The 72,089-nt window shown below is 34.4% G+C and overlaps 2 protein-coding genes across 2 annotated transcripts; one reads left to right on the forward strand and one right to left on the reverse strand.

Moving 5' to 3' along the window:
* The first annotated feature begins 28,926 nt into the window (after positions 1-28,926).
* On the forward strand, positions 28,927-30,680 carry LOC139871969 (cytochrome P450 93A3-like). Its single transcript, XM_071859733.1, has 2 exons — positions 28,927-29,900; positions 29,984-30,680. The coding sequence occupies exons 1-2, from the start codon at positions 29,004-29,006 to the stop codon at positions 30,608-30,610; spliced, it is 1,524 nt and encodes a 507-aa protein (XP_071715834.1). The 5' UTR covers positions 28,927-29,003; the 3' UTR covers positions 30,611-30,680.
* Positions 30,681-32,608: 1,928 nt separating this feature from the next.
* Positions 32,609-37,924, reverse strand: LOC139870236 (uncharacterized). Its single transcript, XM_071858071.1, has 5 exons — positions 37,913-37,924; positions 37,751-37,807; positions 33,392-33,790; positions 32,898-33,302; positions 32,609-32,617 (listed from the first exon to the last, which is right to left on the reverse strand). The coding sequence occupies exons 1-5, from the start codon at positions 37,922-37,924 to the stop codon at positions 32,609-32,611; spliced, it is 882 nt and encodes a 293-aa protein (XP_071714172.1).
* Between the last annotated feature and the right edge of the window lie 34,165 nt (positions 37,925-72,089).

Here is a 72,089-nt window from a genome sequence, read left to right on the forward strand (position 1 = left end):
AAGACTTGGAGGCACTACTTATATGGGGTCAAAAGTATTATATATACCGACCACAAAAGTCTTCAACACATATTTAATCAGAAACAACTGAATATGAGGCAGCGTAGGTGGATTGAATTGTTGAATGATTACAACTTTAACATTCGTTACCACCCGGGGAAGGCAAATGTGGTAGCCGACGCCTTGAGCAGAAAGGACAGAGAACCCATTCGAGTAAAATCTATGAATATAATGATTCACACTAACCTTACTACTCAAATAAAGGAGGCGCAACAAGGAGTTTTAAAAGAGGGAAATTTAAAGGATGAAATACCCAAAGGATCGGAGAAGCATCTTAATATTCGGGAAGACGGAACCCAGTATAGGGCTGAAAGAATTTAGGTACCAAAATTTGGAGATATGAGAGAAATGGTACTTAGAGAAGCTCATAAAACCAGATACTCAATACATCCTGGAACGGGGAAGATGTACAAGGATCTTAAGAAACATTTTTGGTGGCCAGGTATGAAAGCCGATATTGCTAAATATGTAGGAGAATGTTTGACGTGTTCTAAGGTTAAAGCTGAACATCAGAAACCATCAGGTCTACTACAACAACCTGAAATCCCGGAATGGAAATGGGAAAACATTACCATGGATTTCATTACTAAATTGCCAAGGACTGCAAGTGGTTATGATACTATTTGGGTAATAGTTGATCGTCTCACCAAGTCAGCACACTTCCTGCCAATAAGAGAAGATGACAAGATGGAGAAGTTAGCACGACTGTATTTGAAGGAAGTCATCTCCAGACATGGAATACCAATTTCTATTATCTCTGATAGGGATGGCAGATTTATTTCAAGATTCTGGCAGACATTACAGCAAGCATTGGGAACTCGTCTAGACATGAGTACTGCCTATCATCCACAAACTGATGGGCAGAGCGAAAGGATGATACAAACGCTTGAAGACATGCTTCGAGCTTGTGTTATTGATTTCGGAAACAGTTGGGATCGACATATACCGTTACCAGAATTTTTCGACAACAACAGCTACCATTCAAGCATTGAGATGGCGCCATTTGAAACACTTTATGGTAGAAAGTGCAGGTCTCCGATTTGTTGGAGTGAAGTGGGGGATAGACAGATTACGGGTCCGGAGATAATACAAGAAACTACCGAGAAAATCATCCAAATTCAACAAAGATTGAAAACCGCCCAGAGTCGACAAAAGAGCTACGCGGACAGTAAAAGAAAAGATATAGAGTTTGAAATTGGAGAAATGGTCATGCTTAAGGTTTCACCTTGGAAAGGCGTTGTTCGATTTGGTAAACGGGAGAAACTAAATTCAAGGTACATTGGACCATTCAAGATTATAGATCGTGTCGGACCAGTAGCTTACCAACTGGAGCTACCTCAACAACTCGCAGCTGTACATAACACTTTCCACGTCACAAATTTGAAGAAATGTTTTGCTAAAGAAGATCTCACTATTCCGTTGGACGAAATCCAAATCAATGAAAAACTTCAATTCATTGAAGAACCCGTCAAAATAATGGATCGTGAGGTTAAGAGACTTAAACAAAACAAGATACCGATTGTTAAGGTTCGTTGGAATGCTCGTAGAGGACCCGAGTTCGCCTGGGAGCGTGAAGATCAGATGAAGAAGAAATACCCGCATTTATTTCCAGAAGATACGTCAACACCTCCAATTGCTTAAAATTTCAGGACGAAATTTATTTAACGGGTAGGTACTGTAGTGACCCGAACTTTTCCATGTTTATATATATATTAAATGAAATTGTTATTTACATGATTAAGTGTTTCCAACATGTTAAGCAATCAAACTTGTTAAGACTTGATTAGACAATTGACCACCCAAGTTGACCGGTGATTCACGAACGTTAAAACTTGTAAAAACTATACGATGACATATATATGGTTATATATATAGTTAACATGATTTTATTATAAATATGTATCTCATTAGGTATTTTAACAATGAGTTATATACATAAAAATGAGACTATTAATTTAAGAAACTCGAAAACGATATATATAACGATTATCGTTATAACAACGTCTTACTAGGTACATATGAATCATATTAAGATATTGATACACTTGGTTAATGATATTAAATGATAAGTAAATATACTATTAAGTGTATTAACAATGAAATACATATGTAAAAATAAGACTACTAACTTAATGATTTCGAAACGAGACATATATGTAACGATTATCGTTGTAACGACATTTAACTGTATATATATCATACTAAGATATATTATATATCATAATATCATGATAATATAACAATTTAACATCTCATTTGTTATAATAAACAATAGGTTAACAACATTCAACAAGATCGTTAACCTAAAGGTTTCAAAACAACATTTACATGTAACGACTAACGATGACTTAACGACTCAGTTAAAATGTATATACATGTAGTGTTTTAATATGTATTCATACACTTTTGAAAGACTTCAAGACACTTATCAAAATACTTCTACTTAACAAAAATGCTTACAATTACATCCTCGTTCAGTTTCATCAATAATTCTACTCATATGCACTCGTATTCGTACTCGTACAATACACAGCTTTTAGATGTATGTACTATTGGTATATACACTCCAATGATCAGCTCTTAGCAGCCCATGTGAGTCACCTAACACATGTGGGAACCATCATTTGGCAACTAGCATGAAATATCTCATAAAATTACAAAAATATGAGTAATCATTCATGACTTATTTACATGAAAACAAAATTACATATCCTTTATATCTAATCCATACACCAACGACCAAAAACACCTACAAACACTTTCATTCTTCAATTTTATTCATATAATTGATCTCTCTCAAGTTCTATCTTCAAGTTCTAAGTGTTCTTCATAAATTCCAAAAGTTCTAGTTTCATAAAATCAAGAATACTTCCAAGATTGCAAGTTTACTTCCAAGTTTTCTAAATCCATTCCAAGTAATCATACAAGATCAAGAAACGTTTGTTACTTACAGTAGGTTAGCTTTCTAATACAAGGTAATAATCATATTCAAACTTTAATTCAATTTCTATAACTATAACAATCTTATTTCGAGTGGAAATCTTACTTGAAATTGTTTTCGTGTCATGATTCTGCTTCAAGAACTTTCAAGCCATCCAAGGATCCTTTGAAGCTAGATCCATTTTTTTTATTTTCAGTAGGTTTATCCAAGGAACTTGAGGTAGTAATGATGTTCATAACATCATTCGATTCATACATATAAAGCTATCTTATTCGAAGGTTTAAACTTGTAATCACTAGAACATAGTTTAGTTAATTCTAAACTTGTTCGCAAATAAAAGTTAATCCTTCTAACTTGATTTTAAAATCAAATAAATACATGTTATATATATATATATATGATATGCTAACTTAATGATTTAAAACCTGGAAACACGAAAAACACCGTAAAACCGGATTTACGCCGTCGTAGTAACACCGCGGGCTGTTTTGGGTTAGTTAATTAAAAACTATGATAAACTTTGATTTAAAAGTTGTTATTCTGGGAAAATGATTTTTATTATGAACATGAAACTATATCCAAAAATTATGGTTAAACTCAAAGTGGAAGTATGTTTTCTAAAATGGTCATCTAGACGTCGTTCTTTCTACTGAAATGACTACCTTTACAAAAACGACTTGTAACTTATTTTTCTGACTATAAACCTATACTTTTTCTATTTAGATTCATAAAATAGAGTTCAATATGAAACCATAGCAATTTGATTCACTCAAAACGGATTTAAAATGAAGAAGTTATGGGTAAAACAAGATTGGATAATTTTTCTCATTTTAGCTACGTGAAAATTGGTAACAAATCTATTCCAACCATAACTTAATCAACTTGTATTGTATATTATGTAATCTTGAGATACCATAGACACGTATACAATGTTTCGACCTATCATGTCGACACATCTATAAATATTTCGGAACAACCATAGACACTCTATATGTGAATGTTGGAGTTAGCTATACAGGGTTGAGGTTGATTCTAAAATATATATAGTTTGAGTTGTGATCAATACTGAGATACGTATACACTGGGTCGTGGATTGATTCAAGATAATATATATCGATTTATTTCTGTACATCTAACTGTGGACAACTAGTTGTAGGTTACTAACGAGGACAACTGACTTAATAAACTTAAAACATCAAAATGTATTAAAAGTGTTGTAAATATATTTTGAACATACTTTGATATATATGTACATATTTGTTATAGGTTCGTGAATCGACCAGTGGCCAAGTCTTACTTCTCGACGAAGTAAAAAATCTGTGAAAGTGAGTTATAGTCCCACTTTTAAAATCTAATATTTTTGGGATGAGAATACATGCAGGTTTTATAAATGATTTACAAAATAGACACAAGTACGTGAAACTACATTCTATGGTTGAATTATCGAAATCGAATATGCCCCTTTTTATTAAGTCTGGTAATCTAAGAATTAGGGAATAGACACCCTAATTGACGCGAATCCTAAAGATAGATCTATTGGGCCTAACAAACCCCATCCAAAGTACCGGATGCTTTAGTACTTCGAAATTTATATCATATCCGAAGTGTATCCCGGAATGATGGGGATATTCTTATATATGCATCTTGTTAATGTCGGTTACCAGGTGTTCACCATATGAATGATTTTTATCTCTATGTATGGGATGTGTATTGAAATATGAAATCTTGTGGTCTATTATTACGATTTGATATATATAGGTTAAACCTATAACTCACCAACATTTTTGTTGACGTTTAAAGCATGTTTATTCTCAGGTGAATACTAAGAGCTTCCGTTGTTGCATACTAAAATAAGGACAAGATTTGGAGTCCATGTTTGTATGATATTGTGTAAAAACTGCATTCAAGAAACTGATTTTGATGTAACATATTTGTATTGTAAACCATTATGTAATGGTCGTGTGTAAACGGTATATTTTAGATTATCATTATTTGATAATCTACGTAATGCTTTTTAAACCTTTATAGATAAAATAAAGGTTATGGTTGTTTTAAAAATGAATGCAGTCTTTGAAAAACGTCTCATATAGAGGTCAAAACCTCGCGACGAAATCAATTAATATGGAACGTTTATAATCAATATGAACGGGACATTTCACACTTCCTGCCAATAAGAGAAGATGACAAGATGGAGAAATTAGCACGACTGTATTTGAAGGAAATCGTCTCCAGACATGGAATACCAATCTCTATTATCTCTGATAGGGATGGCAGATTTATTTCAAGATTCTGGCAGACATTACAGCAAGCATTAGGAACTCGTCTAGACATGAGTACTGCCTATCATCCACAAACTGATGGGCAGAGCAAAAGGACGATACAAACGCTTGAAGACATGCTACGAGCATGTGTTATTGATTTCGGAAATAGTTAGGATCGACACCTACCGTTAGCAAAATTTTCCTACAACAACAGCTACCATTCAAGCATTGAGATGGCGCCGTTTGAAGCACTTTATGGTAGAAAGTGCAGGTCACCGATTTGTTGGAGTGAAGTGGGGGATAGACATATTACGGGTCCGGAGATAATACAAGAAACTACCGAGAAGATCATCCAAATTCAACAACGGTTAAAAACCGCCCAAAGCTGACAAAAGAGCTACGCTGACATTAAAAGAAAAGATATAGAATTTGAAATTGGAGAGATGGTCATGCTTCAAGTTGCACCTTGGAAAGGCGTTGTTCGATTTGGTAAACGAGGGAAATTAAATCCAAGGTATATTGGACCATTCAAGATTATTGATTGTGTCGGACCAGTAGCTTACCGACTTGAGTTACCTCAACAACTCGCGGCTGTACATAACACTTTCCACGTCTCGAATTTGAAGAAATGTTTTGCTAAAGAAGAACTCACTATTCCGTTAGACGAAATCCAAATCAACGAAAAACTTCAATTCATGGAAGAACCCGTCAAAATAATGGATCGTGAGGTTAAAAGACTTAAGCAAAACAAGATACCAATTGTTAAGGTTCGATGAAATGCTCGTAGAGGACCTGAGTTCACCTGGGAACGAGAAGATCAGATGAAGAAGAAATACCCACACTTATTTCCAGAAGATACATCAACACCTCCAACTGCTTAAAATTTCGGGACGAAATTTATTTAATGGGTAGGTACTGTAGTGACCCGAACTTTTCCATGTATATATATATATATATATATATATATATATATATATATATATATTAAATGAAATTGATATTTACATGAATAAGTGTTTCCAACATGTTAAGCAATCAAACTTGTTAAGACTTGATTAATTGAAATAGGTTACATATAGACAATTGACCACCCAAGTTGACCGGTGATTCACGAATGTTAAAACTTGTAAAAGCTATATGATAACATACATATGAATATATATATAGTTATCATGATATTATGATAAGTATGTACCTCACTAAGTATTTTAACAATGAGTTATATACATAAAAATGATATTATATATAGTTAACATGATATTATGATATTATATATAGTTAACATATAGTTAACAATGATATTATATATAGTTAACATATATATGGATATATATATATATATATATATATATATATATATATAGTTAACATGATATTATGATAAGTAATTATCTCACTAAGTATATTAACAATGAGTGGTATACATAAAAATGAGTTTATTGAATTAAGAAACTCGAAACGATATATATAACGATTATCGTTATAACAACGTCTTACTAAATACATATGAATCATATTAAGATATTGTTACACTATGTTTAAATATGTTAATTGATAAGTAAACATATCATTAAGTATATTAACAATGAACTACATATGTAAAAACAAGACTACTAACTTAAGGGTTTCGAAACGAGACATATATGTAACGATTATCGTTGTAACGACATTTAAATGTATACATATCATATTAAGATATATTAATACATCATATTATCATGATAATATAATAATTTAACATCTCATTAGATATAATAAATAATGGGTTAACAACATTTAACAAGATCGTTAACTTAAAGGTTTCAAAACAACACTTATATGTAACGACTAACGATGACATAACGACTCAGTTAAAACGTATATACATGTAGTGTTTTAATATGTATTCATACACTTTTTAAAGACTTCAAGACACTTCTCAAAATACTTCTATTTAACAAAAATGCTTACAATTACGTCCTCATTCATTTTCATCAACAATTCTACTCGTATGCACTCGTATTTGTACTCGTACAATACACAGCTTCTAAATGTATCTACTATTGGTATATACACTCCAATGATCAGCTCTTAGCAGCCCATGCGAGTCACCTAACCATGTGGGAACCATAATTTAACATCTAGCATGAAATATCTCACAAAATTACAAACTAATGGAGCCTATATGGAACCCCTAAAATCACGTGAACTAGAGGACTCACAAACACATTTCCATTTCAATTTTCTTGAATCAAATTACTCTCTCTCAAGTGTTCTTACTTTTTTCTAAGTGTTCTTCATCATCTTCATCAAAATCTAGCTCAATGTAGTTCATAAATCCATACATAAACCAAGTTATAAAACAACTACTCAAGAACACACCAACAACACTTCCAAGTTTGCTAGCTTACTTCCAATCTTGCAAATTTACTTTGAGTGATCATCCAACCTCAAGAAATCTTTTTTATTTACAGTAAGATATCTTTCTAATACAAGGTAATACTCATATTCAAACTTTAATTCAATTTCTATAACTTTAACAATCTTATTTCGAGTGGAAATCTTAATTGAACTTGTTTTCGTGTCATGATTCTACTTCAAGAACTTTCAAGCCATCCAAGGATCCTTTGAAGCTAGATCTATTTTTCTCATTTCCAGTAGGTTTATCCACAAAACCTAAGGTATTAATGATGTTCATAACATCATTCGATTCATATATATGAAACTATCTTATTCGAAGGTTTAAACTTGAAATCACTAGAACATAGTTTAGTTAATTCTAAACTTGTTCGCAAACAAAAGTTAATCCTTCTAACTTGAATTTTAAAATCAACTAAACACATGTTATATATCTATATGATATGCTAACTTAATGATTTAAAACCTGAAAACACGAAAAATACCGTAAAATCGGATATACGCCGTCGTAGTAACACCGCGGGCTGTTTTGGGTTAGTTAATTAAAAACTATGATAAACTTTAATTTAAAAGTTGTTCTTCTGGAAAAATGGTTTTTCTTATGAACATGAAACTATATCAAAAATCATGGTTAAACTCAAAGTGTAAGTATGTTTTTCAAAATGGTCATCTAGACGTCGTTCTTTCGACTGAAATGACTACCTCTTTCGAAAGAACGACATCTTGATGACCATTATGAAAAACATACTTCTATTTTGAGTTTAACCAAGATTTTTGGATAAAGTATCATGTTCATATGAAATATCATTTTCCCATAAGAACAACTTTTAAATCAAAGATTATCATAGTTTTTAATTATCCAACCCAAAACAGCCCCGATTTCACTACGACGGCATATGTCTAGTTTTACGGTGTTCTTCGTGATTCCAAGTTTTAAATCATTAAGTTAGCATATCATATAGATATAAAACATGTGTTAAGTTGTTTTTAAAAGTCAAGTTAAAAGGATTAACTTTGTTTGCGAACAAGTTTAGAATTAACTAAACTATGTTCTAGTAATTACGAGTTATATTTTTCGAATAAGATAGTAATATATATATATATATATGTGAATCGAATGATGTTATGAACATCGTTACTACCTCAAGTATAACAGAAATGATGAGAAATAAACTTGAGCTTTAAAGGATCTTTGATGGCTTGAAAGTTCTTGAAGTAGAATCATGACACGAAAACAAGTTCAAGTATGATTACTACTTGAATTAAGCTAGTTATAGTTATAGAAATTGAATCAAAGTTTGAATATGAATATTACCTTGAATTAGAAAGATAACCTATTGTAAATAACAAAGGTTTCTTGATCTTAGATGATTACTTGGAATGGATTTGAAAGCTTGGAAGTAGTCTTACAAATTTGATATGACTCTTGAAGTGTTCTTGAAAGATCATTTTGTATGTTGATTTATGTTTGGATTTTTAAACTAGATTGATGTAGATTTTGATGAAGAAGATGAAGAACACTTAGAACATCAAGAGAGAACTTGAGAGAGATGTGTTTGATGCATGAAAGTTGATATCAAAATGTGTTTGTGTGTGTGTTGATTCACATGAATATGGAGTCTCCATATAGGCTCCATTAGTTTGTAATTTTGCTAATTATTTGATGCTAGATGTTAAATGATAGTTCCCACATGTTTGATGACTCATTAAGGGCTGCTAAGAGCTGATCATTGAAGTGTATATACCAATAGTATGTACATCTAAAAGATGGGTATAATACGAGTACGAATACTGAATGAATACGAGTAGAATTGTTGATGAAAACGAATGGGAATGTAATTGTAACCATTTTTATTAATTAGAAGTATTTTGATATATGTCATTAAGTCTTTCAAATGTGTATTAATACATCTTAATACACTACATATATATACATTATAATCGAGTCGTTAAATCATCGTTAGTCGTTACATGCATGCGTTGTTTTGAAACCTTTAAGTTAACGATCTCGTTTAATGCAATTAATCCAATGTTATTATATATAATGAGGTGTTAAATTGTTATATTATCATGATAACATAGTGTATTAATTTATCTTAATACGATATATATATTAAGATGTCGTTACAACGATAATCGTTACATATAAATATCGTTTCGAAATCCTTAAGTTAATAGTCTTGTTTTATGTATATAGTTTATTGTTAATATACATAATGAGATACTTAATTATCATTTCATCATGTTAAACATATATATATATGTCCATATATATATATATATATATATATATATATATATATATATATATATGTATATTATCATATCATATACAAGTTATAACGTTCGTGAATCATCGGATAAACTGGGTGGTCAAATGTTTACATAAAATTCGTTTTAATTAATCAAGTCTTAACAAGTTTGATTGTTTAACATGTTGGAAACATTTATACATGTACCTATTAATCTCATAATATATATATATATATATATATATATATATATATATATATATATATATATATATATATAATCATGGAAAAATCCGGGTTATGACATTTAGAGCTAGTAACGAATGAAATCGAGTACTTCCCTACGGGTTGTTAAAGATGCGATTTAAGAAACTGGCTGGCTGGAGGGAAGGTAGCTTTAGCATTCTCATGGCTTCTTCAGTTGTGTGCTCTTTTGTCATCACTTATTCACTTATTTTCTTCTACTACTACTTTATTACACGGGTTGCCTCCCGAGAAGAACTTTTGTTTAGGGTCGTTTGCTCGACCGTAGTCTCATTTAGATGTGGTATGTTCAGAATTATTCCTGAGTGAAATCTTCACTGAGGAGAGGGTGGATGTAACTCGGCGAGTAGATCCTGAGAAAGTGTCGGGTGGAGTAGATTCGGAATTTCTCTGGCCGATCTTTTGAAAGATAGAAAATGGGTAGTGGTAGCTTTTGATAATTCCTGGAGTTCGGTGAGAATCTAACGTGCGGCCCCGCTTACGGTTCCATGTACGTCAATCATAGAGGCAGTACTATTGCAGATTACTTCTCACCTAGGATGCTCATTTCTGAGTTCTTCGAAGAGTTTCAGGAATTGTATTTTTATCATCTCAAAGTCTTCCGAGCAAGGATCTCCGCAAAATGTGTTGATAGTTTGGCACAAATTGGTTAACAGGAGGAGATGGCAAGAGGTGAAGTTTATCCCAGAATCGAATAATAGTTTAGCTGCTTTTCTGTAGATATCTTGAAATCCGGATTTGAAGGCGGAACTTGGGTTCGTTAATTCATTAAAGATACGCCTGAGCTCTCCCATCAAAAATGTGGTTAGCTTGACTCTGGTAGGATCCAAATGAGAGAAAAGGGTTGTTTCAGTTCTCCTCTTCCATTACTACTGCCTATAATTCATTGATAATCAGATCGGCATGATGATCGATGGTTACATAGATTACTAGTCTATCTGGTGTGCTTTGAAAATCATACCTTATTAAGAGAACGAAGAGATCATGAAGTTTATTGATCAATAGATTATCAATATGGAAAGTCGAGCGTCAAGTAGATTCGTCAAAGTATCTTCTGATGAGAGTAAGTAGTGCTCATTGGTCGGCTGAGAAAGGAAATGCAGATCTGGCTAAGGCATTGTAGACCTTAAAGTAAATGACTTTCTGATCTCGGCAGAATCTTCTTTCGTGAATAGTGCATACTACTGAGTGGTGCTCTCTTTGCCTTTCTTCTCTGAGGTTGTGATCGTGAAGTGTTGTGACAAAGTCTTGAATGCGTTATTCTAGCACTTCATTATCATCTTCTTCTCTTTGTAGGTAAAGTCTATATAATGGCTCGATATCTTCTATCTAATCCTTTAAATGAGGCGTTAAGATGATCGTGGAATGACGAATAGCTTCTAAGATATCCTCGAATTCATCGTTATCATTGATGAACAAGATCATATCATTGTAACTAGATATGATGGGGACTTCTGTGAGATTATAAGGAGGATAGTTCGACTCTTCTTATCCTGAGGCTATCGGGAGAGAGCGAGTATCAACCGGAACATTTGTGAACTGATGTCTTCCTCGTCATCATCAGTAGTTGAACTGTTGGGAAACTCATCAGATGAACGGGATTATTCTGTGTTCAGAGGTCTTGCGGCTCTGCTGGCAGGATCAATCTCTATATCTTTGGATGCTTCATTGCTGTCTTCTGAAGATGAATCACCATTCTATTGCTTTGATCTTCCGTATCAAGCTGCATGATGTCTTCAATATGTCTCTTTGTTTCTTCAACATTGGGCGGGATTATGTTAGTTTCGTCCTCCGCTGCTTCTTCCTCCTCTTCCTCTATTTTGACCTCTATTTCCATTTCTTCCTCAGATTTTTCAATTTCTACGTCGGGATCCTCCTTTTCCATTCTGAAATCTTCACCAATTTGCTGATTATACTTTAACATACTGGTGGATGGTGGAGACTCATCATCGGAAGTAATTCTTCTGGCGGAAATAGCATACATCTCCTCCTGTTCAGAGAAACAGGTAGGCCGGTTAATTCGGTAAGTAACGCTCTCCTCATGTGATCGTAACACTATGGTTTGATTGTACACGTCAATGACAGTCCTAGCCATGTTTATGAACGGTCATCCCATGACGATAGGGGTATTGAGATCTTCCTTGATATCCATAACTACGAAATCTGTAGGATACAAGAATTTGTTGACTTTCACCAAGACATTCTCAACTATGCCTTTAGGATATCTGATTTGTGGTCGGCAAGCTGGATAGTCACTTTGGTTGGTGTCAAGTCTCCCAGTTCTAATCTCTTGAAGAGAGAATATGGGATGAGGTTGATGCTTGCTCCTAAATAAGCTAAATCATGAATGGTTCGAGATTGGTAGATTGAACATGAAAAAGTAAATCGTCCCGTATCTCCTAGTTTCTTAGGTAGAGTATTATATTTCTGATTAGCGCAGAGCGTCCGTACTTTGCGGAATTTTATCTGCTACCGGCATCCGTTCCTTTGTAGAGAGAAGCCTTCGTATGTATCTACTCTGGTTAGATAATTTGTAAACGGTATCCAAGAATTTATCGTCGAGCTTGAAGGTATCAAGCTTCTCCGGATCACTCTTAAGTCTTCCAGGATATGGTACACGAACTGGATTTGGCGGATGTGTCTTTGATATGTCAACAGACTTCTTCTTTTGTCTGGCTGATCTTCTTCTGGGTGTAGGTTCTTCCTCTGGCATAATCGAATCCATTTGTTTTGCTTCTTCTATGTGGGGATTTTGAATGGGATTACTAGGCAATCTTCCCTGCGGTCGGACCTCAAATCGTTGAGATAACTGTCTGATCTGCGTCTCTAGACTTTTGAGCATAGCCAATTGATTTATCATGAGTACTTCCGTCTGGTCTTGTCTAGATACAGTTCTCTGATTTAGTTGGTGTTGACCTTGAATGAATTGGTTGATATGGTCTTCGGTTCCGAGAGCTGAGTTGGTTGATTTTGTAATTTGGTTAGCAGGAGGGTTCTCTTCTAGTGGTGGACCAGTGAGTGGAAGAGGTTGATCATAGGTAATTTGTTGTTGAGGGTAAGGTGTGAATCAAAAACAAGGTGGGTTACTCCTTTGAAACTGGTTTCCTCCAGAGAAACTGATTGAATCCAGGGTTTTGCTGAAGAGCGGGGAATTGAACGTAACAAACTGAACCGTAAAGGTCTTCGTACTCAACCTGGTATTCTTTAATTGGTGGTTGATTAGTATAGTTAGTGCAGGCTTGAACCTGATTAACTTGCCGCGGCTGATTCTTCAGATCTCCGAGTTATTTGGCAATAGAATCCATCTTATCCATGAGGGTTTTGATGGCCTCTCTTTGAGTGTTGAGCACGGAGAGAGGGGCAGATGATGAAAGTTTTTCATCAATATTCCAGTCATGATGATGCATTGTCATGTTTTCAAGCAAATTCCTTGCTTGGTTCATCAGATTTCCCTGAGCTGGTGCATCAATCGTCGTCTTGTGATGCACCATTAGACCATTATAAAAGGTACAGATTTGGGCTGACCGTTCTTACTGGTGGTTAGGGCATTTCTTTAGCAGGGTCTTGAATCGCTCCCATGCGGTGTATATAGATTTGTCATAAATTTGTCTAAAGTTGACGATGTCATTTTAGAGTTTTGTTTGTTTGGACGGGGGGAAATATTTGGTCAGGAACTTGGTAGCCATCTCCTGCCATGATGTGATTGAGTCATTCTCCAATCCTTCGAACCACGTCTGCGCATGATGAATGAGAGAGTAGGGGAATAGATATAGCCGGACTATATCTTGTCCTACTCCATTCTGTTTATAGGAGTTTGACATAGAGATGAACTTATCGAGGTGAGAGTTTGGGTCATCATTTGGTAATCCATGAAATTGACAACCATTTTAGATAAGCTGAACAATTTGATGTTTTAGTTCGAATGATTGTCCCGGTATCTCGGGAAATTGATTTGGTCCTCCTCGACCTTCAATCGAGGGTTTGGTATTTTCGCCGAGGGTAACTCGTAGCGCCATCGGGTTATTGAGATCTTTGAGCTTGGCTTCCTTTCACGCTTTGGATAATATTGACTCCGAATCAGAAACAAATAGGAGAGGTCATGTACTGAATCGGGTTTGGGTCATACAGTAGGTATGCCTTATTTTTTAGTTTTTTCAGGCAAGGGGAAACCTAGGGGTTTCTAAGGTATACTAAGGATAAACTAAGGCGAATGTTTTGGTTCTTACTGCTGATTCCATGGTACTTTGGTAACAAAGTTCATTACAAAACTGTCTTACAAACACAAGTGGCCAGATCGACTACGGAGAGGCAGGATCCTTTTGGTTCCAATAAATCAGAGACTGTTCAGAAAATCCAACAACCAAGTCCGTTAATAATTGTGTTACTTAAACACCACTATAAGTTTGTTCAACAAGTTTGATTAAAACAGTATTGCCTCATACCAGTCCTCAGGAGCGGTGTCAAAACCTTTCCTCCTCCATGATGTGCACAAAACGGACGGTTTATTTTATGGGGGGTCGTTAGGTGGCTAAACGTCTATTAAGTGATCTACAGAGATGAGTGGTTTTAAATTTATAATTGCGGTAGCTAAATCTACTACTTCTTCCTATGGGTGAGTAAAAGAAGTATGACATAGGGTCGTTCGTTTAAGAAGTCAACAGAATCGAACCTTTCGTTATAGTGTAAACCTAGTATTATTCTAAGAAGTAGTTGGAATATGTTTTGGTTTTCTTAATCATGAATAATAAGTATATAGATATATAAATGAATAAAGCATTAAAGAATTAAATTTGTATTTCAGATAAGGCTAAAGCTAGTGCATGCTATTGCTTTCGTTAGTACGATGTTGGATATGTGTAATTATGACGACCCTCGATTTTTCATTCCTGTTTTAACTGTTCAATTATTAGGATTTCTTGTACTCGTAAACTTTATTCAACAACTTTGATTAAATAGTAATTTTTGATCGATACCTTCTGTTAATATAAAGTTTATGTATTTCTGTGTTTTTATTTTTATATAGATTATAGGTACTAAATAAAATATAACAATATTTATAAGAGAAAAACAAATAAAAATAAATATATGTAAACTAATTAGTACCAAATATAATTAATAAAAATTAGGGGTAAATAATTAAATAAAATGTACTTAAAATAAATATAACATTAGTAGTAATAAAAAAAATAAATAATATATATATATAAATAAATAAGTAATACGGTGTAAAAAAAATAAAAAATAAAATACATAATCACAAATGGATCGGCTGTAGAATTATTTAGGAAAAACTAGACTTGATCCTTAAGCTTTGTTAATCCTAGTTTAACTATAATTAGGGTCCTTAATCTCCAAGTATTAGAGTGCAACTAGGAAACCTACAACACCTATAAAAAGCATCGAGATTTTCCAAGTTAATCACCACAAATAACCTGCCTTTTCAGTCGACTAAATCTCCTGCTAATCCCTCCAGTTTTTCTGTCGATTAAATAAACCTCCCGCAGCCTTTTTGTGTCGACTAATCTGCACCATCATCTAGCCTGCTTTGTTGACCACCAAACCTCACAAAACCCTTCCTGCAAATCGTTTTCTGTCCAGCTCCTCTTCCTTGCTGTGCAGTCGACTCACACCTCTCAAATCTCCCATCTGCAATCGTAAAACACCCTCATCATTCGTCTGTTTTGCTGCTACTGTACTTTCTATTTTTCTGCATGATCAAACAGCCTTGCAAATCACTCTTGTTGCTGCGTTTCTTTCCTGGTTGCTGCTGGTTCCTGTCGTGATCAATTCAGACCCAAACAGACTCCTTTTGGGTCGTGGTTTGTTGCTGCAGCTGCTTGGTTTCTGTTTCTGATTCAGTCCGCATACATCATCAATCCTAGGTCTCATTCTTGTTAAGGTATAACTAATAAACCCTTGTGATCTTGTTCTTTATTTGGTTACGTGTAAGTATATTGGTAAGTGTTATGTTAAGTATAATGGTTATGAAGAATGAATAATGATAAAGGTTTTGATCAAGTATTATAATAAGTTAATAAAGATTTATGAATGTTAATGGATGTGATCAAGATTAAAAGAATAATGATTAGGGTTATTGGTTAACAAGCTAGTTAATAAAAGATGAGTGATTATGAATTCATGTTGAATCTAAAATATGATTATAAGGTATGAACTTGATTAGTTATTAGGGTGAGTTAAGAGATAAAAGATAATGAAGTGTGTGTTAAAAGAATGATAATGAATACGAATTATGAATGTGTATAAATAATGATAATGAATATGACATAGGGTTATGTTAATAATATGGTTAATCCAAATATGAGGGTTATGATTTTATGTAGGTGAAAAAGTTAAAAGTAGATTATGTATATGAATTAAAATTGATAAAAAAAGATTAGGGTTAGAAGACTTGGATAATACATGGTTAATAAGAGTTAGGGTTAATGAATATGACTAGTAATTATGTTAAAAAGTTGTGATTTTATGTATTGATTAGGTTAAAGATAAAAGTTTTGATTGTAAGATTAGTAATGTAGTAAAGAATAATGATAATAATAATAATACATGTGCATGCATGCATGCATGCATGCGTACGTATGTGCATGTATACACTGTATGTATATATGTGTGTGTATATGTAAATATATGCATACGTGTATATGTATGTGTATATATGTATGTATATGTACGTGTGAATGTATGAATGAATGTGTGTTATGTAAGTATTATTATAAGTTAGTAAACCTAATAATAAGAAAAGTAATAAGTATATGTATATGTATCATCTTACACTATTATATATGTAACACATACACCTACTATATATATATATCATATAGTATTGAACACATACATGTATAGTAATAATAAAGAATATATATGTATGTATCATATAGATATAATTATATACGTAACATATAATGATAGATATACATAGTGATTGATTAAAGTAAATAATAATACTATTATAACTTATACACTTAATTATATAGTAACACTTAATAACACTAAGTATATTAATACTTATATAAATGTAACTTTCTCGAAAACGGTCACTGTTAATATAGTTTGCTATATTAATAAACAAACTTAATGTCTATTAGACATCGACTAATCGAACATTATATCTCTAGGTTGAGATCTTCGATTACACTCCGTACTTACTACTTGCGTGGAATTTCTTGCTTACTATTAAGGTGAACTTCATAGCCCCTCTTTTTACTATTTCTTAACTGTTTTATAAACTTTTGGCGTGAGACACATGCTTGCTTTCAAACAATTTTACGCTTAGACACAAGTACTCGAAAACTTTATCATGATTAGTTCAAACTGTGCTATGACATGCTTTATTTCATGCTAAATCCCTGCCATGATATCGTTAATTGCTACGTATAAATGTAAACTTAGTTATTGTGAGTAGGCCTATTGAGAGCGACGTCTCTAACCATTTGACCACTGGTCTTTGGTTACATAATAATGATTTAACGACACGAACGAATAAAGTGATCACGGGGTAACTTTGTTTAGTCTCGATATCATACACCTCAGCACTACTACCGAACTGATTGAACTTTATAATTAAATCTTGTGGTCTAAACACTATTATAAACCTATGTTGTTCACTCAACCATTTTGGTTGACACTTTAAGCATGTTTTGTCTCAGGTGAAGATTGCTAAAGATTTGTGTGCTATTTGGACTTTGCTGCTTTTTGGAGTCCGCATTTTATCATTTGCATTATGCATTAAAACAATTTATTTTACATTTACATTTTGGATTTACAAATTGTAATGACTTAATACATTCCGCTGCGTTAATACATTGGTTTTAATTAGAACGTCTCATATAGAGTCGTTCTCGCTATACACTTATGTTATGATATTGGTTAGTCACAGATTACCCCTGGTTCTATTTAGGGGGTGTGACAGATTGGTATCAGAGTCAGGTTGTTATAGAGAACCAGGATTGCATTTTATGTCTGCCTTATGTGTTAGTTAGGGTGCCTTAGTAATCCATAGGTCTATAACCTTTCCTGCCTCGATTTTTAAGTACTTTCATTTACATTTTAATTCGTGCTTTTGTATCTTCCTTAGAACTACCAAACTTAGTTCTTTCGTGTCTTTTAGGATGTCTCGCTTTAGCCCGATCATCATCTCCGACGACGAGTCCGAAGGATCCGTTAATTCACCGTTCTACACACCTACTACTCCACCCGCATCACCGGTTTATGAACCTGCTACACCGCCTACATCACCTGTTTACACGCCCGCTACTCCACAACACTCTCCTCCTATGGAAGAATCCCGCACTAATGCTAACTATGATAGGGATGACAAGGAGGTAGAACCCGAATCCGAGCCCTCTGTTGACTCACCTCTCTCTAAAGAGGAAGGAACCCGAGACCCTGACTAATGATATCCCCGGTCCTTCTAAGAGATAAGACACTACTGACTTGTCAATGATCATTAAACGCCAAGATAGGAGCAAGAGAGCATCTTTGATTTCATGTATGATTTTATCAAGTACCAAAGGCAAAAGCACAACGTGTTTGAAGGTTTCATGAAATATGTTCAAGATCTCCTATGGGATAAAGAGCAAGCGTCTGTTCATGCCCGATTGGCTAAGGTCTAGAAGAACCAAGACCAATTGGGGAAGATGATGGCCGACATAAAAGCGCTTCAAGATAAGTCAATGAAGGATTTTGAAGATTTCTTCAAAGAGTACCACTAGATAGTTGTCCTTCTAACATATGTTTTCCATTTTCGTATTAGTGTTTTCATTCATTGTAAAGGCTTTGCCTAAGACTACTATCTTAGTTTCGTTTCGTGTTATTCTAGTTTTCGTACCGTGTAATAAAAGATGTTCGTTATCTTTGTGATGTTTAATAAAATTAAAGTGTTTTTGTTACATCTCGTTGTTTTCTCTTATATATTTCTCTATTACATGTTGTGTGAAATTTGTGCATTATTAAACAATTTATAACTTATTAGCACCATAACTCTTCAACTAATACTGTTTTTATGTATTGAAGATCATGGCTCAATCAACTCGTAGTGCTAACACTCTTCCAAATGTCACTTTGACCCCCGCACAATTTCAACAACTACTTCCTGCCGCTTAAGGCAACAATAATCAAGGGAACAACCAAGGGAATCCACCTACATCATGTACCTACAAGGAGTTCATGAACTGTAAGCCTCCGTCCTTCAATGGGAATGAGGAAGCAGTCGAGTTAACTCGTTGGTTCGAAAAAGTCGAATCAATCTTTCGTATTTGTAACTGTGCGGAAGCCGACAAGGTGAAGTATGCCACTCACACACTAGGTGGCCTTGCCTTGACTTGGTGGAACGCTTATGCCCAAACTTTAGGGCTAGATGCTGCTAATGCTATTCCATGGGCCGTTGTGAAAAGAATGATGACGGATAAGTTTTGCCCAAGGAATCAAATTCAAAGGCTAGAAGTGGAGTTTTGGGAATTGAAGGTCATTGGTACTAACATTGAAGCTTATACCAACAGGTTTATATAGTTGGTTTCTCTGTGCCTGGATATGGTACCAACTGAATAAAAGAAGATTGAAAGATACATAGAAGGTCTTCCTGATGAGATTCAAGGAAACGTTATTGCTGCTAGTAAGGAGACCTTAGATGCAGTGATACTTATGGCTCAAAACTTAATGATGGCTAAGAGAAGAAAGGTCGTGGCTAATAAACAAGCCGAGGCTAAGTCTAGTGAGGGTAAGAGAAAGTTTGAACCATCTCAAGGTTCAAGCCAAGGTTCAAACAAGCATCATAAGAGAAAGAAGACCCTCGATTTTTCATTCCTGTTTTAACTGTTCAATTATTAGGATTTCTTGTACTCGTAAACTTTATTTAACAACTTTGATTAAATAGTAATTTTTGATCGATACCTTCTGTTAATATAAAGTTTATGTATTTCTGTGTTTTTATTTTTATATAGATTATAGGTACTAAATAAAATATAACAATATTTATAAGAGAAAAACAAATAAAAATAAATATATGTAAAGTAATTAGTACCAAATATAATTAATAAAAATTAGGGGTAAATAATTAAATAAAATGTACTTAAAATAAATATAACATTAGTAGTAATAAAAAAAATAAATAATATATATATAAATAAATAAGTAATAAGGTGTAAAAAAAATAAATAAATAAAATACATAATCACAAATGGATCGGCTGTAGAATTATTTAGCAAAAACTAGACTTGATCCTTAAGCTTTGTTAATCCTAGTTTAACTATAATTAGGGTCCTTAATCTCCAAGTATTAGAGTGCAACTAGGAAACCTACAACACCTATAAAAAGCATCGAGATTTTCCAAGTTAATCACCACAAATAACCTGCCTTTTCAGTCGATTAAATCTCCTGCTAATCCCTCCAATTTTTTTGTCGATTAAATAAACCTCCTGCAGCCTTTTTGTGTCGACTAATCTGCACCATCATCTAGCCTGCTTTGTCGACCACCAAACCTCACAAAACCCTTCCTGCAAATTGTTTTCTATCCAGCTCCTCTTCCTTGCTGTGCAGTAGTCTTACACCTCTCAAATCTCCCATCTGCAATTGTAAAACACCCTCATCATTCGTCTGTTTTGCTGCTGCTATACTTTCTGTTTTTCTGCGTGATCAAACAGCCTTGCAAATCACTCTTGTTGCTGCGTTTCTTTCCTGGTTGCTGCTGGTTCCTGTCGTGATCAATTCAGACCCAAACAGACTCCTTTTGGGTCGTGGTTTGTTGCTGCAGCTGCTTGGTTTCTATTTCTGATTCAGTCCGCATACATCATCAATCCTAGGTCTCATTCTTGTTAAGGTATAACTAATAAACCCTTGTGATCTTGTTCTTTATTTGGTTACGTGTAAGTATATTGGTAAGTGTTATGTTAAGTATAATGGTTATGAAGAATGAATAATGATAAAGGTTTTGATCAAGTATTATAATAAGTTAATAAAGATTTATGAATGTTAATGGACGTGATCAAGATTAAAAGAATAATGATTAGGGTTATTGGTTAACAAGCTAGTTAATAAAAGATGAGTGATTATGAATTCATGTTGAATCTAAAATATTATTATATGGTATGAACTTGATTAGTTATTAGGGTGAGTTAAGAGATAAAAGATAATGAAGTGTGTGTTAAAAGAATGATAATGAATACGAATTATGAATGTGTATAAATAATGATAATGAATATGACATAGGGTTATGTTAATAATATGGTTAATCCAAATATGAGGGTTATGATTTTATGTAGGTGAAAAAGTTAAAAGTAGATTATGTATATGAATTAAAATTGATAAAAAAAGATTAGGGTTAGAAGACTTGGATAATACATGGTTAATAAGAGTTAGGGTTAATGAATATGACTAGTAATTATGTTAAAAAGTTGTGATTTTATGTATTGATTAGGTTAAAGATGAAAGTTTTGATTGTAAGATTAGTAATGTAGTAAAGAATAATGATAATAATAATACATGTGCATGCATGCATGCATACGTACGTACATATGTGCATGTATACACTGTATGTATATACGTGTGTGTATATGTAAATATATGCATACGTGTATATGTATGTGTATATATGTATGTATATGTACGTGTGAATGTATGAATGAATGTGTGTTATGTAAGTATTATTATAAGTTAGTAAACCTAATAATAAGAAAAGTAATAAGTATATGTATATGTATCATCGTACACTATTATATATGTAACACATACACCTACTATATATATATATATATATATATATATATATATATATATATATATATATATATATATATGATATATATATATATATATATATATATATATGATATATATATATATATATATATATATATATATATATATATATATATATATATATATATATATATCATATAGTATTGAACACATACATGTATAATAAAGAATATATATGTATGTATCACATAGATATAATTATATACGTAACATATAATGATAGATATACATAGTGATTGATTAAAGTAAATAATAATACTATTATAACTTATACACTTAATTATATAGTAACACTTAATAACACTAAGTATATTAATACTTACATAAATGTAACTTTCTCGAAAACGGTCACTGTTAATATAGTTTGCTATATTAATAAACAAACTTAATGTCTATTAGACATCGACTAATCGAACATTATATCTCTAAGTTGAGATCTCCGATTACACTCCGTACTTACTACTTGCGTGGAATTTCTTGCTTGCTATTAAGGTGAACTTCATAGCCCCTCTTTTTACTATTTCTTAACTGTTTTATAAACTTTTGGGGTGAGACACATGCTTTCTTTCAAACAATTTTACGCTTAGACACAAGTACTCGAAAACTTTATCATGATTAGTTCAAACTGTGCTATGACATGCTTTATTTCATGCTAAATCCCTGCCATGATATCGTTAATTGCTACGTATAAATGCAAACTTAGTTATTGTGAGTAGGCCTATTGAGAGCGACGTCTCTAACCATTTGACCACTGGTCTTTGGTTACATAATAATGATTTAACGACACGAAATAATAAAGTGATCACGGGGTAACTTTGTTTAGTCTCGATATCATACACCTCAGCACTACTACCGAACTGATTGAACTTTATAATTAAAATTCTTGTGGTCTAAACACTATTATAAACCTATGTTGTTCACTCAACCATTTTGGTTGACACTTTAAGCATGTTTTGTCTCAGGTGAAGATTGCTAAAGATTTGTGTGCTATTTGGACTTTGCTGCTTTTTGGAGTCCGCATTTTATCATTTACATTATGCATTAAAACAATTTAGTTTACATTTACATTTTGAATTTACAAATTGTAATGACTTAATACATTCCGCTGCATTAATACATTGGTTTTAATTAGAACATCTCATATAGAGTCGTTCTCGCTTTACACTTGTGTTATGATATTGGTTAGTCACAGATTACCCCCGGTTCTATTTAGGGGGTGTGACAGTAATGTCGGCTCATGGGTACGTTATGACCAATTACCTGCTAAACTATCCTAAACGGCCCTGCCAAAGGCATGTCACTGGGTAATACCGATAGGCTTGAAGATTTTGAATAGATAGCAACACCACATACCCCCGACGATAGAACAACACGATTACGTGAATACACTAGACGGCTCATCAATAGAAGCGACCCGGTAAGGTGGCGTATTAATGATCCTTAAGGTCTAAACTTTCTTAAGCATGGCTATAATAAAAGGCATATCGTAACCGAGAGACGTGATGTGTTCGAGAGACGTTGTAACGACCTTGGTTTTTCCAACGTTAATTATTAATAATTATTATTATTAATACGTGTGATTAATCGAATGTATGTTATTACATTTACATGTTGCTTTGATTGCCCGTACTTGAACTTTAAATGCCCGAAACATCTTTGTGACACCCGGAACTTGCACGAATAATATTTTAAGATATTATTTACATTCATGATTAATTTTATTAATCATTTTAATTAACTAAGGTAATAGGTTAATTACTTGGGCTTTATTTGGTTTAACTTGGGATTTATTGAACTTGGGCTTTAATTAATGAAGTGGACTCTTGACTTGGGCTTCCAAGCCCACCCTACTTATATTAGTGGACCTTTAGCCCATTCTTTTAAGTGTAAGTAATACTTGAACTCAAACTAGGTAGTTAACTTGCAAATGGAATCTAGTTGCCATAATCCCCATGTAACCCCATTCTTTAACCAACTTTTAAAATCTTTACATGCTAGTGACTATCAAACACTTCCATCCACCCTCCCATTGCAGCTGGCCGAAAGTTTGAGGCCTTTAGTGGAGTCTTTTACTTTCAATTTTTCATTACATTCATCCTTGTTTCATTCTCTCAACACACACACACAATTTCCTCTCAAGTTTCTCTCCTTTTTCTCTCTAATTTGTAAGTTACTTGAAGCCTTTTTCTTTTCTTTTTCTTCTTGTCTAAACCGATTTCTAACATTCCATAATCATCATCAAACTTTGTTCTTTTAATCTTTGTTACTTGTCTTGATTACTAGTCACTTAAATCTTGTTATTTACTAGTTGTTATTTACTTACTTACTTGTTATTCCTTACTAGTTACAAGATCAAACTTTTTAGTTTTGATTCTTCATCTTTATCTTGTTTTAACAAGAACATCAAGAACATAATCTCTCTAGTTATGTTCTACATATTTTGTTTCAAAATAACTAAAGTTCATAGTTGTATAAACTCATTACTTGTAGTTCTTGAAGTAACTTTAAAGTTACTTCACTTAAAGATCAACTTTGGTTGAATCTTTAAAGTATGAGCAACACTTGAACTAATTACTTGTTTAATTAACTTGTTTCTTTACTTTATGCACTTAAATTACTTGTTTGTTGGTTTGTTGGTCAAGAACTACAAGTTAGACTTGATCTCATAATCTTCTTGAACTTAAAAGTTAACTTATAAGTTTCAAGAACATGGAAGTGTAACTTACTAGTTACAACTTCAAATACCTTTGAAAGATCTAAGCTATCTAGCTTATGGTCTTCTAAATTTGTCATAAACAAAAGCTATAAAGCTTACATACACTTTACTAGTTGTTGATTTAAGTTTATAACTTGTTTTTACTTCTAAAGTTCATGTAAGTGTTGAAACTAAGCCTTGATGTAACCTTGGTTCATCAAACACTTACAACACTTGCACTTGAGTTATGATGGACAAACCTTGGTCAAAATGATGTTAACACATCAACGAGTTGTACACTTGAAGCTATACGCATCAAGGATGAGAACCGTGATGAACATCAAGCACCGAGACAACCGGAACTCTCCAAAACCCACTGTTTCTGTCCAACAGGGTCTGTTCAGCTGTTTCTGGACCAGACCAGTAGGTCTGGGCTGATCCCATCTTGATTTTTGGATAGAACTTTTCGAGTAGATAATTTTTCATTTAGGACTCGTCTTCATCCGAGTTACGGTTTAGGATTTATGGCCCTCCGATCGTCACTATGTCCGTTTAACGTTGTGCAGAAATTTCAGACCTACTCGCACTTATACCGCTGCCACGGTCAAACGAAGACGAGTTAGCTTCTGTAAATTTAACCACACTTAAGCGACTCATATACGGAGCCATAGCCACTGGCCTCACCTCTGTTCGGTTTGTGTAGAGGCCGTGGTGACTGACCGAAGTCAGCCTTTGTTTTAAACGACTTTCATAAACGAGTCTTACTTGTTACCTTTTGTTTAATGATGATTGATGATGACCCTTATGACCTTAATTACGTACTTGTAAACCTTTTGAGACGACTTATTGACTTAGTGCTATTTGACTTAGGTTGAGGACGTTTGGACCGTTACTTGCACACCACTTTCCGACTACTACCTTACCGTTACTACTAATCATTGTGAGTTATAGCATTCCCTTTTTACTTTAACTTATTTTGGGAACTGAGAATGCATGCGGATTTTATGTTTTACATACTAGGCACGAGTACTTAAACTTTATATATGTGTGGGTTATATAACGGCAGAAACATTCCCTTTAGCTCGGTAACGTTTAATCATTGGTTTTTGAACCGTGAACGCGAATCTTAGATATGGATCCATAGGGTTTGACATCCCCACTCGGGCTAGTCGCGCTAGCATTTAACGAGTGTTTAATACTTCGAGGTTATACGCACTTGCCAAGTGCACTTTAAGGGGGTACATTAAACGTTAAGTTAGTTACCGGGTGCCCATGGTTAAGCATATACTTTTACATACTTTTGAAACGCTCGATGTAGCACTGAAATCTCGTGGCCTACTTACATTACTGTTATACTTAAACTATAGCTCACCAACCTTTGTGTTGACCTTTTTAAGCATGTATTTTCTCAGGTGCTTGAAGTCGTTTCCGCTATCATACTTGTTGTGCTGTAGAACCCGCTGCCTAGAGTTGTATTCGCATGACTACTTATCTTGCATTCAAACTTTTTACTTATGAACTTATGTTATGTAACGACCATTATGGTCACGTACACTTGTTTAATGCTTCTACTTAGTGAAGCATACTTTTGATTTGTAAAACAATTGACGTATGTTATGACGTCACTTTTATTAATGAATGCAAACTCTGTTTTGAAAACGCATATAGTACTTAACCTTGTAATGATCCTGTTGATGATGGTCCGTACATGATGTTTTAATACGGGGCGTCACAGACGTGATGTGTTCTGATGCTTTCGTTAATGATCGGTAAAAGATCAGTTAGGTTCTTATTTAAAAGAAAGTCAACCATGATGAATACCATGGTCAAATTTACAAGTGTAAACTCCATGAAGACGTTCGATTATCCTAACGGTCCAATCTTTTATGAGTTAAACAAAAAGTTCCTGAATTAACTAAAGAATCCCTCAAGCGAAGTGCAATGGCTGAGACAGCGTTATGGTGTAAATGTACATTATCCATACTGAAATCGTTTCCATGGGCATACATAGAAGAGGCATAGAGTACTACTAATGGTGGAACTTAAAATTTGTGATTGGGAGGGCCAAAACAATGAAGATTCAAATAGTACATTACAAAATAAACATCGTCACAAAATATACAAAAATTTGCTAATTTCTTGCTTGACTTACATTGCCATATAGTTAAGATATAAACTACAATCACTACTAATAACTACTCCATTAGCTAATTATAAACTAAAATTATTGCTAATAGCTAATTTATTTGATTCTAACAATATAGCTAATCCTATTTTATTTATAATATTATTGTCTTTCAAAAAAAAAGAAAAAAAAAGTTAATATCAAACTAAACTATGTAATTATGATAAATAAAATAACTAAATGACTTTGTCCTAATATGATCGCTTAAATAACTAATGCCAACTAAAGTCCATTAGCACAACAACAGGCTAAGAGGAAGGCAATAAAACACTTGCAGTAAACAAAACAACTAAAACATCTAGCTATTTAGGCTTGTTGACTGAAATTGTAATGGTGACTTGTGATAATTAGAAGACAAAAAATTAATAAAAAGGGACGTAACAAAAAACCTCTACAAGAAGCCAAGTAGATAGTCATGATGTTGACAATAAATTCATAAATTCATGTAGGAAATGAGAAAGAGACGACAGATAATATCTTCAAAGAGAGGCTGCATTTTTTTGTTTACTGAACTATGTACTTTCTTACCTCAAAACCACTAAAAAAGTAGTACTAACCAAAAAGTTTAGGATGGTCATGGCCCTTTTTATTCTCCATGTAGTTTCGCAATTGAGTACTACAACCGGTGTGCCTCCTCATATACATGTGATGTTTAAATGCTACTGACTGCAGTGGCATAACCTGAGGCCAACCGTATACTCCAAGAGTCAATCACAGTTTTCATTTACAAAAGATCAAAATAAAAGGTAACTGACGATATTGCAAGTTGAGGAAAGGTGAGCGTGCTTTCCAGCACGAAATTGCAAGTCGAGTCATTGCATTTTGATTTTTAAATACCATGCACTTAATAATTTACATATATACATGGGCGGTAATATTAAGGGGCAGAGGGGGGCAGCCGCCCCCAATAAATTTGCAATTTTTAGTATAAAAATTTTGGATTTTTCGATTTTACCCCCGGTGAATTTTTTATTTTGCCCATAACTCTCCATAATTTGCCCCAAAAGTCTCTATATTTGGCCCCAAAACCTCTAAATTTTGCCAAAAAAAATCCAAGTTTTGCTCAAAAATATCCAAATTTTGATCAAAAATATCAATATTTTGCTCAAAAAAATTACTACGCTTTAAAAAATTATTTCGCCCACGGTAAAAAAATTTCCTGATTCCGCCACTGCATATATAGTGTTCCATACATGCTAATTAATGATCAAAAAACAAACAAACAAATAGGTATTAGGATATAAACTAAAACGTTGGATAGCTAGCTAGCAAGCAATTATAATCTTCAAATACGTATTAGAATACGAGGAACTATAAAACATTGGACATGCAAAAAAAAAAAAAAAAAAATAGAATTAAGAAAGGATTCATATTTATTGTTTGTTAGGAAAATACTCTACTCTACCTAATAAATAATTAAATATTAAATATTAAATATTAAATATTAAATAGTACTCCTTATAAAATCAAAAAGGAAACATGTTACGCCTACCATCTTTGATTAATGTTTTCATATGTATTGTTTGTAGCGGCTATTCCAAAATTATAATTTTATGGAATTTCGGATTTTATTTTTCAATACCAATTATATTTTTGATGATACTTTAGTGATACTTTACCTCTAAATAACTACAAATTCAAAAAATATATATGGTTCGAGTAGTTAAATTTGGTAGTGTTCTTTACAATTTAAAAGGAAAAACTATAAACTTTAAAAATATATGGGATCATGTATTTAAATTTAGTGGTATTCTATATAATTTAAAAAGTATTTCTGTTAAAAAATTTAATGGTGTCCTGTAACCCACGAGTCAACACATAGCTGTATGGAGTAATTTAAACCGTCTACACTAACTCTAGTGAGTTAACTCACCGAAGAATTGATATGTATGGTAATTAGAAGAAAATAAATTAAAAATAGTTACTCCGTATTAAATTTAATAACTTAAAATTAGGAGCACACTCAAATTTTTTAGTTTATATTAAAAAAATAAAGGGGAAAAAGTCAATTCATGCCAAGGGTATGGTGTGAAAACGTCAACTCATGGCAAATGGGGATATATATATATATATATGCATGATGCATTACATACTACATACTACATATATTTAATTGATATCAAAAAGAAAAAGTTGTTTCACTTCCCTCAAATTTTAAAAATTTATGATATAATATCTCATGGCTGATTTTCAAACCTACTCGATCATTTTTGTAATAGGAACAATATCAATCATCTTCATAAGGGTGCTACTAAAATCAACTTATGCTAAATCTAGCAATCCGCCGAGCCCATTCGCCCTTCCCGTGATCGGACATCTCCATCTCCTTGGTCGAAAACCTCACCAAGTTCTTCACACGCTTTCGAATCGTTATGGGGCAGTTTTTCAACTATATTTCGGCTCAGTACGAAGCGTTATTTGTACTTCACCGGAAGCAGCAAAACAAGTGTTCAAAACATACGATACTGTGTTTCTAAACCGACCTTATAGCTCAGGCGTCGATTTCATTACATATGATGGTAATGGCTTCATATTTGCTCCTTACGGATCTTATTGGAAGTTTTTGAAAAGAATAGTAATGTCACAACTTCTTAATAGTAAAACATTAGATTCTTTACTTCCGGTTAGGTACGATGAAATAAATCATTTGATAAAATATTTATCTCAAAAGGCGAAAGAAGGGAAGTTTGTTGAGCTTGAATCCGAGCTTATGAAGATGACGAATAATATCATATCAAGAATGCTTATGAGCAAAAGGTGTTCAGATGAAGATGATGAGGCAGGGGACATAAGGAAAATTCTTAGTGATTTTGCTAAGATTATGGGTACTTTTAACCTTTCGGATCATATATGGTTCCTGAAGAATATAGACTTACAAGGAGTGGGAAAAAGATCAAAGGTGATTCATGAAAGATTCGATATTTTGATAGAAAAAATTATAACGGAGCGCGAAGAAGCAAGAAAGCGTAAGGAGAAAACAGAAGTCAAGGACTTGCTTGATATTTTACTCGATATCGCAGAAGATGAGAGTATGGAGATAAAGTTGAAAAGAAAGCAAATTAAAGCGTTCATTTTTGTAATATTGCTGCTAATACTGTTAAATTATAGATCAATGCTTTTAATATCTCTTTTTTCAAGTACTAACATAATCATTTTTAGGACATATTTGGTGCAGGGACAGATACTTCAGCGGTTACTATAGAATGGGCGTTAGCGGAACTAATCAACCATCCAAATATAATGAAAAAGGCAGTGGACGAAATTGACTTTGTTGTTGGAAAAAACAGACTTGTAAAAGAATCAGACATACCAAACCTTCCATACCTGCAAGCAATAATCAAGGAATCGCTAAGGTTGCACCCGACAGTCCCGTTGATTTCAAGAGAATCAATAGAAGAATGTACAATAGGCGGTTACCATTTTCCATCAAAGACTAGAATATTCTTCAACGTATGGGGTGTCGGTCGAGATGCAACGTATTGGAAGAATCCACTAGAATTTAGGCCTGAAAGATTCGCTGAGATGCAATTGGATGTTAGAGGACAAGACTTTGAATTGTTACCGTTTGGGAGCGGGAGGAGAATGTGTCCCGGGATCTCGTTAGGGCTTACGGTGGTACATGTTACACTCGGTACGTTGATTCAATGTTTTGAGTGGAAGGCAGGGAAAAATGGGAATTTAATAGATGTTGATATGGAAGAAGGTGTTGGGCTCACACTTCCTAGAGCTAACCCTTTGGTTTGTGTTCCTACTGCAAGGCTAGATCTTAGCCCATTGTTAATGTAATATTGAGTTCATAATAGGGGGATTTGATCATTTCCCTAACAATATATATTAATTATACCATGATATGTGATTTACGCGTGTACGTTGTTTTTACGTTTTGTTTATGTATTTCATATGTTTTTAAAGACTATGGTTAGATAAAATTCATATGTTACGAGTCTTATGGCAGGTATTTGATTTCATTTTACACTATTTCATTATGGTCTTTATCTATCATGTATTAATAATGCTTGCACTCAACTAACAAATTCTCAAATATATAGATTTTAAGAAGAAAATAGTTTAATTGATAATTTGGTTTTTACTTAAATTAAAAATTATTTTTAGTTGACTATATAAATGTAGGAGTTGTGTTAAGTCACTCCTTATCTTGAATTTCTCTCTTCTACATCACCTCCACATCACCACAAATTTTTTTTAACATTTCTTTAACTAATCACTCTCTATCTTACACTCTACTTCAAACTTTAACTCATTTTATATTATCATTTAAATATAATAAATAAGTTAAAATAATACTGAACTAAATAAAATAAACATTGCTTTAAACAATACATAAATAAATAACATAGAAAAAAATATTACATAAATAAAAAGAACATTACATGAATAAATAGAAAATAAATTACATAAATAACACGAAACTTATATTGTAATAAATAAAACTAGTCGAGAGGCGTCGGGTCTTCTCTTCGTCTTCGTCCGGTGCCAAGACAGATTTCATACTCTCGCCATATGCGCAAAGGATTTTTTGCTCTTTTTTAGGCAAGGCAGGGTTGATAGTTGTGTTGAAAATTTTGAAGGTGAGACTTATTCGTTTCATTTCTGACGCTTGACGTTTTTCTTGTTAGGTTAGAACAATTTATTATTGGTCTATCATGACTTGAGAATGAACTCGGATGAGGTACCTGAGGAAGCGACGTCGGACGAACCCGAACTTTTAAGACTTTTTCGACTAGCTAGTCGACCGGGTGGATGCCGGATCGGGCCGTCCACGAATAAATCGCGTTATCCGGGTTCGAATAAACTCTTAAAGGATCCTCGTCTCTCAAAGTGATCGCTGGTTCCGGTTATGGACGTCTGCGAGTATTCATTACGCCTTTCGTGCAACAAAATTTTGGACGCTCACGGAGTACTTTCCATGCTTATAGTGCGTAAAAGCAATACCCTGACGTTGTCGATATTGTGCACGCGCAGCTTCAATGATATCCGCATCACCACCTCCACTTCGCCAATCTTTTTTTAATTCATTGTAAATACCGATAAAAAGTTTGATATCTTTTGCCATTTTTCCCATTTTCGAGTTATTTGATCGTTGTTTCTTTTACGATCAGCGACACGATTATGGTTGACTACAATGGTATTCCAAAATGAATCGTACGTGTGTGAGGTTCCGCTTTTTAGGTTTTCTGTAGCATCGAGCTAACGTTCCGCCAGTATTTTTTCTTCGTCCAGAGCCTGATGCATAATATAACGTTTCGGGCGTTAACTTGGTTCGCTTACTTTTTTTTCTTTTCTTTTAGTTTTTGTTTTTTGATTTCGGGTACGCTTTCAAGAGTCGGTTGTGTGAAAGGTTGTGATATGTGTAGAAATTGTTGTGAAAAGAATTGTTTTTGGTTAAAAGGAAATTGTTGTTGTGAATAATATGAGTTGTTTTGAAATTGTAGTTGTTGTTGAAATGGTTGGTGTTGTTGTGATGGTTGAAAAAATTGTTGGTGTGGTGGTTGAGCAAATTGTTTTTATTGGTAGAATGACTTTTGATTTGGTGTGAATTGTGAAAAATCTAGTTTAACGCGGAGAAGAATGACTAGCTTGACTCGATGACGAATTATTTGGTGACGGGATCAAAGTGTTGATCATAAGGTTAAAAAATCATTGTTAGTTGGTTGAGACAGTTTTTTCAAAGAAATTGTAGTCAAATTGTATGAAATGGTTCTGAAGTGTATGAAATGTTAGTGTATAATGTTCGTGTAATGGATTATATATATAGCGGGTAAATTATTGGTTCTGAAAAAAAAAAAAAAAAAAATTTAACCCATTTTCTAGTTGTCGCACATATTCTCAAAATTAAAAAAAAAAGAAAAAAAAGAAACATGGCCCCACACGCGGTAATAGGACCAACAATGTCGATGGCCCATTTGCTGAACAGCCATGCTGCCGTTATTGGTATCAAAGGATGCCGTGGTGCTCGACTTATTGGCGCATGATGTTGACATGATTGGCACGTCCTTACGATTTTCGCTGCATCATTATGAATGGTGCGCTAGTAATACCCGATGCGCATTACTTTCACGGCAATTGTTCTGTACCCCGAGTGTAAAGCACAAGAACCCTCATGAATTTCTCGGAGCAGCTCTTTAGCTTGATTAGGTCCAATGCACAACATGCTCAGGCCTAAATAAGATTTCCTGTACAAAACACCTTCGATTAACGCATACATGGGAGCTTTCATGCGAACTCTCCGCGCTTCTTTTTCGTCTACAGGAAGTTCGCCCCCGGTTAAGAATTTCACCAATGGTGTCATCCAATTTGGGCTTTCCTCCTCAAAGGACACAACAGTTACTTTCTCATCAATAGAATTTTCTGTTAACACTTCAACCCATACGTTTTTGCGCAGATGATCGTAGGCCAAAGCTGCCAATTTGCTTAGTGCGTCCGCTTTCTTGTTCTGCCCCTGGGTACCTGCGATAATCTAAAAACATCAAATTCGTTTGCTAATTCGTGCACCACTTCCATATACCGCTGCATAGAGGCTTCATGTGCCCCAAACGACACATTGACCTGGTTAGCGACCAACTGTGAGTCAACGTATGCGTCCAAGTGCTTTATTCTGAGTTCTTGCGCTATGCGCATCCTAGACAGTAATGCTTCATATTCAGACTCATTGTTGGTAGCAAACGTGAACCGGAGTGCATAAGTATGCTCCTCTCCGTCGGGACTTCTGAGGACCAATCCAGCACCAGCGCCTTTTGGCCCACAAGCTCTATCCGTATACAGTTCCCAGACCGGATTTTTGTCACGGCCAATTGTAGTGCTTTCTGCGAGTGCCTCTACTTCTCCTGTTGTTTCGACCAAGTAATTTGCAAGTATCTGGCCCTTTATCGTCGTGCACGGGGAGTAATTGATTTCATGCTCTCCCAATTCGATGGCCCATTTGGCTAACCTACTCGAAACTTCAGGCTTGTACAATACATGTCATCACATTTGATGGTGTTGTGCAACGATACATCTTTTACCCTCTAAATTTATATATGATTCAAACACTACAAATAAGCACACACAACTAACGAGCACTTAGAACCCGGTTATTATAGCACTTCAATGTAAGTAATCTTATCAAGTTCATCCCAAAAGAGCGGTGTAAGTCGAATATTTGAAACTATCAATTGTCCTAGGGTTTGTTTTATTGGGGGGTTTTGATTGATTAGATTAACAACTAAAATTTGCACAATTAAACAAACTTAAACTTAACGAGTAAACTAGTAGCAAATAACAAGTAACGAAATATTAAGACTTAAATCAAATTAACTAAGAAGTGTTCACTTATCTAATCCTCTATATGCTTGGATTGCTCCATTTTGCCTATTTTGTTATCTCATTAGTTGTTGAACTATTAAATGTTTAGCACCACTACCAAACCTTAAATTAAATAACACTTCGCGAATTCACATAAGCATTGTATTCTAAGATCAAGTTAAGCATGATTTGGTTATTGAGATTATGCTTGGGTTGAAATCACTTAAAACCCCCAATTATCGAAATCACTTAAGATAATCGGCACTACTATGTTGACTAAAGGCCAATTGAAACCAACCTAGATCAAGAATACAAACACTTGAAATTTCTAAGCTAGTTGTCTAGATCACTCAAGGTATTGAAGCACACATTGATTCACTTCTCAAATCACTAAGAGAGCTACTCAACATATGTAATCAAAGTAAAGCCTAAAACAAACTCATAGCAATGGATCTTTAGCTAACACAATAACATGATCATGCAATTCATTCAAACAACATTATTTAATTGATTTTGGGGCAAACACTAGCATTAGAGATTCATATATAAGCAAATACAAGAGATTTAGCCAATCATGGCTAAGATCAAACTAAGAATAATCATAGAAACATAAACAATCATCATCTTAAAGTTATTACAAGTAATTAATGCAAAGAAAATGAAGAAAAGTGGAGATTACAACCCAAAATGTAAACGATGAAGATCTAGAGTAAATCTAAGACGAATCTTGAGCTAGCTTCCTTGAATTCACCCTTAAACACCAATGGATGATGAAATTAGGGTTTTGTAGGTGAAATTCGGAGTTGTGATAACTGCTCTCTAAAGATACATATGAAAAATAACATAATCTTGTTCCTTTAAAGTGCTGAAAATCTGGGCTGAAACAGCTACAAGAGTGCCACTTTTGACCTAGGAGCGGTGCTTTTGGCTTAAGTGAGGAGCTGCGCTTTTGATCAGGAACGCCGCTTTTGGCAACATTCAGGGGCGGCACTTTTGCTTTAGAAGCGCCGCTTTTAGTTGGATAGGAACGGTGGCTTTGGCTGTAGGAACGACGCTTCTGGCCACTGATGGAAAATGGAGCCAAAACGTGCATAAGAACGTCGCTTTTGATGTAGGTGCGGCGCTTTTGCTCCATAGGAGCGGCGCTCTTAGTTGAGGAGCGGCGCTTTTGATGCTGAATTATGCACTTGTCATTTCCTTAGCCACTTTTGATCAAGATTTGGTCAATTTTATACCAAATTAAGTCATTAGCCCCCAAATTACCATTTAGCTCAATAGCACACAAAATAGGCTCTAAGATCATCAAAAACCGAACAAAGTGAGGGAGATATCGCGAGATAAAATATGTATAAATGGAGCGATATCAAACCCCCTACATTTGAATATTTGCTTGTCCTCAAGCAAACAAATCGACAAAACAAGCTTTGGAGATAGAGAACAAATAAGTGAGCAATGCCAAAGCGCAAAAAGTTTGGGCACAAAGTCATACCTTCGATGAGCATGCACTTGATGGCTAGAGTGTTCTCCAAAAACTTGCACTTGCTTAGGACCAAGCACAAACATCATTTTCTTCTACTACACAAGCTTAAAGCAAGCTCCAAATAATCTCTTCAGTAGCACACCTTCAAATCTTCAATCCTCAAACACTAACACAAACTCATTTCAAGCCTAAGTCTACCCGAATCAATCATTCCCCCAGCCAAAGTCAACTTCATCTACGAGAAGGTCATCAAACATCAATCACAAAGTATCAAATCTTCACAAACTCAACTTAGACCTCCTTGACCTTGACCAAATATGTAGGATTCACGGGATAGCCATAAACTCATCAAACTAATCAATCACATCAAATCTCCAAATCAATCATAATCTAACATAAACCTACTCAAATAAACTCAAGGTGTACCCAAAATAAATAAGGGCCATGAATATCATACAAATCATCACTCATCAGGAAATACATCGTGTAAAGAATATGCCTCCAAAAAGATATGCTCACCTCATCAACCCACGATGGCTATCCCTCTTCCACCTCCATGCCCTCAAAACACATATTTTAGTTAATTCCAAATGATGGTCGTCAATTCCAAATGATAATCTTCAATTCCAAGTATAGGGTTAAGGTGGGTGTGCCAAAGGTAAGGGATTGGGTACCCCACCTTTATTGATCACCCCGAGCTCGAGATAACCGACACTCATCAAGATTTCTATCACAACTCTATGGTTTCTCTCATAGTAGGGCGAAAGCATTAACGGAGGTTCGTGGAATTAGGGCCCCATGTGGCTAAATAAGAGAGTCCGCCAATTCCAAGATTTGAAGCACTAGGAAGACTTTAACTTCCTTAAAAAGGATCGAGCTAGACTTGAGAGACTTTACTCTCAAGTATGGAACATAACATAACTTGGAAGACTTTACTTCCAAGTTTGGAACATAACATAACTTGGAACACTTTACTTCCAAGTTTGGAAGACTTGACTTCCAAAATGAGACAGTGGGAGGACTTGACTCTCCCGGGAGTGTCAAAGCTTGAAGCTTTTATTCACTCATCTACTTCCCACATAACAATCTTTTATACTTATATTAAGAAAAGGTAGGAAGTAGCTACTACTTTCCCGTTAATTGAATGCACAAGTGTGCCATAGCTTTTGGCTATCGCGTGTGTTGTCTAGAAACACTAGCACGAAGCCACTACTCTTCATCAAGAAGATAGCACACGGTGGAGCTCGGTGGCTCCTCTTCCCACGGTATGATACATCGGTTGAAACATCGTGAAATGATGAGACAACCAATGTCAATATGAAATGGTGTGGATTAGGAAGTCTCCCACACCAAGTAAAACGAAATTTGAGAGACTTGACTCCCTATAATGGATGGACTCGATTCATCCGAAAGTGTTAAAAGCACAATGCTTTAAACACTTGGTTTGGAGCAACATGCATGAAAGACTTTAACTTCCAAGCATAAGAAAAGACTTTACTTTTCCAAAAAAATTTAAAAGTTTTAACCATTTTAGTGATTATGATATGACTTAATGTAATGGTTAAAAACTTGTTCCAAAAATTAATCAACATTGCAAGCTTCAAACTTTGTAGTGTATGTGATGCGTTTACCCGAAAAAGTTCAAAATGGCCCGATAATTTAACTCTCCCCCTACATTTAGTTTGATGCAATGCCCTCATTGCATGGAAACGATAGAATAAGTGAAAATGAGGGGCATTTTGAAATAGAAAAGATAAGAAAAAAGAAAGTAAAAACCTGTTAAGATCAAACGATCTTTATTATCACCATTCGAGAAACTTAATCACCAAAGAATGCAAGTCGGTGAGTTTGACTCCTGAACTTAATGCCAGGCTTGGATTAATCATCAAAAAGTGTATCCTGCCACTAAGAACCACAACAAGCAAGAGAAACAGAAGCATACACAAATGTATCCACAAACAAGTGTCGAATTATTACAAGCATAATGGTGATCATGTGTGAGAGTAGCAATAGAAGTGTACTACCTCACACCGAATCAATAATCCGAGAATCCACAAGATATTCTCAAATTAAGTTAAGTTACATGCCAAATTATTAAAATTGTTTCACAAATGATGATGAACATTAGCATCACACAAATTTACTTGCAACCATTCATGAACATTGGTTGACTTTGCAAGGCCTTTTCCTTTTCCACTTCCCTGAAAACAATTCAACAAACAACAGACACAAAGATGGCATCATGATATTAGCACAAATCAAATATCACGTATTCAAACACTGATGGGGCAAGGTGCTCCCTTTACATTTAATTCCATAGTAAAAGCTTCACAATCTTGAAGTGTTTGGGTCGGGCAGAAAATTTAAGTACTCAGGTCCAGGAGCGCCGCTTTTGAAACAAAAGCGCCGTTCCTGAAGAACAAAAGTGCCGCTTTTGTAAACAAAAGCATCGCTCTTGAGCACTGTCCATTTTTGGTCCAAAATCATAGGTTAAAGCGTCGCTTTTAAAAACAAGAGCGCCGCTTTTGAAGATCAAAAGCTCCGCTTCTAGGACAAAAGCGCCGCTTTCATACCTGAATACAATTTTTGTAGTTTTAATTCCAATTTGACCCATTCACAAACTATTTTTGGTATTTTTCCAGTTTACCCATATGCATGAAATGCAATTACATGCAAATGCAACTAACAAAAGTAGTATCATACAATCCTACATGAAATGCAATCTAAAATGTACAAGTATAACACAAGTGTGATTGTTTTGGTCTAGGGTCTATCACTTGACCCGTTTTAGCACAAGGGTGGTCATAGTGGTTTAAAAGCGATGTCATCAAGCCCGATTGGCTTGACTTCATCGTTGAAGAGTTTCAAACGATCCCCCTGAACTTTAAATGGGTTGCCCTTTCCAATCAACTCAACAAATCCTTTTTCAAGTATACATTTAACAACAAACGGCCCATGCCATCTTGACTTAGACCAACCAGGTGACTTTTTGAAATCAAGATTAAATAACAAGACCTTGTCACCTGGTTTGAACCTTTGGTGTTTCACATAGTGATTATCGACCTTGACTTTTTCTTCTAAAATCGGTTTTTGAAATGACTTCTTTTTAACTTTGTCAAAACCACATTTTTCATCCTTTTTACGAGCTTGGGTGGGTTTAACCACCTTCTCAACAACATTCTCCACAATTGAGTTCAACAAGGCCTTTTTACCAATAATAACCCCCCTACATTTAGGTCCAAATTTACTGTCTTGACGATGGTTGGGTTACTTAAAGCATTTTCACAAAGTTTCACATCAACAATACCTTCACAAGATTTTTCAAAATCGTTTTCATCACAAGATTTCATAAACATTTCAAACTCTTTATCAATATCAAAATCCTCAATTTTATCAAATTGGTCAACATTCGAAGTGTTAACCGCCAATAAAGCTTTAAAGTCATTTTCTTCACACGAATTCATGACCTCGATTTGACTAAAAGACTCAATATTTGACAAATTTTGTTTCTTATCAACTTCACGCACAAAAAAAAATCAAGTCTTTCATCTTTCACCTCGATACTTAGTTTGTTTTGTTGCACGAAAATAATTGTATCGGCGGTGTTTAGAAAAGGTCGTCCCAAAATTATTGGGAAATGTTCATCCTCGAGCATTTCGAGGATCACGAAATCGGCAGGAAAGGTCAATTTACCAACTTTGACCATAAGGTCTTCGGCTATGCCGATTGGTGTATCAAATGTTTGGTTTCCCATTTTTAAAACTATCCGAGTCGGTTTTAGTTCCCCAAGATTTAACTTTTTTATAAATTGAATAGGGCGTAAGATTTACGCTAGCCCCCAAGTCGACAAGTGCATCATACACTTCCAACCCGCCCATATTGCATGGGATTACAAAACGACCCGGATCACCCAATTTAGGAGGCATCTTTTGCTTTTGCAAGATAGCCGAACATTCCTCTACGAGAAATGTAGTCGACACCTCTTCATATTTGCCTTTTGAAGATAAAATATTTTTAATGAACTTCCCATAATTAGGCATGCCCTTAAGCACTTGGTTAAGCGGCATGTTGACATGAACTTATTTCATCATTTCCATAAAGTCCTTTCGTTGCGTTTCAACTTTTTCCTTCCTCAAAGCTTGCGGATATGGAATCGGCTCCATGTACTTCCTCAAAGGTGCTTCTTCATTCTTTTTACCCTTAACCCTTCGTGGTGCATCCTTTTCATACATTGCTTCTTGCAAATCCCCATTAATAATTGATTCATTCTCAACGGTTTGCGAAGTAGGTGTAGTAGGGTTTGGTATTTGGGTTGGGGATGTTTGGATTTGTGGTTCTTCATAAGTTAAACCGCTTTTTGTTGAAATAGCATTGACAAACTCAATTTGGTTGACGTTTTCAATAGGGATAGTTCTTGTGTTGTTTTAGTTTTGTTGGTTTTGGTTCTTGTTGTAATTGTTGTTGGGGTTGATTTGTGTGTTGGAAGGCAAGGTTCCTTGAGGTCTTTCGGAAACTTGATTGGAAAGTCTTCCAACGGTACTTTCAAGGTTTTGAAACGATGCTTCGTGGTTTCATATTTGTTGCTTCAAGAGCTCGTTCTCTTTCATTAGGAAAGCTTCGGTTGATTCTACCTTCTTGATATAATTTTGCATAATTTCTTCTAAGCTCCTCGAAGGTTGGGATTGTTGAGTATTTTGTTGAGGTTGTTGATTGTAACCTTCGTTATTTTGTGGTTGACTATAACCTTGGATGTTTTGATAATTCGAATTGGCTTGGTTGTTGTAAGGTTGATTGTTGTAAGGTTGTTGATTTTGGTATTGAAAGTTGTTGTTTCGGTTTTGGTTATAGTTGTTGTTGTAACCTTGGTTTCGGTTTGCAAATCCAGGCAGTGTATTGGTTTGGTTGTTGAATGACACTTGTTTTTTATTAGGATTGTAGTAGCCTTGGGTTGATGTTGAAATGTCCCGTTCATATTGAATATAAACGTTCCATATTAATTGATTTCGTTGCGAGGTTTTGACCTCTATATGAGACGTTTTTCAAAGACTGCATTCGATTTTAAAAGAAACCATAACCTTTATTTTATCGATAAAGGTTTAAAAATATTACGACGATTATCAAATAATGATAATCAAAAATATAGCGTTTTCACATGACCATTACATAATAGTTTACAATAATATTACACAACAATATATGTCTTCGAATGTAGTTTTCAAACAATATTATACAATCATGGACTCCAAATCTTGTCCTTAATTTAGTATGCAACAGCGGAAGCTCTTAACAATTACCTGAGAATAAACATGCTTAAAACGTCAACAAAAATGTTGGTGAGTTATAGGTTTAACATATATATTTATCAATTGTAATAATAGACCACAAGATTTCATATTTTCATTTTTCGTAAACATCATCCCATACATAGAGATAAAAATCATTCATATGGTGAACACCTGGTAACCGACATTAACAAGATGCATATAAGAATGTCCCCATAAGAATATCCCCATAATTCCGGGACATCCATCGGACATGATATAAAAACTCGAAGTACTAAAGCATCCACTACAATGGATGGGGTTTGTTGGGCCCAATAGATCTATCTTTAGGATTCGCATAAATTAGTAGACTGGTTTACTAATTCTTAGGTTACCAAGCAAAAAATGGCATATTCGGCTTCGATCATTCAACCATAGAAAGTAGTTTTATGTACTTATGTCTATTTTGTAAAACATTTATTTGCATGTATTCTCATCCCAAAAATATTAGATTTTTAAAAATTGGGACTATAACTCACTTTCACAGATTTTTACTTCGTCGGGAAGTAAGACTTGGCCACTGGTCGATTTATGAACCTATAACAAATATGTACATATATATATCAAAGTATGATCAAAATATAATTACAACATTTTTATTACGTTTTAATGATTTGAGTTTGTTAAGTCAGCAGTTCTCGTTAGTAACCTACAGCTAGTTGTCCACAGTTAGTTGTACAGAAATAAAGCAATATATATTATCTCGAATCAATCCACGATCCCGTGTATACAAGTCTCAGGCTAGATCACAACTCAAAGTATATATATTATTTTGGAATCAACCTCAACCCTGTATAGCTAACTCAAACATTACTGCATATAGAGTGTCTATGGTTGTTCCAAAATATATATATATATATATATATGGGTCGATATGATATGTCAAAACATTATATTCGTGTCTATGGTATCCCAGGATTACATAATATATGTTAGAATACATGTATAATACAATATAAGTTAGTTAAGTTATGATTTGTATAGATTTATTACAAATTTCACGTAGCTACAACAAGCAAAATTATCCAATCTTGTTTTACCCATAATTTCTTCATTTTAAATCCGTTTTGAGTGATTCAAGTTGATATGGTTTCATAATGAACTGAAATTTATGAAACAAAATAGAAAAAGTATAAGTTTATAGTCGGAAATACAGGTTACAAGTCAATATTGTAAGAGGTAGTCATTTCAGTCGAAAGAACGACGTCTTGATGACCATTTTGAAAAACATACTTCCACTTTGAGTTTAACCATGATTTTTGGATATAGTTTCATGTTCATAAGAAAAATCATTTTTCTAGAAGAACAACTTTTAATTCAAAGTTTATCATAGTTTTTAATTAACTAACCGAAAACAGCCCGCGGTGTTACTACAACGCCGTATGTCCAGTTTTACGGTGTTTTTCGTGTTTCCAGGTTTTAAATCATTAAGTTAGCATATCATATAGATATATAACATATATTTAGTTGATTTTAAAAGTTAATTTAGAAGGATTAACTTTGTTTGCGAACAAGTTTAGAATTAACTAAACTATGTTCTTGTGATTACAATTTTAAATCTTCGAATAAGATAGTTTTATATGTATAAATCGAATGATGTTATGAACATCATTACTACCTCAAGTTTTGTGGATAAACCTACTGGAAGTGACAAAAATTGATCTAGCTTCAAAGGATTCTTGGATGGCTTGAAAGTTCTTGAAGTAGAATCATGACACGAAAACAAGTTCAAGTAAGATTTCCACTCGAAATAAGATTGTTATAATTATAGAAATTGAATCAAAGTTTGAGTATGAGTCTTACCTTGAATTAGAGAGATATCTTACTATAAATAAGAAAGATTTCATGAGGTTGGATGATTACTTAAAATGAATTTGCAAGATTGAAAGTAAACTAGCAAACTTGAAAGTGTTGTTGGTGTGTTCTTGAGTAGTTGTTTTGTAAGTTGATCTAGGTTAGCTAGATTGAGTTATATTGAGCTAGATTTTGTTGAATATGATGAAGAACACTTAGAACAAAGGAAGAACACTTGAGAGAGATGGGTTTGATGCATGAAAATTGAAAATGAAAGTGTGTTTGTGGTTGCTCATTCACGTGAATGTATGGAGTCAATATAGGCTCCATTAGTTTGTTGTTTTGTTAGATATTTCATGCTAGTTGCCAAATGATGGTTCCCACATGTGTTAGGTGACTCACATGGGCTGCAAAGAGCTGATTATTGGAGTGTATATACCAATAGTAAGTACATTTAGAAGCTGTGTATAGTACATTTAGAAGCTGTGTATTGTACGAGTACGAATACGGTTGTATACGAATAGAATTGTTGATGAAAATGAATGAGGATGTAATTGTAAGCATTTTTGTTAAGTAGGAGTACTTTGATAAGTGTCTTGAAGTCTTTCAAAAGTGTATGAATACATATTAAAATACTACATGTATATACATTTTAACTAAGTCGTTAAGTCATCGTTAGTCGTTACATGTAAGTGTTGTTTTGAAACCTTTAAGTTAACGATCTTGTTAAATGTTGTTAACCCATTTTTTATTATATCTAATGAGATGTTAAATTATTACATTATCATGATATTATGATGTATTAATATATCTTAATATGATATATATATATATATATATATATATATATATGTATATATACATTTAAATGTCGTTACAACGATAATCGTTACATATATGTCTCGTTTCGAAATCCTTACGTTAGTAGTCTTGTTCTTACATATGTAGTTCATTGTTAATACACTTAATGATATGTTTACTTATCATTTATCATATTTAAACATAGTGTATCAATATCTTAATATGATTCATATGTTTTTAGTAAGACGTTGTTATAACGATAATCGTTATATATATCTTTTCTAGTTTCTTAATTCAATAAACTCATTTTTATGTATATCACTCATTGTTAATATACCTAGTGATATACTTACTTATCATAATTTCATGTTAAAAATATATATGTCTATATATATAACATCATGTAGTTTTTATGAATTTGTAACGTTCGTGAATCGCCGGTCAATTTGGGTGGTCAATTGTCTATATGAAACCTATTTCAATTAATCAAGTCTTAACAAGTTTGATTGCTTAACATGTTGGAAACATTCAATCATGCAAAAGAATAGTTTTCATTTAATATATATAATCATGGAAAAGTTCGGGTCACTACAGTACCTACCCGTTAAATAAGTTTCGTCCCGAAATTTTTAAGCTGCTGGAGGTGTTGACGCATCTTCTGGAAATAGGTGCGGGTATTTCAGCTTCATTTGATCTTCACGCTCCCAGGTGAACTCGGGTCCCCTACGAGCATTCCATCGAACCTTGACGATTGGTATCTTATTTTGCTTGAGCCTTTTAACCTCACGATCCATTATCTCGACGGGTTCTTCAACGAACTGTAGTTTTTCGTTGATTTTAATTTCGTCTAAAGGAATAGTGAGATCTTCTTTAGCTAAGCACTTCTTCAGATTCGAGACATGAAAGGTATTATGTACATTGGCTAGTTGTTGAGGTAATTCAAGTCGGTAGGCTACTGCTCCGACACGATCTAAAATCTTGAATGGTCCAATGTATCTTGGATTTAGTTTCCCCCGTTTACCAAATCGAACAATGCCTTTCCAAGGCGAAACCTTAAGCATGACCATCTCTCCAATTTCAAATTATATATCTTTCCTTTTAAGGTCCGCGTAGCTCTTTTGTCGACTCTGAGCGGTTTTCAACCGTTGTTGAATTTGGATGATTTTCTCGGTAGTTTCTTGGATTATCTCCGGACCCGTAATCTGTCTATCCCCCAATTCATTCCAACAAATCGGAGATCTGCACTTTTTACCATAAAGTGCTTCGAATGGTGCCATTTCGATACTCGAGTGGTAACTGTTGTTGTAGGCAAATTCTGCTAATGGTAGATGTCGATCCCAACTGTTTCCAAAATCAATAACACATGCTCGTAGCATGTCTTCAAGAGTCTGTATCGTCCTTTTGCTATGTCCATCGGTTTGTGGATGATAGGCAGTACTCATGTCTAGACGAGTTCCTAATGCTTGCTGTAATGTCTACCAAAACCTTGAAACAAATCTGCCATCTCTATCAGAGATAATAGAGATTGGTATTCCATGTCTAGAGACAAATTCTTTCAAATATAATCGCGCCAACTTCTCCATTTTATCATCTTCTCTCAATGGCAGAAAGTGTGCTGCTTTGGTGAGACGATCGACTATTACCCAAATAGTATTATAACCACTTGCAGTCCTTGGCAATTTAGTAATGAAATCCATGGTAATGTTTTCCCATTTCCATTCCGGGATTTCAGGTTACTGAAGTAGACCTGATGGTTTCTGATGTTTAGCGTTGACTTTAGAACAAGTCAAACATTCTCCTACGTATGTAGCAATATTGGCTTTCATACCCGGCCACCAAAAGTGTTTCTTGAGATCTTTGTACATCTTCCTCGCTCGTTTTATGTGCTTCCCCAAGTACCATTTCTCTCACATCCCCAAACTTTGGTATCCAAATTCTGTCATCCCTATACCGGGTTCTGTCTTCCCGAATATTAAGATGTTTCTCTGATCCTTTGGGTATTTCATCCTTTAAATTTTCTTCTTTTACAACTCCCTGTTGCGCCTCCTTTATTTGAGTAGTAAGGTTAGTACGAATAATTATATTCATGGCTTTTACCCGTATTGGTTCTCTGTCCTTTCTACTCAAAGCGTCGGCTACCACATTCGCCTTCCCCGGGTGGTAACGAATCTCAAAGTCATAATCATTTAACAATTCAATCTACCTACGCTGCCTCATGTTCAGTTGCTTCTGATTAAATATGTGTTGAAAACTTTTGTGGTCGGTATATATAATACTTTTAACCCCATATAAGTAGTGCCTCCAAGTCTTTAATGCAAAAACAACCGCGCCTAATTCCAAATCATGCGTCGTATAATTCTGCTCGTGAATCTTCAATTGTCTAGATGCATAAGCAATTACCTTCGTTCGTTGCATTAATACACAACCGAGACCTTGCTTTGAGGCGCCACAATATATCACAAAATCATCATTTCCTTCAGGTAATGACAATATAGGTGTCGTAGTTACCTTTTTCTTCAACAATTGAAACGCTTTCTCCTGCTCATCCTTCCATTTAAATTTCTTCCCTTTATGCGTTAATGCAGTCAAGGGTTTTGCTACTTTGGAAAAATCTTGGATGAACCTTCTGTAGTAACCAGCCAGTCCTAAAAATTGGCGTATATGCTTTGGAGTTTTCGGGGTTTCCCATTTTTCAACGGTTTCAATCTTTGCTGGATCCACCTGAATACCTTCTTTGTTCACTATGTGTCCGAGGAATTGAACTTCTTCCAGCCAAAATGCACACTTTAAAAACTTAGCGTATGATAATGCTAAAAACGAACATATATTTCATAGCATTATTCCTCAAGAAAGACAAGCTTTTAGTTGCAATTGTTCTATTTACAAGTTATATTCGTTTAAATAATAAAAGGTGAAGACAAAAGACGGATTCGACGAATTGAAGACGCAAACGACCAAAAAGCTCAAAAGTACAAAATACAATAAAAAAGGTTCCAATTATTAATGAGAAACGTCTCAAAATTACAAGAGTACAAGATTCAAAATGCAAAGTACAAGATATTAAATTGTACACAAGGACGTTCGAAAATCTGGAACCGGGACTAGAGTCAACTCTCAACGCTCGACGCAACGGACTAAAAATTACAAGTTAACTATGTATATAAATATAATATAATATATAATTAATTATATAAATTATATATATATATTATATTTATATAATAAACCGTCGGTAGACTAAGATCCAAATTGGAGTGAGCTGGAAATACGAACTCCGCGAGTTGCGGAGTTTGTAGTGAAAAAATTACGCGAGTCGCGGAGCTTCCCTGGACTAAAATCCCTATAAAAGCAAACGCATTTTGATCATTTTAACATCATCTTTTTCTTCTTCTTACTTATACGTAAGATATATATATATATTTTATATTTTAATTTTAATTTTAATTTTAAATCCTAATAATAAGGGTGTGTTAGCGAATGTTGTAAGGGTGTATGTCGAAATTCTGTCCGTGTAACGCTACGCTATTTTTAATCATTGTAAGTTATGTTTATATTGTAACATCCCGCATTTTTCCGTTAAATTATTTTTTTAACGCCGTCTTTTTTTTTAGATAATATTCCTCGTATCTAGATTCGTAACCTCCGTTAGCTAACATTCTAAATATTCTCGTTATCGGATTTTAATACGCGTTTTAAAATATTCCGTTTAGGTATTTTCCGCACCCGCTTCTAAACTCGAGGGACTAAAATTGACACGGGGCAAACTAGTTGACTAGGTCAACTAGTCCACCCCAATCACCACCATTCAATCCCTCCATCTCTCTCTCTTTCTCTCTAGCAAGAACACACACACAAACACCCAATTCAATCATTCATCATCTAAATTCAATCTTGGAAGCTCACAACAAATCCGACAACATATTCGTGATCCTCTCATCATCCTCTTCGATTTGGTACCAATTTCATCCATTTTGGGTAACTTTCTAAAATCACTAAATTTCTCTAAATTCGTTTTATATACTTGAAATTGTGTTAGTTAGTGTTTAGTAGTAATGTATGCTTCATTACCTTCGAAACGGCATATCGTATGTGTAAATTGGATTCCCGAATCATAAAATACGTTTTACGAACTTGAAACTTTGAAAATAAACCTTTCTTGATCAATTGACGAGTTTTCGGTTATTGTAATTGATGTTTTTGTTTGATGATATGTGGTTAGTTGTATTGCTCGTCAAAATACCTTTCCAAGGATATAAGATACATGTTTTGGTTGTTTGCGGATCATAAATGGTGAATGTTTGATGTTTGGTTCGTGCATACTTTGAAAACTGACCAGAAATCTCTGCCCAGATGGTGGCGCGGCGCGCCCCATCCCCGCGCGGCGCGCGGATTGGCCTGGCCAGATTCTGCTCACTTTGTCACATTTCACGCGAAATGTTTGACTAGCTACCGACCTCCGATTCACATGAAACTTGTTTTAATATACTTGTATATGAATATTTAGCATAGAAAAATAGTTCGGAACCCGACCCGAACGCGTTGACTTTTCGTTGACTTTGACCAAGTTTGACTTTTAGTCAAACTTAACCAAACTTTTATGCAATCGTTCTAACATGCTTTTATACTTGTTTCTTGTATGAAACTTGACAACGTGATTCACATGCTATACTTAATCGAGTCGTAACGAGCCATAGGACTAATTGAACACATTTCACCCGACCTTGTGTCGTAACCGGTTAATTGATACAACTTACTTGTTTAGGTCAAGGCTAAGCAACTTTCATGCATACGTTACTTTGTGAAGTACTTTATTAACTCTTGCACTCAAGGTGAGATCATAGTCCCACTTTTTCAATCACTTTTATTCTTTACATCGTGGGCTGAGAAACACATACATTTCATACTTATTTACTTTTCATGCTTTTACATTGTGAACAAATACGAATACAAAGATGCATACGAGTTTGAACAAAAGTCCTCAATCCAATTATCATTAGTTCCACTTGCAGGGTGTAAGTGTAAGCGTGTAATTATGTTGTGCGGCCATACGGGTTTAACAAACCCTCATTCAGACGGTTCGCTACCGTTAGTGAATGAAATATAATTTCAACAATGTATAGTGTAAGTTCTAACACTAAATTCAAAATTCAGAGGGAAGATTCGGTTAAGCCTTGATAATTGGGTGCTCGTGATACAAATACTATTTTGGAATGTGAATGATTCTGGTTGAGCAATTCTTAAAGAACCTTGTGGTTCAATACAATTTACTTACTAAACCTATGATTTCACCAACGTTTTTCGTTGACAGATTTCTATGTTTTTCTCAGGTCTTGCACGATATGTGATACATGCTTCCGCTCATTATTTGATACTTGCATTGGATGTCGAGTATACATGCTTTTCATGGAGCGTCTTTTGACTTTACTTTAAACCGTGTCGCCTAGATTTCAATCGTACTTATAACGTTGTAACTTAACTTTTGGTTGAACAATTCTTGTAAACTTTGAAACAATCTTTATTTTGAAATGAAGGCGACATATTTTGGTCAAACGTTATCTTAAAGACTTATAATCAGGTAATGGGACCCACGTAGCCGACGCCGTCACTTGACGATTTGTCGGGGTCGCTACAAGTGGTATCAGAGCCTTGGTTGTAGGGATTTAGAGTTCATTTGTGTCCACCCCGAGTCATAAGGTACATAGGTGAATCTAGACTACAACCGGCATATAGACTGAAGTAGGAATTACTTGACTATTTGTGCATTTATACTCGAACTCTTCTATCATATCTAACTCGTATTCGATCTTGATCTTACGTTGATAAATTTTGTTGATGCGCCACCTTGACTTTATGAAGTAATGTTAAATGCACATGAGAATCAGGGTAATATAATTTCCGGGATTATATTACGGTGATTCACATGGACGTTCCGACATTATGACATAAAGAATTTAGGGCGAGTCAAGGAAAATTTTCTCTCTATCCTTAATCCATACTCCGGTTAGTATTGTTGAAAATACTAACCAACGATATTCTTGTGTCATGAAGGAACAATGGCTCGTCGACGCGCTCCTCCCGAAACTCCCGAACAAGCCCTCCAACGTATGATAGCCACTGCCGTGGATGCGGCCATGGCCGGTCACTCCTCCAACAACAACAATAACAACAATCATCATAACAACAACAATGGAGCCGGAAATTCCAACGAAGGATGCTCCTATAAGAATTTCATAGGGTGCAAACCTCACACTTTCGATGGAACCGGGGGACCGGTTGTGCTCACCCGATGGTTTGATCAAACGGAAGCCGTCTTTAGCATAAGCGGTTGTCGAGACCAAGACAAGGTTAGATATTCCACTCACACCTTCGCCGGTATCGCTCTCACATGGTGGAATTCGTATGTACAATCGGTGGGTATCCACGAAGCCCACGCTCTCTCTTGGGCCGACTTAAGAGGAAAGATGATCACCGAATATTTTCCTCGCGAAGAAACCCGAAGGCTCGAACAAGAACTAAGAGCTCTGAAAGCGGTCGGGAACGACCTTAAGGCCTATAATCAACGATTCTCCGAACTTGCTTTGATGTGCCCAAATCTTGTGAACCCCGAATCTTTAAGGGTTGAACTTTACATGGATGGTCTCCCCAAGAGCATCAAACAAGGAGTAATGTCATCCAAACCCGCTAACCACCAAGAGGCTTTGAATATGGCCCGCCAATTGATTGAAACAGTGGACGAGATTGAAGTGCCGGCACGTAAAGCCGAGGATAAGTCGGGTGACAACAAAAGAAAATGGGAAGCCCCCCAATCAAGCAATTACAACAACCCCGCCAAGAAGCCCTTCATCCCCAACGGCAAGAAAGGTTATACCGGACACCTACCGTATTGTAACGAGTGCTACAAACATCATTTAGGTGAATGTGGCAAACCATTTTGCTTGAAGTGTCAAAGAAGTGGCCATGTAGCCCACGATTGTAGGAATACCGCTCCCGTCCCCCAAAAGGAGCACAATGCACCCAAGACGGGTGTTTGTTTTGAATGTGGCCAACCGGGTCATTTTAGGAGTGCGTGCCCAAACAAGAAAATCAACCCCAACGCACGCCGTTGAACTTTCAACATCGACACCTAGGATGCCCGAGACGACGATGGACTAGTCACGGGTACGTTTCTTCACAACAAACAGTATATTTCATACTTATTCGATTCGATTACCGCTAGATGTTTATTAACCAAGTCTTTGACTCGTGCTCTTTACATTCCACTTTTTTTTCCCCTAGATATTACTTAGACGATTTAAGTGACCAACGGAAAATATTGTGTGCCTATAAATTTTATTGGAGGATATACGTTAAGACTTTTGACTTGACACCTATAGAACTAGGGAGCTCGAAACCTATTCGTTAAAAAAAAAAAAAAAAAAAAAAAAAAAAAAAAAAAATCCTCAATCCCACTTGAATGTGAATGTGAATGTGGCCTCATCATCTTGTATAGATTGTTGTGAACTGAGTAATTTTCGGTTGGAAACCGATACCCTCTCCCTCGTATCCATTACCTCATGATTATTTGCACGAATCCCGTAGGTTCCAAATCGACCTCCGTTCCGGTTATCATCAATTGGGGGTTAAGGGAGACGATGTCTCCTGAGTCTTTTCCGAACTCGCAACGTTAGTTGTAAATCTCTCTTAGTACCATTCGATTTATCCAAGGCTCTTCCGTATCCATAAACCTCCTAAACCACGTATGCAAACTTATCTAGACAAATCTGTTATCGTATTTACAGATGACGTCTTAACTTATTTAAGTAAAGAAGGAAAACGAACAACATCACCATCTTACGCTCGAACTTTTGAGAAAAGAGCAACTTTATACCAAATTCTCCGAGTGAGAATTTCTGTTGAACGAAGTCCAATTTTCTAGACCATGATGTTAATGGTCGAGGCATTACAATCAATCTCCAAATCAAGCCACATGTAATCAGGAAACTCTCATGACTCAGACTTACCGCAGATTCATTTTCGACTTTTTCTCGTGATGCCCGTTCTTTACCCTCGATAACTCATTAAGGTAGAAATCTAAACCTTTACGTGCCCGAATCTTGAACGTGATTATTCACACCAACCTTGCTAGCTTAATTCGTATAGCACCAGGTGGGACTCAAATATGGAAATATTTCTACTTGGACGCCGAAAGACATACTCTCTCGACTCAAAAATCAACATAACTAAAATTCGTTATTTTACACGAAGAATTCGAATACTAAATTGTGGATCCGATCAATCTTCTCGTCATCACGTACCACACTACATACCTCTGTTATTTCACCGTCACCGTCTGATATTACTGGAATTTAAGATAGCACACAATCCAACGATACTTCACTCTTCTTTGACTTAACGCCCTTGCATTGCTGATAATCGTCCAACCATTATTCAACCCCGAACTATACAATTACGTGTACTATCTCGTTTCTCTTTCAGGCTTCATTTTTTTTTTACAACTAGAGGCACGTTATGGCAACCTCGAGATGTAAGCTCATCCTATTCAAAGTCCTCATTTCACTCCTATCCTCATCGCTCGCATTTCCGTTAAGGAAACTCCTTGTAACATTTCTCCATGGATAGAGAAACTCCTCATATTACATTAGTATTCGCCACGAGGGTGAATAGTCCTAACGAACATTTTTCGAACCCTAACTGACTTGTTCAAACATATCTTAAGAAATTCTATTCCAACACGGTGTATCTTTGTCATTTATCCTGTATTGAAATACTCGTTTCACCTCTAGCGTTGCAAGAGACCTTGGGAACCCGCTTAGACATATGTACCGCGTATCTCCCACAACCGACGAACCGAGCAAACGTACGATTCAATCTTGGAAAGACATGTTACAGACTGGTATTGTCACCTTTAGTAGTTCCCCTTACTACGACAGCTGTCACTCGTATATTAACGCAGCACTTCCGAAACCCTATATGACCGCAAATGTCATACCCCTGTTCATTTAACCAAAGCATGCGGCAAGCAAATCGCCAAATCTGAACTCCATCAAGAAACAACAATTGAGATCGTTCAAGTCCGAGGCGGGCTAGAGACAACCCATGGTCGCCAGAAGAGTTATACCAAACTTAGATGAAAACCTCACAAATCCCAGTGTGTAATCGCGTAATATTGAGAACCCGCACCTTGGAAAGGTGTAATCCATTTTGGGAAATCGAGGAAGGTTATAACCGCAATATTGAACCTTTTGAAACCTTGGGGCGTATTAGAACCGCTTCCTACCGTTTAGAACTTCCGACTCAATTAAGTTTCCATTTATCCTACATTTCGTGTAACAAACTTAGAAACGTGTCATGCGGAACAGGAATGTGCAATCCTTTTAGATGCACCAACTATTGATGACAAACTCCTCTTCATGGGAAAACTGGTTGAAATCATGGATCGTGAAATCGAACCTCAATACAACGTAACACCCCGACTATCCGGATTCGTGGAATGTCCAAGAAAGTACCTTCACTCATTCGTAGAGTTACTACTCTAAGTCTCGAGTAAGAGATATCGACTACTACTTCCAACTAAATTTCGGGACGAAATTTCTTTTGAGGTGTGGATAATGTAACATCCCGCATTTTTCCGTTAAATTATTTTTTTAACGCCGTCTTTTTCTTTTTAGATAATATTCCTCGTATCTAGATTCGTAACCTCCGTTAGCTAACATTCTAAATATTCTCGTTATCGGATTTTAATACGCGTTTTAAAATATTCCGTTTAGGTATTTTCCGCACCCGCTTCTAAACTCGAGGGACTAAAATTGACACGGGGCAAACTAGTTGACTAGGTCAACTAGTCCACCCCAATCACCACCATTCAATCCCTCCATCTCTCTCTCTTTCTCTCTAGCAAGAACACACACACAAACACCCAATTCAATCATTCATCATCTAAATTCAATCTTGGAAGCTCACAACAAATCCGACAACATATTCGTGATCCTCTCATCATCCTCTTCGATTTGGTACCAATTTCATCCATTTTGGGTAACTTTCTAAAATCACTAAATTTCTCTAAATTCGTTTTATATACTTGAAATTGTGTTAGTTAGTGTTTAGTAGTAATGTATGCTTCATTACCTTCGAAACGGCATATCGTATGTGTAAATTGGATTCCCGAATCATAAAATACGTTTTACGAACTTGAAACTTTGAAAATAAACCTTTCTTGATCAATTGACGAGTTTTCGGTTATTGTAATTGATGTTTTTGTTTGATGATATGTGGTTAGTTGTATTGCTCGTCAAAATACCTTTCCAAGGATATAAGATACATGTTTTGGTTGTTTGCGGATCATAAATGGTGAATGTTTGATGTTTGGTTCGTGCATACTTTGAAAACTGACCAGAAATCTCTGCCCAGATGGTGGCGCGGCGCGCCCCATCCCCGCTCGGCGCGCGGATTGGCCTGGCCAGATTCTGCTCACTTTGTCACATTTCACGCGAAATGTTTGACTAGCTACCGACCTCCGATTCACATGAAACTTGTTTTAATATACTTGTATATGAATATTTAGCATAGAAAAATAGTTCGGGACCCGACCCGAACGCGTTGACTTTTCGTTGACTTTGACCAAGTTTGACTTTTAGTCAAACTTAACCAAACTTTTATGCAATCGTTCTAACATGCTTTTATACTTGTTTCTTGTATGAAACTTGACAACGTGATTCACATGCTATACTTAATCGAGTCGTAACGAGCCATAGGACTAATTGAACACATTTCACCCGACCTTGTGTCGTAACCGGTTAATTGATACAACTTACTTGTTTAGGTCAAGGCTAAGCAACTTTCATGCATACGTTACTTTGTGAAGTACTTTATTAACTCTTGCACTCAAGGTGAGATCATAGTCCCACTTTTTCAATCACTTTTATTCTTTACATCGTGGGCTGAGAAACACATACATTTCATACTTATTTACTTTTCATGCTTTTACATTGTGAACAAATACGAATACAAAGATGCATACGAGTTTGAACAAAAGTCCTCAATCCAATTATCATTAGTTCCACTTGCAGGGTGTAAGTGTAAGCGTGTAATTATGTTGTGTGGCCATACGGGTTTAACAAACCCTCATTCAGACGGTTCGCTACCGTTAGTGAATGAAATATAATTTCAACAATGTATAGTGTAAGTTCTAACACTAAATTCAAAATTCAGAGGGAAGATTCGGTTAAGCCTTGATAATTGGGTGCTCGTGATACAAATACTATTTTGGAATGTGAATGATTCTGGTTGAGCAATTCTTAAAGAACCTTGTGGTTCAATACAATTTACTTACTAAACCTATGATTTCACCAACGTTTTTCGTTGACAGATTTCTATGTTTTTCTCAGGTCTTGCACGATATGTGATACATGCTTCCGCTCATTATTTGATACTTGCATTGGATGTCGAGTATACATGCTTTTCATGGAGCGTCTTTTGACTTTACTTTAAACCGTGTCGCCTAGATTTCAATCGTACTTATAACGTTGTAACTTAACTTTTGGTTGAACAATTCTTGTAAACTTTGAAACAATCTTTATTTTGAAATGAAGGCGACATATTTTGGTCAAACGTTATCTTAAAGACTTATAATCAGGTAATGGGACCCACGTAGCCGACGCCGTCACTTGACGATTTGTCGGGGTCGCTACATATATTATTTTCATTAATGTCTCGTCGCTAAGTTATTATTATGCTTATTTAAATCGAAGTAATCATGATGTTGGGCTATTAATGGGTTTTATATTAACTAAACAATACCTTGTTAATTTAATATACAAACTTATAATTCGACGTATTTATATATAACCACATACGCTTGACTGGGTACGGCGGGCGGGATATCTATAAATACCAATAATTATTCATTTTACCGGACACGGAACTGGATTAATAGTTAATAGACTTGTTGAAACAGGGGTGAATTACATTCAAGGGTAATTGGTGTAATTGTTAACAAAGTAGTAAAACCTTGGTTTACACGCAGTCGATAACCTGGTGTATTCATTAAACAAAGTATTAAAACCTTGTTACAATTCGAATCCCCAATTAGTTGGAATATTTGACTTCGGGAATAAGAATAATTTGACGAAGGATTTACCTCTTTATATTTATGACTGATGGACTATTATGGACAAATCCGTATCGACATATTAAATAATCCAGGACAAAGAACAATTAACCCATGGGCATAAAACTAAAATCAACACGTCAAACATCATGATTACAGAAGTTTAAATAAGCATAATTCTTTTATTTCATATTTAATTTCCTTTATTTTATATTTAATTGCACTTCTAATTATCGCACTTTATTTTATTGTATTTTATTTCATCGCACTTTTATTTATCGCAATTTCATTATCGTTATTTACTTTACGCTTTAAATTAAGTCTTTTATTTATTTAATATTTTACATTTGGTTTTAACTGCGACTTAAGTTTTAAAAATCGACAAACCGGTCATTAAACGGTAAAAACCCCCCTTTATAATAATAATATTACTTATTTATATATTTGTATTTTTATAAAATAAAACTAATATAGCGTTAAGCTTTGTTTAAAAGATTCCCTGTGGACGAACCGGACTTACTAAAAACTACACTACTGTACGATTAGGTACACTGCCTATAAGTGTTGTAGCAAGGTTTAAGTATATCCATTCTATAAATAAATAAATATCTTGTGTAAAATTGTATCGTATTTAATAGTATTTCCTAGTAAAATTTAATAGTATTTTATACCCCTTAGCTTTAACATCAAGTATTTTTGGCGCCGCTGCCGGGGAACTTAAAATCCAGCTTAAACGCCGGAAGCGCAACGCTAAAGAAAAATACGTTTTAAATATTCGAAAACATAAAAAGAAAAAAAAACAAAAATATAAATATTTTTAAGAGTTTGTTAAATATTTAAGTTTTATAAAGTTTCTTTATTTTTATTTTATAAAAATATAAGTCTTATTTAAATATTTTATATTTATTTAAAACATATAAAAAATTTTAAAACCGAAAAAAAAAAAAAATTAACTTATTTTTAAGTTTTTTATTTTTAATAAGTATTTTTTATTTTAAGTTTTTGAAATATATTTTAGATAAATTATATATCTATTATTTTATCAAATAATTATAAAAAACGAACTGGGCCAGATTAAAATCGAAGCCCAAAGCATTTTTTAATTATAAAACGAAACTGGGCCGAACTGTTTCAGCCCAATCGGAGCCCAGTATTATCAAACCCCGCGATTTGCGGAGTTTTCCAGCTGGGAGTACCGCGACTCGCGAAGTTCTCTCTGACAGGCCACAGGAAACCCTAATCTTGCATTAATTACGGAGTATATTTTAATTTTTATTAATAAAACCCTAATTAGGGTTTGATTAGTTAATTAATATTAATTAATTTAGTTTTATTTACTTAATTTGTAATATTAAGTTTATTTAGTTTTATTAATATATAAAAATTAATAGTTTTATAAAATAAATAATATAAAAATAATATTTTTTATAAAAATTGTACTTTTTACAACTTTTAGTTTATTTTTATATTTTGTCCCTTTTTAATTATTTTAGCATAATTTTAGTATTTTTCGCTCATATTTAGTTTTAATCCATAGTTTTTGCAATAGTTATTTTTTTTTTCTAGATTTTCAGACTTTGCCGTAAAATCCCTTAAGTGCTTTTTCTTTAGACTAAGATCTAGGTGCTTTAGAATTTTGCGATGCCTTTTTAAGTTTTAGTTCCTTTTTAAGTTATTGCCATTTGGGATATAGTTTTACTTGTAAGCTTTAATATTTTTAGACGCAACTTTTAATTTTTAGTTTTTAGTTCCTTTTTAAGTTTAGACGCGCTACTTTCTTATTTTTATTTTTCGACGCCTTTTACCTATGTATCAATTATCACTCCAATTAGTAATCTCAATTTGCAATTTTAATTTTAAGTTAGTGATAGTAATAAGGTTGGGTTAGTCGAGTGTTTTAAAGTTTTATAGTCATTTTCTTTTTCTTTCTTATTTTTCGACGCCTTTTATTTTTCAATTCTTTTCTTTTTCGACCTTTTTCGACGCGCTCTTTTTCTTTCTTATTTCTCGCCATTCTAGTTTTTAGGACATCTATTTTTATTCTACTTCTTATCTAAATTTCTTAAAATTACGAAAATTTATTTTAAGTGGTTAAATTGATAGACAACAAAATTTTCTGGTTCGTAGTAATAGTTAGATTTGTACGTGGACCGGGTTATTGGAGCCAAACAGTACTCAATTATATTGAGACCAAACGAATCCTGCCCCACTGCTGCATCTTTTGGCTATTCGAAACGTGGGCAAAATCAGAAAAGTCTATTAATTGGATAACTTATATAATTTTTCTTTCCTTTTAAAAACTAATAGGATATTCAGTGAATGCACTGAGCAAGACATTCACCACCTTTTGTACGTTCACCACCTGTAACTCGATCAAGACATTTAGCAAATATTACCGCCGTTGATTTTCCTTTAGAATCGTCATCCAGTCGACCAAGTACTCCAATTCAAATTTCCGATAATCCATTTTTTGAACCCGACCTCACAATTGAGAATCCGGAGAATATTCAGGGACGATTCATAGATCCTGAACCATTAATTTTTCCTCTGGAACCACCAATCATTCAAACAGAGATTGTTGAGGAACGAACCATTAAATCAGAATCCTCTAGTGATTCAGATTCAACAAATTCAATTATAGAAAATCTGGAACCTTTAAGTATAGAAGACCGAATGAGAGCTAAACGCACTGGCCAAGGTCACGCAATTACTCATCCAGACATTAATGCGCCAGATTATGAAATCAAAGGACAAATTCTACACATGGTGACTAATCAATGCCAATTTAGTGGTGCGCCAAGGAAGATCCAAATGAACATCTTCGTACCTTTAATAGGATCTGCACACTATTTAAAATAAGAGAAGTGGAAGATGAACAGATATATCTCATGTTATTTCCCTGGACTTTAAAGGGAGAAGCCAAAGATTGGTTGGAATCGTTACCTGAAGGGGCAATTGATACATGGGATGTTTTAGTTGAAAAATTTCTTAAACAATTCTTTCCGGCATCTAAAGCTGTAAGACTTCAAGGAGAAATTGTTACGTTCACACAGAAACTAAATGAAACTCTATATGAGGCGTGGACAAGATTTGGAAAGTTGTTGAGAGGATGTCCGTAACATGATTTAGACACCTGTTAAATAGTACAAATATTCTACCAAGGATGCGATATCACTACAAGGAAAGACATCGATATAGCAGCTGATGGTTCTATTATGAAGAAAACCAAAACTGATGCTTATAAAATTATTGATAACACTGCTTCCCACTCACATGAGTGGCATTAAGAAAAAGATATCGTTAGATCATCTAAAGCAGCTAGAGCCGATTCTAGCCATGACTTAGATTCCATTTCTGCAAAGATAGATGCTGTCGAGAGACGAATGGAAAAGATGACTAAAGATATACACTCAATACGAATTAGTTGTGAGCAGTGTGGAGGACCACATTTGACAAAATATTGTCTTAGTATTGAGCTAACGATGGAACAAAGAGAGAATATTTCATACATAAACCAAAGGCCTGGAATTAATTATCAGAATAATTATCAACCGCCAAGACCGATCTACAATCAAAACCAGAATTATTATCGAAATGTTCCATACAACAACCAACAAGGTCCTAGCAATCAACAAGTATCCAATAATACTTACAATCAGCAAAGACCTAATTTTCAAAACAAACCACAACCCGATGATAAAAAGCCGAATTTAGAAGATATGATGACGAAGCTAGTTGAAACTCAAACGCAGTTTTTCACATCTCAGAAACAAACGAATGAACAAAATGCTCAAGCATTTAGAAATCAACAAGCTTCTATTCAAAATTTGGAACAAGAAGTAAGTAACCTAGCAAGGTTAATAGGTGAAAGAAAATCGGGAAGTTTACCGAGTGATACAAATGCTAACCCCCGGAATGAAACAGCTAAAGCCATTACCACAAGAAGTGGTACAACACTTAAACCACCTGAAATACCTGAAATTTTTGATGAAGCTATTCCTACTTCACAAGAACCACAACCTGATCAAGATAAGGAAAAAGAACTGGTAGTTGAAAAGGTTAATGAAGATAACACAGTTAAGGCTAAACCTTATGTTAAACCATACCAACCACCACTTCCTTACCCGAGTAAAATGAAAAAAGAGAAACTTGAAGCCGAGCAATCCAAATTCTTGGATATGTTTAAACAGATAAATGTAAATCTTCCTTTCATTGATGTGATTTCAGGAATGCCTAGATATGCTAAATTTCTGAAAGATCTAATATCGAATAGAAAGAAAATGGAAGAACTCTCGGCTATTACTATGAATGCTAATTGTTCAGTAGTGCTGTTGAATAAGATACCACAAAAACTATCTGATCCAGGAAGTTTCACAATTCCATGTTTTCTGGGTAGTCTTAGTTCAATAGAAGCATTAGCAGACTTAGGTGCTAGTATAAATTTAATGCCGTATTCACTATACACTAAACTAGACCTTGGAGAATTGAAACCAACAAGAATAAGCATACAACTAGCCGATAGATCAATAAAATATCCTAGAGGGATAATGGAGAACATGCTAGTTAAAGTTGGTACTTTAGTATTTCCAGTAGATTTTGTTGTTCTGGACATGGAAGAAGATTCTCAAGTTCCTCTCATATTAGGAAGGCCATTCTTAAACACGGTTAAAGCAATGATAGACGTGTTTGGTAAGAAATTGACCCTAAGTATAGAGGACGAGAGTGTTACCTTTTCAGTTGATAGAGGAATGCAACAACCGCAATCTGCAGATGATACATGTTATTATATTCAAACTATAGATTCACATGCAGAATTATTAGAAGAATTTCCAGAATTACAAGGAACAGGAGAATGTTCTTTAGGAGAAGGTACTGAACCAATTGATGAAGTTGAAATGTTAGCTACACTAATAGCTAATGGATATGAACCAACAACAAAAGAAATTCAAATGCTAAAAGAAGAAGACAGATATCGATACAAATCATCGATAGAAGAACCTCCGACATTAGAGTTAAAGCCACTTCCAAACCATTTGGAATACGCTTATTTACATGGTGAATCTGAATTACTTGTAATAATATCGTCTTCTCTTACTGAAAATGAGAAATCACAACTCATTTTTGTGTTGAAAGCTCATAAACCAGCTATTGCATGGAAGATTCATGATATTAAAGGAATAAGTCCTTCGTATTGCACACATAAAATCCTTATGGAAGAAGATCATAAAATGTATGTGCAACTCCAAATCCTAATATGCAAGATATTGTTAAGAAATAAATTATTAAACTGCTAAATGCAGGTTTAATTTACCCAATTTCTGATAGTCCATGGGTAAGCCCAGTTCAATGCGTACCTAAGAAGGGTGGCATGACTGTCATCACAAATGAGAAAAATGAGCTTATTCCTACTAGGATTGTAACAGGATGGCGTGTGTGTATCGATTATAAAAAATTAAATGACGCCACTAGAAAAGATCACTTTCCCTTACCTTTCATTGATCAAATGTTGGAAAGATTAGCCGGAAATAGTTATTATTATTTTCTTGATGGATTTTCCGGATATTTTCAAATTCCAATAGCACCCGAAGATCAAGAGAAAACCACGTTCATGTGCCCTTATGGTACTTTTGCTTACAAACGCATGCCATTTGGACTTTGCAACGCCCCTGCAACCTTTCAAAGGTGCATGATGGCGATTTTTCATGACATGATAGAAGAATGCATGGAAGTTTTCATGGATGACTTTTCAGTCTTCGGTGATACATTTGAATCATGTCTAGTTAATCTGGAACGAATGCTTATTAGATGCGAACAATCAAATCTAGTACTTAATTGGGAGAAATGCCACTTCATGGTTAAAGAAGGCATCGTTCTTGGACATAAAATTTCAAAGGAAGGAATTGAAGTGGATAGAGCTAAAGTAGATGTAATTGCTAAACTTCCACATCCCACCAATGTTAGAGGAGTTAGGAGTTTTCTAGGGCATGCCGGTTTTTACCGACGTTTCATAAAAGATTTTTCTAAAATTGCCACTCCTATAAATAAACTCCTAGAAAAAGATGCACCATTCATCTTTTCAGATGAATGCATCAAATCTTTTAATATTCTTAAAGAGAAACTCACTAATGCGCCGATCATGATAACACCAAATTGGAATCTACCGTTTGAACTAATGTGCGATGCAAGTGATTTTGCAATGGGAGCCGTTTTAGGACAAAGGATTGAAAACAATTTCAACCTATATATTATGCTAGTAAGACATTACAAGGAGCACAAAAGAACTATACAACTACTGAAAAAGAACTCCTTGCTATTGTCTTTGCTTTTGACAAATTTCGATCATATCTCGTTCTAGCAAAAACGGTGGTCTATACTGACCATTCTGCTCTTAGATACCTATTTTCGAAACAAGATGCCAAACCAAGATTAATCCGTTGGATCTTACTCTTACAAGAGTTCGATATTGAAATCCGAGATAAAAGAGGAGCAGAAAATCTCGCCGCTGATCATCTTTCTCGTCTTGAAAATCCCGAATTAGAAGTTCTAAATGAATCGGCCATACAAGACAACTTTCCTGATGAATATCTATTGAAGATAGATTATAATGAAATTTCATGGTTTGCAGACTATGCAAACTACTTAGTTTGTGGATTCCTTGAGAAGGGATTATCGTACCAAAAACGAAAGAAATTCTTCAGTGATATAAAACACTATTTCTGGGAAGATCCACATTTGTTTAAAAGTTGTCCCGATGGAATAATACGCCGATGTGTATTCGGAGATGAAGCTAGTAAAATCTTAAACCATTGTCACACAGGACCAACAGGAGGGCATTATGGGCCTCAACTAACAGCAAGAAAAGTTTATGATGCTGGATTCTATTGGCCTACAATTTACAAAGACGCACACCTTCTTTGCAAATCTTGTGATGCTTGTCAAAGGGCCGGAAAAATAAGTCAACATGATGAAATGCCACAAAATGTCATTCAAGTATGTGAAGTATTTGACATTTGGGGTATTGACTTTATGGGTCCATTTCCGAAATCTCATAATAATTTATACATTCTCGTAGCCATTGATTATGTATCTAAATGGGCGGAAGCACAAGCTCTCCCAACTAACGATGCACGAGTTGTAGTCAACTTTTTAAAACGTCTTTTTGCAAGGTTTGGAACACTGAAAGCTTTAATAAGTGATCGGGGAACTCATTTTTGTAATAATCAACTTGAGAAAGTTCTCAAAAGATATGGAGTAACTCATAAAATCTCCTCTGCATATCATCCACAGACAAGTGGACAAGTTGAAAATACCAGCCGAGCTTTAAAACGTATTCTAGAAAAAACCGTAGGATCAAATCCGAAGGAATGGTCCATTAAGTTGGAGGATGCACTCTGGGCTTTTAGAACAGCCTACAAAACTCCAATTGGAACCACACCTTTTAAACTTGTTTATGGAAAAGCATGTCATCTTCCAGTAGAAATTGAACACAAAGCATTTTGGGCTTTGAAGACATGTAATCTTGATTTACATGAAGCTGGACATCTACGGTTAATTCAATTAAACGAATTAGAAGAATTAAGATATGAAGCATACGAAAATTCGTTAATCTATAAGGAAAGAACGAAGAAATGGCATGATAAAAGAATTAGAAGTTCAAAAGAATTCAAAGAAGGAGACAGAGTTCTTCTTTTCAATTCACGATTCAAGCTATTTTCTGGAAAATTGAAATCAAGATGGTCTGGACCATTCACAGTCAAAAGAGTTTTCCCATACGGAACGATAGAATTAATAAATTCAAATGAGATTGAATTTAAAGTTAATGGTCACAGCAGTTAAACATTACATACATGGTCCGATGGAAGTTGACAATGAAGTTAATCATAATTTCACCACCCAAGAAAACCTTCAAAATGAAAACATAAATATGTTATCAACAACATATGAAAAATCAAAATTGGAATTTAGGGAGGAGTCAAATTTGAGTGATGAAGAAGAATTCTTATACAAACCTCCCATTCCAAGAAACGAAGAAAAATGTGAACAAGAAGTTCAAATAAAAGTGAAAGAACCAAGAAAAGAACACCCGAAAAAGGTTTACAAACCAACTCGACTTACTAAAGCAGGAGACCCGGGTGAATTTATCATTTCTTGCTTGCTTAATGATGGTGCTGTATATAATGGACTCGCAGATTTAGGAGCAAGTGCAAATATTATGCCTCTTTCCTTATACAAAAGATTAGGCCTGGGTAAATTAAAACCAACCAAAATAGGTGTTCAAACATTTGACCAAACCATTAAACACCCGGTTGGAATAGTAAATAATTTACTTGTTAACGTGGGAAGTTTGACCTTTGTTGCAAACTTCATAGTGATTAATATGGAGGAAAACCTTGATATTCCTCTAATTCTAGGTCGCCCATTTTTAGCAACCACCGAGGCATTCATTGATGTAAGAGAAGGTAGAATGACACTTAGGGATGGTGATACATCGATCATCTTTGTGAACCGAAAGTTTAGATCTCCACCAACCAAAACTGTTAGACCAATAAAAACACATAAGTGTGGGGAAGATGAAGAAACACTTAATGATGATCCAATCACAAAGAATGCCGTTGATGATACGAAATTAGATGAACCCATTGTTAACAGTTCAACGAAGAAACTTTATAAACGGATTCACGATGCTAAGATTAAGGGAAACTTTAAGTTATGTAACCGATTATTATCCAATTTATCACCAAAAGAAAAGGCGATGTTAGTTGAATTTGTGAAAGTTATGGAGGAAATCAATAAATGGATTGAAGTAAAAGTCAAAGATATACAAGTTGTTGATGATTCAATTGAAAATGAAGTTAATCACAATTTCGATACCATAGCTAACTAAGTGTAGGGATAATCAAGTCTTTAAAGGATAATATGTATTTCTTTTAGAGTTAGATTTTCTGTTTTCGTGTAGTTCTCGAAAATGGAACCCGAATGGTCTTTCCCTAGCAGACCCTAAAGAACTAGTCTTCTCCCTCCATTCTGAATTTTTATTTTTTTTAGGTTTTTACGAAATGAAGACTTCCTGTGAACTAAACCATGGTCTAATGCTACACGCTTTGATCACTAAACGTAATAATAGTATCATTAATCAGAGGTAAATTGGACGGAGTAAGAAAAGAATCTAGATGCGAAGATAATAAGTCACAATTTGGTAAAGGAAAATCAAAATCCGCAGCGAAAAGAAGAGCACGACACCTTAAAAAATGTCACAAATGCGGAAAATGGTCACACGAAGGTAAATGTTCAAATAATCAAACTTATTCAAACACCGAATTTGTTACTTTATGCAGAGATGGACCGTTCATATGTTTAGAAGAAAAAACATTAAATGCTCGAGGTTATGCCTATGTAGCCATGGAAAATCAATTAGTCCGACTATCTTATGAGTGGGCTAGAGCATATCACTAAGAAATATATTTCACAGGTAAGTCTGTACAGTTTTTATTTTTATTTTTATTTTTAACCTTTTGATAATAAACGCTAATTTGTTCGCTATAAAGTAATTAAATTGGTATTCGATGAAATTAGGTCTTGCGACCGAAATTGTTAATATCATACAAAAATTTATTATATCACTGTGAAATTTAACATTTATTCTTAAGGTATAAATATCTTTAATCAATCAACCCAAAATATTTCAAAAATTCGTCATGAGTTAAATTAGGTCATAGAACCGAAATTACTTTACCGAAAAGAGGGGCGTATATTTTTGATAATATTTGATTGATTAAAGTGGGATAAAAGCAAAAAAAATGATTTTTAATTTTATTCTTACCATGTTTTTAAAATTAATATTAAATTAATATTGTAAATTTTTTTAAAATTGTAAATATTTGAAAATTTGAATATAAGTTTGTATGTTTAAAAACAAAAATATAATATAAGTTTGGTGTGAATTTATAATATGAATTTTTAATTAAGTTTGGTGTGAATTTAAAAATAAAAATTTACTTTATTTCGCTAAGTTAAAAATATGATTTTTAAAATTCGTCGTGAGTTGAAGACTTGGTCGTTGAACAGAAATTGCTTTACCCGAGGGAGGGACGAGAACTTTTATTATCATTATTTTTAATATTATTGAATTAAAGTATGCCAAAAACATAAAAAAAAAAAAAAGCACCGTGACTCGCGGAGAATGTAAAATCCAGAAAAAAATATAAGGGACGAACTGATCAGTCCCCAACCCAACACCCACAAAATACTGCGAAAAAACACGAAAAAACACTCCCAAATTCACAATTTTTCACCTTTTTCATCAAATTTTTTACTAAAATCTTGTTGAGAAGGATGCTATCAAGGAATTACTCAAGAAAAACGGTAAATTTCTACACCTAAACACCATTTAATCCGAAAATTAGTGTTCTTGAGCAATTTTATACCCAATTCGATTTTGATGCTTTTTAGTGTAATTATGCTTAAATTGCTTATGTATTATGCTTGTATAACCTAGATTGATGCTATTTAACATGATTAGAAGCCTTAAACTTCAAATTTTGAGTAATCTAGGGTTTGTGTTCTTGAGCAAATTTGGGGCTTTTTGATATAAACAGGTTATGGCCGATTTTTGTCATGAATTATTGCTAAATTAAGTAGTGTAACATGTTTAGGTAGTTAAATGATCCAAACTTTGAGCCTAAACATGATTTTTGAGAATTAAAGTGGACTTTTTCAAGTCTAAAATTCATGAACTTGATTTTTGAGAGATAATGCCATTTGAAACTTGTTTAATTGCTAATAATGATTATTTTGACATGTTATTTGAGTTGAATGCTTATGAACTTGGCAAACATTTTCGTATATGCTTATTTGAAAAAGTGTAGATTTGATAAAAATATGAAAATAAGCATAAGTTTGATATAAATTAAACATGTCATTGTAATTATTTTGATTGATGATTTTGCTGACACTAATGCATATTTGGATGCACAAAAATTGTGTTTGATGTATTTTGCAGACTGAAAGGGGTGAATCTTCATCCCAAGCTCGCAATGCTCCTCCTGAGAATGCGGAACAGCAGGAGGTTGATAACTATTACAAACAAGATATACCTCATCCAGTTATGACATTTTCAGATATGCATGTAGAAAATTTGCACCCGAACTTGAGATTAGACAGACGTTGGATAGATTATCCAAAATACCAAAGGGGCTTGCATACTCTTCATTCTAAAGTTGTTGAAGTACCTAGGGTAATAAGATGGGAACCATTAGAAGCTGTAGAATTGGCCGAGCCAATTAGAGAATTACTAACACAGAGGTATGGTAATTCTACTTTTAACGACTGGGTACGTTTATTCAACATGCGTAGACCTGTATATAAAGTATGATGTGAAGAATTATTGTGTAGTATAGAAATAAATGATCAGGTAGCTAGTTTAACCGATCGATCTTTTATTAGATTTTTGTTAGGAGGTTCGATGCGCCACATGTCTCTACTAGACATGGCTCAGGCCTTACGTATATATACGCCTGAGGAGCTAGCATCTGCCGATTGTCGAGGGTTGATATTAAATGGTAGGAGGATAGATGAAAGTTTTGATACGCATGGTGTATGGAGTCAAATGACTAGCCATCACCGATTTAAAGGGGGAAATTACTCTTATTTGGATATAGATAGAGCTGAGTTAAGAGTAATTCAGAGGTTTCTAGCAAACTCGATTACACAGCGAGGTAAAAATAAGGAAAAGGTAAATGAGCAAGATTTATTTTACCATATGTGTATTCGAGACCCACAAAGCGCTGTAAGTATACCTTATTGTGTGGGTTATTATTTATCAGCTATGGTTAGGGGGATGAGACCGCATAGCATAATAGGAGGTGGTATATTTATTACTTTGATTGCTGAGTATCTCAATGTGGATATAAGTCGGGGGGGATTATTAATCGAAGAACCAGAACCCCACGATACAATTGGTTTAAATATATATCATGGTGCTAAAGTTTTGAAGAGGCAAAATAACGCCGCCGTAGCCTATAATGGAAGACATCCACAGGTTGAGAGAAATCAACAGCCAGGTAATGTGGGAGGGGGAAATGAAATGACAGAAATGCAAAGGTTTATAGCTTCACAAGAGTATGAAAATGCTAGACATCGAGCATTTGAAGATTGGCAAGTTCATCAAAACCAAATCATAGCTCATTGCCAACATATAGGTAGAAACTATATTCCTACTCCAACGCTCATATTTCCTCCCTGATCTATAGAGATGCAACCACCGTATCCTACTTATAACCCAGCTGAAGCATTCTATAACACATACGGTTATGCATGAAACCCCTACTGGTAACAGTAACAACCCTAGTTTATTTAGTTTTATTTATTTTATTTTTGTAATGTTACTACATTTAGCACTTATGATATTGTAATAGTTTTTTATAATTTTCTAACTTTTATTATTAGATTTTAATAATTTTTGAATGTGGGGTAATATACCAAACTTCAAAAATATGTATATATGTTTGCAGTTTATCTTATGTACACAACAGGGTAAAACAACGCATTTTCAAAGACTGGCATTAAGTTCAGCAAAAGCAATTAATTTTGACGACAAGATGCAAAATATATGTGATGTAACAACAAGACGGAATGAACAAATGATATGCACCATTTATCATTCAGAAAACAAATGCCAATATGTTTGGAAACTTTGGTAAAATTTAATCATTTTTCTATGCTAATCACCCTCAATAATTTAAATTGTTACTGATTTCTTGCAAATGAGGGCATTGCAAGATCTTAAGTGTGGGAAGGGGTTAAATTCTTTCGGATTTTAAAATTTTTATCTTAAACACTTGGTTACCATTAAAAATACTAGTAAAGCAGTAGTTGTATTAGAATCTAGTGCTCTCTGATAATAAAGAACAGCCCTAGTCTTATATACTGACTACCCAATTCTAGTAAAATTTTTCAAAATTTTCAATTAAATGAATTCAAAATCATGTTTATACATATTTATGAACGATGAAAACTAGGTGTTAACACTGAAATTATTGTTACCTCGGAAAGGACATAAATTGAGAAACAACCCAAAATGTTAGAATTCATTTAAAATGGAATAGAGGACAATAAAAAGGAAAATAAAAGCCAAGTGTGGGAAAATTTACCAAGTTATTTTAAACATATGTCACATATTTCTGTAACAAATAACTGAAAATACTTTTGCTTTGGACTAAACTAAAAATTTTTACCCGATTTACTGTAAGAAAGATGGATCTACACGATGAATCAATTCCATCATTTAAAGAAAGTAAAGTCTTCCGAAAAAGAAACGCGCTTCTTGATTTAGGTCATGAAGTTATCGTCCAGACCAGCTGTAGGTTGATGAAAAATCTAGAAAAGTCATCTCTAAAATCAGCAGGAAATCCACGGACCTCAGAATAAAACAGGGTCGCCAAGTGGTCAGACTTATCCTAACCATGAGAGGATCTGTCTCGTAAAATGGGGAGGACGCCGTGCAAATTAGCTGGATAAGACTAATGAATCAGACCCCCAGAAAGGATAATCTCCTTAAAGATCAAAAATCAGCTTTTAAGACTGATATTACTCAATCCTAGAGATTGACCTTAAAGATTGAGAATTCAAACTCATGGAATTCAATGATATCTAAACTCGAGCTTGAACGAGAAAATATTTTGATCAAATTATAAACCGATTTGTTTTCTGAAAACCCATTTTCAATTCGTTCATTACCATTGAACGTAAAATCCTAGGAATTCAACTAGAATTCATTAGGTCACCTGAACCAAATCGGGTGTCAACCGTAAGAACGGTGGTTGCATAGCATGGTCAAAGACAGGACCTTGTGCCAGACCGAAAAATTATAAGGGTGAGCTATACTATTGCTCCTACCAAGGGTAGTAATTGCGTCCGACACGTTATAGACCATAATTAAAAGCATGTCAGGGGACATTGCCTTAATAGTTGCTTGTTCAACGCTTTCCTTTACAACCGGACGGTAGTTTATCGAAAGGTAATATACGGAGCAAGTAAACTGGACGTGTTGCTTTCCTAATACAAGGTTAGCAAGTGGGTGACACAAAACCATAAGTTTTGAGCTAAAGTTTTCAAATCTGAAACCCACCAAGCCCACAAAAAGAATTTGCAAACACTGATGAAGGGTTATTCCGGAAAACTTATCTAGGGTAAAAGCTAGATTTAATTTTCAAAAAGATCAAATGTTTTCATAAAGATCCAATTTCTTAATGGATCTAAATTTTTATAGTCATGTGGGACTGTTAACCATATTGTTACTACCATTGTTTATACCGCCATATAGAAATCACTGATGTACAAAGTGTGAAGAATAAAGAAGTGATTCTAGTATTTCAAGACTATATTGCTTGAGGACAAGCAACGCTCAAGTGTGGGAAAATTTGATAATGCTAAAAACGAACATATATTTCATAGCATTATTCCTCAAGAAAGACAAGATTTTAGTTGCAATTGTTCTATTTACAAGTGATATTCGTTTAAATAATAAAAGGTGAGGACAAAAGACAGATTCGACGAATTGAAGACACAAACGACCAAAAAGCTCAAAAGTACAAAATACAATCAAAAAGGTTCCAATTATTAATGAGAAACGTCTCAAAATTACAAGATTACAAGATTCAAAACGCAAAGTACAAGATATTAAATTGTACGCAAGGACGTTCGAAAATCCGGAATCGGGACTTGAGTCAACTCTCAACGTTCGACGCAACGGACTAAAAATTACAAGTTAACTATGTATATAAATATAATATAATATATAATTAATTATATAAATTATATATATATTATATTTATATAATAAACCGTCGGCAGACTAAGATCCAAATTGTAGTGAGCTAGAAATACGAACTCCGCGAGTTGCGGAGTTTGTAGTGAAAAAATTACGCGAGTCGCGGAGCTTCCCTGGACTAAAATCCCTATAAAAGCAAATGCATTTTGATCATTTTAACATCATCTTTTTCTTCTTCTTACTTATACGTAAGATATATATATATATTTTAATTTTAATTTTAATTTTAATTTTAATTTTAAATCCTAATAATAAGGGTGTGTTAGCGAATGTTGTAAGGGTGTAAGTCGAAATTCTGTCCGTGTAACGCTACGCTATTTTTAATCATTGTAAGTTATGTTTATATTATTTTCATTAATGTCTCGTTGCTAAGTTATTATTATGCTTATTTAAATCGAAGTAATCATGATGTTGGGCTAATTATTAAAATTGGGTAATTGAGGCTTTGTACCATAATTGAGGTTTGGATAAAAGAACGACACTTGTGGAAATTAGACTATAGACTATTAATGGGTTTTATATTAACTAAACAATACCTTGTTAATTTAATATACAAACTTATAATTCGACGTATTTATATATAACTACATACGCTTGACTGGGTACGGTGGGCGGGATATCTATAAATAGCAATAATTATTCATTTTACCGGACACGGAACTGGATTAATAGTTAATAGACTTGTTGAAACAGGGGTGAATTGCATTCAAGGGTAATTGGTGTAATTGTTAACAAAGTAGTAAAACCTTGGTTTACACGCAGTCGATAACCTGGTGTATTCATTAAACAAAGTATTAAAACCTTGTTACAATTCGAATCCCCAATTAGTTGGAATATTTGACATCGGGAATAAGAATAATTTGACGAAGGATTTCGCTCTTTATATTTATGACTGATGGACTATTATGGACAAATCCGTATGGACATATTAAATAATCCAGGACAAAGAACAATTAACCCATGGGCATAAAACTAAAATCAACACGTCAAACATCATGATTACGGAAGTTTAAATAAGCATAATTCTTTTATTTCATATTTAATTTCCTTTATTTTATATTTAATTGCACTTCTAATTATCGCACTTTATTTTATTGTATTTTATTTCATCGCACTTTTATTTATCGCAATTTCATTATCGTTATTTACTTTACGCTTTAAATTAAGTCTTTTATTTATTTAATATTTTACATTTGGTTTTAACTGCGACTTAAGTTTTAAAAATCGACAAACCGGTCATTAAACGGTAAAAACCCCCCTTTATAATAATAATATTACTTATTTATATATTTGTATTTTTATAAAATAAAACTAATATAGCGTTAAGCTTTATTTAAAAGATTCCCTGTGGACGAACCGGACTTACTAAAAACTACACTACTGTACTATTAGGTACACTGCCTATAAGTGTTGTAGCAAGGTTTAAGTATATCCATTCTATAAATAAATAAATATCTTGTGTAAAATTGTATCGTATTTAATAGTATTTCCTAGTAAAATTTAATAGTATTTTATACCCCTTAGCTTTAACATCAGCGTACAGTTTTTCTTTCCTCAACAAATCTAGCACCTTTCTCAAATGTTCTTCGTGCTCTTAATCATTCTTTGAGTAAATGATGTCATCGATGAAAACA

The sequence above is a fragment of the Rutidosis leptorrhynchoides genome, chromosome 10, assembly GCF_046630445.1.
Source record: "Rutidosis leptorrhynchoides isolate AG116_Rl617_1_P2 chromosome 10, CSIRO_AGI_Rlap_v1, whole genome shotgun sequence".
Taxonomy (NCBI): Eukaryota; Viridiplantae; Streptophyta; class Magnoliopsida; order Asterales; family Asteraceae; genus Rutidosis; species Rutidosis leptorrhynchoides.

Coding starts and splice junctions, on each gene's coding strand:
- LOC139871969 (XM_071859733.1), top strand. CDS start 29,004: ATGGCTGATTTTCAAACCTACTCGATCATTTTTGTAATAGGAACAATA. Junction 29,901..29,983: donor AAATTAAAGCGTTCATTTTT/GTAATATTGCTG, acceptor AATCATTTTTAG/GACATATTTGGTGCAGGGAC.
- LOC139870236 (XM_071858071.1), bottom strand. Junction 33,791..37,750: donor ATGTTCATGAATGGTTGCAA/GTAAATTTGTGT, acceptor GTATTGTACAAG/CCTGAAGTTTCGAGTAGGTT. Junction 33,303..33,391: donor CACAGTTGGTCGCTAACCAG/GTCAATGTGTCG, acceptor TGATGTTTTTAG/ATTATCGCAGGTACCCAGGG.